This window comes from Cebus imitator, unplaced genomic scaffold (assembly GCF_001604975.1).
Source record: "Cebus imitator isolate Cc_AM_T3 unplaced genomic scaffold, Cebus_imitator-1.0 Scaffold194, whole genome shotgun sequence".
Lineage (NCBI taxonomy): Eukaryota > Metazoa > Chordata > Mammalia > Primates > Cebidae > Cebus > Cebus imitator.
The window spans coordinates 2858377-2930465 of record NW_016107509.1 but is presented as its reverse complement, the minus strand read 5'-3'; the positions used below and the strand labels follow the sequence as shown (position 1 = coordinate 2930465).

Below are 72089 nucleotides of genomic sequence, written 5' to 3'. Positions count from 1 at the left end.
AGGCCTTTCAAAAGAAGAAGAAATTCTGCCTGTAAATAACCAACTTCAACTCACACCTAAGAGTTCCACCTGTCCTCCTTAAAGTCCTGTTCTATGGATTTTGAACTTCCCTAGCTAGCCCTCACAGTCATCCATCCTGTGAGTCAATTCCTTGTAATGAATTTTCTTTCCCTCTCTCCTACTGGGTCTGTGGTAGAACCCTGGCTAAGCCAACACTCAAAGCATCTTGTGGTGGGTGCACAGCCCAGTAAAAGGAGTCTTCCAATACCCTAGATTAAACCACCCAGACAAAGGGACAAGTGGGAGCTAAAGTCCAGTCCTCTCAGTGTTAAGTTATGGGCCACCTTGGCAGGAGTCATGTTTGCTAGGAGGAAGAAGTGATTTTTTTCTTCTTGCAAAATCATTTTCTGAACACTTTTGAATCATGTGCTTAAAAGGGAATATGTGTTCTAAAGTGGAGAGGAAGAGGCCTTTTTTAAAAAATTTGTCTGCATAAAGACAGACACCTAGCATTTAAACTTTAATCAAAAGCAGTGTCATTTATCAGCAGTTTACCTTATATTGTACAGCGAGAGAAACAAATGAAAAAAAGACAGCAACTTCCCAGTATTATTATAATTTTAGAACAAAACAATAATGCTTTTGTGGTCCTAAATCTATTTCTTTTACCTTCTATACCTGTTAATGTACTTAAACACACACCACCACAAATAATGTAAAATGATATGCCTTTTCCTGCTAGAGACCTAGCATACACAATTTGAAGTTAAAAAGTTCAATGTATCATCTGGGGAAGAAAAAGAAAGAAAAATATATTTTTCTGGGGCATCATTGTCAAACCAGAAAACACAGCTAGATACCTTGTGGTATCGAATGTGGTATAATGCAGATACAGTAAATATATTCCTGTCTTCTGAACTGCAATCAACACTAACACAAAACAGGCACAGCTAAGGCAAAGAGCAAAAAGGCAAGCTGAAGGGAAGAATCGGGAGATGAAGAAAAAGATAGAAGTGGAAGAAAAGATAGGATTAGGGGAGGGAAGGTCTTCATAGTGCATGTTAAGACAAAGCTAAACTAGACAGAAATTACTTCATTGCGAAGGAACTACCTTTAAAAGGTAGAATTTTAGAGCAAGAAAGGGAAAACCCCATAGTAAATTTCAATGTCTAAAGGTTGAAAAAGCAGAATATTGAAGGAATAGAGAGCAGCAACATGGAAATAGAATAAAAAGCAGAATTCAGAAAATCCCAATTTTCAAGAATATATTTTATATGTATCTTTAACATGAAACCAAATAAATTTGGAAGCTAAATTTGCTACATACCATTTGTGAAGTTGGAATGATGTTTACTGTATGTGCCACTCTGAATGAGAACAGGGGTTGAATCTATTGACGAGAGGATACAGAGGTTAGACTCCGACCCAGGCCCGACCAGAGGTCAACAACACTCTCTATAAAGCTACCAGCAGAGGTTATGTGCCTGATACAACTTGTATCTTGGGCTTTGTCTTATACAACTTCTTCCCTTCGAAAAACTACATAGCTTAGCTGACTGGCCAGCAATGTGTTAAAGGCACCCAAGCTGTCCTGTGGGTAATTCAAAAGAGCACGGTCCCTGCTTCTACAGAGATAAGTCAAAAAAAGAGAGAAATGTATGCATAAGGGCATGTCATTTGCAAGGAAGAATAACTAGCAAAGCCTTTGTTGTATTCCATTATTCCATTTACTTTCATATCACTTAATTATTTTTTCTTTTACAATAGCTTTTTTTAGCTTTTACTTTTGTACCCTTAGAATTAAGCGCATTAAGATATATTTAACCCCTTCATTGACTTTAGTATCTCAGAATGAGTATTTAAGTCAATTATCATTTTAAGTGAAAACTCATCCAATGAAGACATAAGTTGAAACTTGGACAATCCCAAAATATGATAAGCCAACACTGAAGAAGTATTTGCCTTCGAACATGATTTGCTGCATGGGTGGGGCTGACCCTTCTATTTATTCCTACTGCTTTTTTTCAGCTATGAGACATAGACTGTTCTACCCCATCTCCACCAATATCCCATCATTGCCTAAAACATGCCATTGTAAAAAATTATTTTGAGTGTTGGAGGACCTGGTATTGACAAGGCTCAATTTGCAAATAGCCTCAAAAATGAAAATGTGTAATAAAGGAAAGGTAGACAATCAGACAGGTAGGCCACCAGGTGAGAGATTGAATATACAAAGGACAATGGCCAGACCATACATAAAAATAGAATTCTGGCACACAGCCTACAGCAATCTGCCCACTCTTCTATAAGTCAGTCTTGTAGGAAGTCGGGACTACTGTCTCTAGTAACACTCCAGGAAGTTAAACAATAACTACTATAATAATCAGCTCCAAATGTCCAGAGTTTAATAACTGACAGCTGTTCTAATTTTTCTTCCTGCTTCCAACTTAAAACCAACCAGAGAAAGCGAGATAATGCACCTAGAACCAATCCCATAGGATACTCTGCTTCTAGTTAGCCTGCCTGCGACTTCCCTGTGCTAGCAACCTCCAATCCGGGTGTACTGAAGCCTTCCTTTTGCTCCATTATAAAGCTGTCTCACTCCTCTGCCTGCCTTAGCATCTCTGCAAATGCAAGTGACAGTGGCTGACTTCCCTGCTATAGCAATCTCTGAATAATGCCCTTTGCATGTCCTCATTTGTTTTGTCTTACTTCTATACGGGTATGTTGCACAGGCTATGCGCTAAATGTCTAAGGGAAAATCATCAATATTATCTGTATGGGAAAGGTCCCCCTTAAAGTTGTGCAGAGTACAATCTTCATGATCATATATGGTAATTTTGGGCAGGCTTAGCCTTTGTTCATGAAAGCAGTGCAGTGGAGTATGCAAAGGGCTAGGGTGGGTATGGCCGGTCGGCCGTCTTATAGACCAGGCAGGTATTTGGTCATACCTCCCCAGAGGTACCAGAAATAAATGAGACCAATCGAAATCACTAGGTGCTTACTCAGGTTATCAGCTGCAACAGACCAAATGTTTGTGTTCCCACAAAACTCATATGTTAAAATCCTAATCTCCAATGTTATGGTAGTAGAAGGCTGGGCATTTGGGAGGTGACTGGGTCATGAGAGTGAAGATCTCTTTAATGAGATTGGTGCCCTTATGGAAAGACATGAGAGGACTTTGTCTCTCTGCTCCCCTTCATGTGAAAATACAGCAAGATGTCCAGCTGCAAATTAGGAAGTGGGTCCTCATCTCACACAAGATCTACTGGTACCTTGATCTTGGAATGATCAGTCTTCATGACTATCAGAGATAAGTGTTTTGTAAAGCTACCTGGTCTATGGTAATTTGTTATAGCAGCCAACACTAAGATGTCATCCCTACACACACCAGGAGGCTGTACCCCAGACCAGAAGTTTTCTTATGATCCAGCACTGGAATCCTAGCACTGACATAATTTCTGCCCCAGTCTTTGTCTACTAATCATTGCAAAGGTCAAGTTCTTCAGAAAAAACTGGGGCTACATCCTACAGATGCATGGATATTGGCCCAGTGCATCTTTGTGCTCTTCCTATCCCCAGTTTATCCTGTTCCCCTTATTGGGTCAGCTCTTTTCAACCTAGGGCCTTGACTACACTGCCTGCTTAAAATAAAATTGAGCTTATTTAATTTTCCAAGGTTTCAGGCCTTAAGTCTCAACATAATTATTTCTTATGACAGAGGCCACAAGCACAATCAACACTCCTATGCAAATTAGTATGTCATGCGAATAAGTGACACAGATGAGACACAACATGAAGAATCAGAGATTGTGCCTTGTCTAAAAGGGATAACTGATAACTTCAGCCAATTTCGTTAAGTAATAATACAGGCAGTGGTGTGCTGAAACTATACTAGTTTGTGAGAGCAGACTATGTACATCTTCCCAACTTCAGGAAAAACGGTCACCTTAGTAGCTCAAAAAGCAGCCATGGCATAGTATTTACACCATAGAAATAGGCAAATCCTACAAATCAAGACTTTTTTCAAAGTCTGGATGTTAAACATCTACCAGCATGCATATCATTGAATATAGGCAAGTGTTCCCAGATCCTCCAATATTTCATAAGAAGCAGAAATTCAGATGTCTTTGTGAACACAAAATTTTTTAATGTTGGCAAATCAATGTTAAAATACTATATTGGCAAAACAAAACATCACTGTGACCACCTGCTCACAGCTCTCCATTATGCCAGTGCATCATAGCCTTGTTTACGGCTTCACGTCTCTAATTTACATCTATAATAATTGAGCAACAGAGTCTTACAGGAGCCTGAGTACATTTGTTAGGTCCCTAATAATTAACATTTATCACAGGTGGTTTTTATAACCTTCTGGAATGTTCATAAACATTTATTGTATGTGAAGAAGTCATAGTAGATGTAAAAAAAACAAAGCCAGCTTTAAGGATGAATTTAAAAAGAATCTTCCATCTGTTAAACCAAAGTGATCTATGAATATTAATGACATTTCGTTCTTAAACACCTTGTCAAGTACTTGACAGAGATAAAATTTACTGTAATTATATGTGTGTGTATGTATGTTTGTATACACACAAAGAAATGAAAACAGTACTTAGAAAATGGGATGTCCCTTATATTAGCAGTAAGGGAAGGCAAAAAGTGAAATATCATAAATTTTACCTCAATCAGATGAATTAATTACTGTTGACCTGATGTTAACACAAGGACACTGTTGAATCCAGTTGATGTCAGGAGTTTGACATCAGAGGAGATAATCTGTCCTCTAAAGGTCCCTTGATATGCCAGTTAGAGACATTTGATTTAATCTTCCTCTCCATCTTCTGAGTATGTGCCCAAATCTCTGGAGCCATCCATTACAGTAATAACACATAATCCACTAAAATTTCAAGCAGTTTAGTTTGCACTTCCAATTTTAACTTTCTGACAACATCCATAATGATAATTCATATTACCTGGTCTTAGGAATTGTTATCAGGCTTTGTATTGTAGCATAAGCTGGTTATAAAGATAAGAAAATCTCCTCAGGTTAATCACTGCATACTGAAATACTGGGATGACATTTAGTTAAGAATCTATAATGTAATTGGGATTTCTAATACCTTAGTTGCTACTCTTCAGTGACTTGTTCTCCAAATGAGATAGGAGTTTTATAAAGTTTAATAAAAAGCAAAAAAAGAGCAAGAAACAATACACAGAAATGCCTAAAATGCAGTGACATTTTAAAGACTGGAATTTAATTGTGCTGGCTTTCCACTCCACAGTCTATTTTCATGTGTAGTTCTTCAAAATGCAGAGTAAATGTTTCTTATCCTTCTTTGTTTATCATACAGATGAAAAATTCAACAGCTAGGTTGCATCATAACCTACCTTGCATATCCTTATAAATTTTCTGTCTTTATTGCCAGCTGCACAGTCTTCTCATCAACTTTGAAATGGAAAGCAGTCCAGGATAGAAATTCTTAGCCTTTTACATTATTCTGTTAAAATGATCTGAAAATCACCTTGACACTGCTTTCCTTATTAGTGGCTCAAGCTCCAAAATACAGAATTTCTGAATTTTAACATGCCATTGTAATTTAATAGATGAATGTGCTAGTCCTCATTAATATTCTGAATGCATAACTGCTCTAATAAGCAATTTAAAATACTGCTGAGGCAGATAGGAGAAGGAATAAAAAAGATCTCAGTATATTGGGTACTTTGAGACAAGAAGGTAATCAACAAGTGCAGATTTTTACATAAGGCACATCCAGAGCTATTTGGAAGATATTCATCCTCAAGTTTCATTCATGGAAACCCAACACTGTTGGAATTCTCATGATGCTGTGTATTTAGGTTCAACAAACAGAAAACCCTATCTGATTCCAAAATTTAGAGTCAATATGATGAGAAAGAACAAGCAAATAAACAGATGACAATGCTAAGAGTAGCCAGTGAGGTCAAAAATAGTGTAAAATTCAAGAGGCCAAGAATGAACAGTATTCAAGAAAAAGAACATGTTAAAGGCAACTGAAAATTCCAGTAAGATGTGCACTACAAATTAACCATTGGACATAGCATCAAGAAGGGCAAAGGCAACTTTAACAAGAGTAGCTTCAATGGATAAATGAGAGGTGAAAGCCTAAATGGAATGAATTCAAGAGAAATCAGGAGAAAAGGAATTAGCAATAGCAAATATAGGTAAATATTTGGAAGTGTTTGCTATAAAGGGGATTGAAAATTTTAAGTAGTAGCTGGAAGAGAGACTAGGGTCAAAAAGGCTTTATTTAAGATGGGAGAAATAATAGCCTGTTCTTAAATTAAGATTATGATAAGATAGAGAGTGGGAACTGATAAGGAGAAACTGATGATGCCTGAGAGAAGAGGGAGTTATCATAAATGTGCCCTGGAGTAAGTGAGATGAACTGAGACCTAGTGTGTAAGTGGAAGGGCTGATCTTGAGTAGAAGAGTCAGGCAGAAAGACATAATAAATGGGTACAAAGGCAAGTATATGGATGCTTGTGGAGGCAAGGACCTTAAAATTTTTTTCTTTTTGCTTCTACTTTCTCAGTGAAATGGAAAGCAAAGCCATCAACTGAGATTTAGAGGAGTAAAGATGTTAGAGGCTTAAGGAAATTGCATAAAATTGTCATGTAGGTTATCTTCCAGGCTTTTATAGTTTTGGAATTTACATTTAAGTCTTTAAACCATCTTGAGTTGATTTTTGTATATGGTGTAAGGAAGGGGTTCAGTTTCAATGTTCTGCATATGGCTAACCAGTTATCCTAGCACCATTTATTGAATAGAGAGTCCTTTCCTCATTGTTTTTGTTGACTTCATCGAGGATCAGATGATTGGAGATGTGCACCATTATTTCTGGAGTCTATGTTCTGTTCCATTGGTCTATGTGTCTGTTTTTGTACCAGTACCATGCTGTTCTCTTTTATGGTACCCTTGTAGTTGAATACCATTTGGCCATGAGACATGGCAAAGATTTCATTTTAAAGATGAAACAAAACTTGACAAATGAGACTCACTCAAACTAAAGAGCTTCTGCACAGTAAAAGAAACTATCTACAGAGTAAAAAGACAACATACAGAATGGGAGAAAATATTTGCAAACTCAGCATCCAACAAAGGCCTAATATCCAGAATCTATAAGGAACTTAAACATATCAACAAGCAAAACATAAACACAAAAAAGTAGGTGAAGGACATGAGCAGATATTTTTCAAAAAAAGATATACATGTGGCCAATAGAAAATAAATTCATAGAAAATAAATTCAACATTATAGATTATTTGAAAAATGCAAATCAAAACCACGATGAAATACCATCTCACACCAGAGTGGCTATGACTAAAAAGTCAAAAAATCACAGATGCTGCCAAGGTTGTGGAGGGAAGGGAATGCTTATACACTGCGCATGTAAATTAGTTCAACCATTGCAGAAAGCAGTTTGATGATTTCTCAAAGAACTGAAGGCAGAATTACCATTCAATTCTGCAATCCCATTATTGAATATATACCCAAAGGAATATATTAGTCTACCATAAAGACACAGGCACATATATGTTCATCACAGTACTGTTCACAATAGCAAAGACAAGGAATCAACCTAAATGCCCATCAACAGTAGGCTGGACAAAGAAAATGTGGTACATATACACCATGGGATACTATCAGCCATAAAAAAAAAACATCAGATCATGTCCTTTGCAGCAACATGGTTGGAGCTGGAGGCCACGATCACAAGCAAACTGACATAGGAACAGAAAACCAAATACCGCATGTTTTCACTCGTAAGAGAGAAGCTTAAATACTGAGTACATATAGACACAAAGAAGGGAACAAGAGACCTACTGGAGGGTAGAGAGAGATAGGAAGGTGAGGATTGAAAAACTACCTATCAGATCCTATGCTTCTCACTTGGGTGATGAAATAACCTGTAAACCAAGCCCCATGTTGCACAATTTATCTATATTACAAACTTGTATATGTATTTCTGAACATAAACATTTTTCTAAAAATTGTCACCTAGAAAAGCAGGAGCATGAAAAAACTAGGAAAATATATTACAATTGCAGAGCCACAGAAGGGGCTTCTTTGAGGCTAATAGTTATGAACTAAATTATCATAATGTTTGGGAGATTTTCCCAACCATGTTCAGTTATTAGAGTACAGCTACAAAGTAGGTGGAATATTGGATTTAACCAAGGAAGATATTTTGCTAAACAAGTATGATAAATACAGAGAGATTTCAGAAGCTTGAGAACTTGAAAATGTATGTGACTGGAAATGAAGTGAAACCATTCTGTTAGAAAAGAATGGAATGTGAAAATGAAATGAACATTTCAAATTGAACACACTGCTTTTCATTTTANGCAAGAGACAGTGAATAATCATGCACCTTGGAATTTAAACAGGGTAAGGGGGATAGTGAGGTCATGGCAGGGTTGGAGACAGGGAAACAGTTATAAAACCAGTGAACTGTAATTAAAAGATAGTAGCATGTGGGAAACTTTAGGGGGTAAACTGAAAAAAGAAGGTGTTTGAAATTGAGTTAATAAAGAATTTGAATTTAATGGTAATGATGAATGTGATTTATAAGTATGGGAGTAGATAACTGAAATATGAAGGATGGGGCACAAGATTATTGGAAGAAAAGTGAGCCAGTAACTATGATTCTAGGTTGCTGGGAAGATTATCTTTATGGAAATTGATGTCTCCATGAACTGTGTTAGGAGTAGTATTGGAATGAGTCAAAAATTGAGAAGCTAAAGCTTAAAGATTGTGTGTTGGGGGGCTCCTCCAGGGGTAGTTGTCAGTTAAATGACCACAAGGTGGAATAGTCTGATTACATGTCATTCACAGGTGACAATTCCAGATTGGAAATGGAAGACGAGGGGACTCTCCACCCACACACTCTACGGTGTGTAGAATGTGAGAGGTAAAATATTACCACTTGAGAGGGCTACATGGCAAGCTGAAACTTCAGGGGGTGAGTCAGTCAAGCTTCAGTTGTACTTAGAGAGGATGTTGAAAAATAATGACTTTTCCTGGAGACTGACAAACATGCTGTCGGGGTGGGAATGTTTCAGGACTTTCTGTGAGAAAAGAGTTGATGTTCCAGGTTGAGGGGAATGATGAGGTAATGAACCATAAGGAAAGGTGATTTCAAAGGGTGGGAGACAAATGACCTGGGAGTTGGGGCTTCTAGAGGTTAGTGTTTAAGTTGGTCAAAAGGGTAAGTAGCTTGGTGAGATGATCAGTGGCGATCTTGAATGTTGCTGGAAGAAAAGGAAGGTGAAAAATATGCAGACTTCTAGATCTACTCTCAAGTCCAACCAATTAAAGAATTTTGATGAATGAGTGGATCTTATCTAGAACGCCTGGATTTGGGGGACTCTCCTCGATCCCAGGAACATCAGCAGCTCTGGGGCATGTTTTTGCTCCTTGTTGAGATATTCTCTACTCTTGGCTTTTCAAACACATTCACTTCATTTTACTTCTACCTTCCTAATTGCTTCCTTCCAGTCTCCCTTGTTGGCACCAGTTTTTACTTATCTCTGAATGTTGTAGGGTTTTGTCTTTCTCTCTGTTGTATTCTCCATCTGTACTGTCTCCCCAGAGAAAGACCTAGTCTTGTGGTATTTATATTCAGGATGCAGAAGTGATAGACTACAAACATAAACAAATGTGTAGTCAAGTTAAAATAGTGAAAGATGCTGTAAAGGAGATTGTTATCTTCCAGGAACATAAAGATGGCCATTACAGCTGGAAGACACTCAGAGAACATTTACCTGTTCTCAAGGAGGGATGAGGTTGTCACCCAAGGGACATTTAGCAATGTCTGGAGATATTCTTAATTGTCACATCTGGGGAGATGCTACTGGCATCTAGTTGGTGAAGGCCTGTGAGGCTGCCAAACATCCCACAATGCACTGGACAGACCCTCAGGTCAAATAATTATCTAACCCCATATATCAATATGTGGAAGCTCAAACTCTGGGCTAGATCTTAGAGGAAAGAGTGAAACTGGTGAAGTTTAGTCACTGAAGTTGGCAGTTGCCAGCACATAAGTGCTGTTGGCCTTGGTAGCCATTTTGATTTCATTCTAGATAAAGGGAAGCCACTGGAAAGAATCAATCAGGGATGCTAAATGATCTAATTTACATTTTGGATAATTATTTCAGCAGTTGGGTGTAGAATGAACTATTGTTGATTCCACAAGAATCAAAGAACAATAAGAAAGCTATTAAAATAATAAGACCACAATGGTTTTAAAATATGTCTTCAAATTCTTTGATGCGTGATATGTTTTGGCTGTGTCCCCACCCAAATATCATCTTGAATTGTAGTCCTATACTCCCTGCATGTTGTGGGAGGTACCAGGTGGAGATAATTGAATCATATGGGTGGTTTTTCCCATCCTGTTCTCAGGATAGTAAGTTAGTTCTTACCAGATCTGATAGTTTTATAAGGGACTTCCCCCTTCTCTGGGCACTCATTCTTCTTCCTGCCATCATGTGAAGAAGGATGTGTTTGTTTCCCCTTCCACCATGATTGTAAGTTTCCTGGAGCTTCCCCAGCCAGGCTGAACTGTGAGTCACTTAAATCTCTTTCCTTTATAAATTACCCTGTCTCAATATGTCTTTATTAGCAGTGTGAGAATGGACTACTACAATAGCCCTCCTTCCAAGAGCTGGAATTTAATTCCCCCTCCCTTGAATGTAGGGCAGATTTAGTAACTTGGGTCTGATGAATAGACAGTAGTGGAAACGAATGGGACTTCATTGTTCAATACACGTTTTATCCTGTTTACGCATATACTTTCTCTTCTGGCCTACATGAAACTTGTATTTCTAGCACATTGCCTGGTACTCTGGTAATGGGTTTTAAAAAGAATGAAATGATTTTCAGTAATGCGCACACACAAAATACTACACATACATATGTAACCTATGGTTAACAGAATATTACAATTTAAAAGTCAATACCACAAAGGAAGAAGAGGTGGATATGTTGCCCATAAGATTAGTATACATTCATTAGTAGGTAGCAAATTAGACAATGAGTTTTCTGGAATTCAGGATGAAAAAAAAATGAAACCTTAAAAATTTACATAAAATCTATAAAAGTACAAATTTATATTTAAGAGAATTTTTTCCAAAATGAACTTCAAAACTGTATTCTTAATATATAGGAAAATATATAAGGAAACACCAATCTCAAATTAGGGCTTATAACACATACAGAAGCAGTTGGATTAAACAGTGGTCCCCAAAGATACCCATTTGCTAATCCCTGGAAACTGTGTTACTGCCTTATGTAAAAAAATATAGTTAAGTATTGTCTTATATACCAAAAGATATGATTAAATTACAGATTTTGAGATGAGGAGATTAGCCTTTATTATTTGGATGGGCCCTAAATGTGCTCACATGCGTCCTTAGGAAGACCAAGGAAGAGAGAGGCCAAGGAAGATACTGCTACAGAGGAAAAGGTGTAATGACAGAGGAGAGAACCTGAAGATTCTGTGCTACTGGTTTTGAAAACAGAGGAAGTGTCCATAAACCCAGTAATGTGAGGAATATAGCACTAGAAGCTGGAAAAGGAGAAGAAAAGTTTTTTTCCCTAAAGCCATCTGAGGAGCTACAGCCCTGCTGAAACCTTGACTTCAGCCCAGTGACACTGATGTCTGACTTCTGGCCTTCAGGACCTATAATAAAAGCTGACATCAAAGTACAACAATGTGCATAAGTAATTTTAAGTGAACATTATTTTGTAAAAGGTTGAGTAATACTGCCAAATCACAAAAGAAATTCAAACATAGGCTTTATAACCTAGAAGTGGGAATTAATTTGTGTACTTTAAAGTACCTCTTCTTCATATAGATTTGGGGTAGAAGAAGCTATTTATTCAAATGAAATTAAATGAAGAGTGGAAAGCATAACTAATGGGCTTCAACACAAATTAAATCAATGATATAATTTTTTTATACCTATATCCAACTGCCGTAAGAGAACACAAAAAGATTTTATCAGGAAGAATATGGAAGTTACCTGACTTCAAGTATGGCTGGATCTAGGGGTTTTTTAATAATTTCATTGGGATTCTCTTTTCATCTTTCAATCTGCTTTCCTCTGACAAGAGCCTATTTTAAAATGCAGAGCACCAAACCCCTGATAACAGATCTACCAAAATGTGGCCATCAGGACAGTTATTCTGCCATTTGTTGAGGCTAATAAAACAGTCCTGCTTATTGATCTCGCTGTTCCATTAAGCAAAAATGCCCCTAAGGACAGTTGCAGAGCAAAGAGGAACCAGACCAAGCATGGAAACAAATGAGGGATGTGTAAATAAAACTTGTCATCCTAGTATCTGGATACAATAATTAAACATCTTGGGATTTGGGGATTCAGTTTTTACTGGCATCAATTCAGCAAAGGTATTTCTGTACACTTATCGCATAACTCAGAAACACTGCATTTTGATACCAAGAAGAAGAATGGACTTGACAATATAAGGTGCTAAAAATGAAAATCTAATAATGATAAATGAAATACCATACATAAGAGGAGGTATGATGCAATATTTGACAACAAGGATGTTGAACCTAGGTGGGTTTGCATTTGAATCCAAACCCTAGCATTTGTTGTCTGTGCTACCCTGGGTAAGCCCTTGGACCTCCTCCAGCCTGATTTTTAATATAGAAAATGAGCCTAAAAATGATAATACCTCTTCATTAATTTGCTTGGACAATTACATGAGAAAACATGTTGATTGCTTAACAACATTCCTGGAACATAACAAATGTTCAATAACTGGTCATTATTAGTAGTATAAATTGTTAGTGGTCACCATTAATAGATACAGTTTTCTTGTCTCTAAAAAATAAGAGTTGGATGATAGGAGATCAAAAACTTCAAGTACTAACATTTTGTGGCTATGCGGTTTGAATGGTCTCTAAGTCCTACATTTCCAAGTAGTTAGGAGGTGGCAAAATATTGGAACCATGCACATATGGCTGTATGAGTGGGTAATGCCTACCAAGCATACACAGATGGTAAGAATCATTGCTTCCATATCTGAGGTCCCTAGAGGTGGGAGAGGGTGCTGTGTGAGTCTCTTCTACTCAGGTTCTACTCCTAGTAATTGAATCTGGTATTCATTGATATGCTTAGTAAGTATTTGGTTCATTTCTCCTTCTGGCACTGGGGAGTCTGAATTCCATGACCCTTTGGTGACTGGGTGGCACTGTATTATTTCTGGCCAATGAGTTGTGAACATAAGTGATGTGTCCATGTGTGATTGGAATTGGAGTATTTAATTACTTATGTAAAACTTTCCAGAATATATTTTCACTCTGTGATGGCAAATTTCAAGATAATGGCTTCTCAATTAGCACATTATTAGAGGAAGATGACACCAAGAAAATCTCCCAGCATGATTTACATATAAATCTTTGTTATTTTAAGCCACTGAGATTTTTGAGGCTGCTCCTTATCACAGCATAATTTATTCTATCTTGACTGATACAGAAGTGTATGCCTAGAAGAGAGGTGACAACATGAAAAAAATAGCCTAAAATAAGTGCCATTAGCTTAAGGGTCTGGTGGTGGGTGGGAAGGAAACTATTCTGAGGAGTTAGAATAGTTGCCATATTGTGTGCTGGCAAACATTTGGTAGAACTGATGTCTGTAATAACTTGGAAGTCCAATCGTGCACTTAATAAAATTTTAGCAACAGGAAAGAGGTAGAAAAACAGAATGTCATTAGCATGTATTGGTTGCTAGTATGTGTGTTCAGCAAAATATCACAAAAAATGAAAAGAGCAAAAAAATGAATTGGCCAGGTTTCAAGAAGGAGCAAAATAGAATGAGGAGGGCTTGCAAAACTTCTAAAGTATCTTGGAAACAATTGCTTCTCAGCCTCAAATAATGACAAAATTGAGAAAGGCTTTGAATGACAAAAGTTTAAAACAGATCTGCAGCAAGAAGAGAATCAAGGGTGTGGCTACTATACTGATTATTCAAAAACCTCTGACAAAGGAATCCTTTTTTAGACTAAAGGGAACTGTGCTTGCTCAAGACATAAAATAACATGTGGGCCCTTACCCTTCTACAGGTAAGAAGCAAACTAAGAAGCCTACTCCGTCCCTAGGGAGGAAATATCCCAACACTCCATTTAGATCTTATTGAAAAAGTAATGGAAAATGAATGATATTTTATAATATAAAGCCGTGGTTCATGCAGAAAACAGACAAGGGGGCAGGATTGCAGTCTAGTCAAGGAATATATCTTTCTCCCATAGGTGGCCCTCAAAGTATCTGACAAGTAGGACAGATGAACTGCCACAGATTGGTATCTGCTTTGTATTTCTCATTGTTCTCATTTCCAAATGAAAATGTATATTACAATTATCCTATTCCTGTTCTGTCATTGTTTACTGGGTTCACAGGAAAGGGGATGGGTAATCAGAAGCTGTCACCTGAGGGAAGCATTGGGTTGCTTCTTTGGGGAGTAGGTGAGTATATTTGCATGTGAGGATATGTAACCAAATATTTGGTGGCCAAAAGGGAAACTAAGGTAAACTGTGCTGTTCATTAATATCCAGTTCTTCTTTCTTCTTTAACCATACACGTGCAGAACTGAATTTTCTGGCTCTCTTTGTTTTAAGAGGAGTCATGTGACTGTTTCCAGACAATGAGTTGTCAGAAATGGTGTGTGTTGCCTTTAGGCAGGAGAATTTAATTACTTGTGTTCTATCCTTCAGAGCTCTCTTTCCTTCTGCACAAGGATTGTGCATTTCCCATCAGCTGAGTCCTAGAGTAAGGATGTCACTCACCAAACTGACTTGCCAACTTGTGATATACTTTAGTATTGGTGAGAAAAACGTTTTGTTGTTGTTTTTAAGCAACTGAGATTTGGAGGTTGTTGAAGTGCCCTACTCATATTGCCTTGGCATTTACAATTCTTTTTTATTGTACTTTATGTTCTGGGGTACATGTGCAGATCATGGAGGATTGTTGCATACGTACATACATGGCAAGGTGGTCTGCTGCCTTCATTCCCCCATCTGGTATTTCTCCTCTCATCCCTCTCCACCCTTCCCACACCTGATGTCCCTTCCCTAGCCCCGCCCCCACCGACCGCAGTGTGTGATGCTCCCCTCCCTGTGTCCATGTGTTTTAATTGTTCAACACCCACCTATGAGTGATAACATACAGTGTTTGGTTTTTGGTTCTTGTGTCAGTTTGCTGAGAATGATGATTTCCAGATTCATCCATGTCCCTGTGAAGGACATGAACTCACTGTTTTTTATGGCTGCATAGTATTCCACAGTATATATGTGCCACATTTTCTTTGTCCAGTCTATCCATGGTGGACATTTGGGTTGGTTCCACGTCTTTGCTATTGTAAACAGTGCCACAATGAACATACATATACATGTGTCTTTATTATAGAACAATTTATAATTTTTTGGGTATATACCCAATAATGGGATTGCTGGGTCAAATGGAATTTCTATTTTTAGGTCCTTGAGGAATCGCCACACTGTCTTCCACAATTGTTGGACTAATTTACACTCCCACCTACAGTGTAAAAGTGTTCCTATTTCTCCACATCCTCTCCAGCATCTGTTGTCCCCAGATTTTTTTAATGATCACCATTCTAACTCGTGTGAGGTGGTATCTCATTGTGGTTTTGATTTGCATTTCTCTAATGACAGTGATGATGAGTATTTTTTCATATGTTTGTAGGCCTCATCGATATCTTCTTTTGTAAAGTATCTGTTCATATCATTCGCCCACTTTTGAATGGGTTTGTTTGTTTTTTCTTGTAAATCTGTTTTATTCTTTCTGGAATCTGGATATTAGCCCTTTGTCAGATGGGTAGATTGCAAAAATTTTTTCCCATTCTATTGGTTGCTGGTTCATGCTGATGATTGTTTTCTTTGCTGTGCAGAAGCTCTGGAGTTTAATTAGATCCATTTGTCTATTTTGGCTTTTGTTGCCATTGCTTTCAGTGTTTTAGCCATGAAGTCCTTGACTATGCCTATGTCCTGAATAGTTTTGCCTAGGTTTTCTTCTAAAGTTTTTATGATGTTAGGTCTTATGTTTAGATCTTTAGTCCATCTGGAGTTACTTTTAGTGTAAGGTGTTAGGAAGGGGTCCAGTTTTTGCTTTCTGCACATGGTTAGCCAGTTTTCACAACATCATTTATTAAACAGGGAATCCTTTCCCCATTGCTTGTTTTTGTCAGCTTTGTCAAAGATCAGAGGATTGTAGATGTGTGGTGTTGCTTTTGAGGCCTCTATTCTGTTTCATTGGTCTATGTCTCTGTTTTGGTACAAATACCATGCTGTTTTGATTACTGTGGCCTTGTAGTGTAGTTTGAAGTCAGGCAGTGTGATGCCTCCAGCTTTGTTCTTTTTGCTTAGGATTGTTTTGGCTATGCAGTCTTCTCTTTTGGTTCTATGTGAAGTTTCAAGTGTTTTTTTCCAGTTCTGTGAAGAAGGTCATTGGTAGCTTGATGGGTATAGCATTGAATCTATAAATTACTTTGGGCAGGATGGTCATTTTCATGTTGTTGATTCTTCCCAACTATGAGCATGGGATATTTTTCCATCTGTTTGTGTCCTCCCTTATTTCATTGAGCAGTGGTTTCTAGTTCTCCTTGAAGAGGTCCTTTACATCCTTTGTTAGTTGTATTCCTAGGTATTTTATTCTCTTTGTAGCAATTGTGAATGGGAGTTCACTTGTGATTTGGCTTTCTGTTAGTCTGTTATTGGTGTATAGATATGCTTTTGATTTCTGCACATTTATTTTGTATCCTGAGACTGCTGAAGTTGCTTATCAATTTCAGGAGATTTTGGGCTGAGATGGTAGGGTCTTCTAAATATACAATCATGTTTTCTGCAAATAGAGACAATTTGGTTTCCTCTTTTCCTAATTGAATACCCTTTATTTCTTTTGCTTGCCTGATTGCTCTGGCTAGAACTTCCAATAGTATATTGAATAGGAGTGGTGAAAGAGGGCATCCTTGTCTTGTGCTAGATTTCAAAGGGAATGCTTCCAGTTTTTGCCCATTCAGTATGATATTGGCTGTGGGTTTGTTGTAAATAGCTTTTATTATTTTGTGATACATGCCATTGCTACCTAGTTAATTAGGGGTTTTAGCATAAAGGGCTGTTGAATTTTGTTGAAGGCCTTTTCTGCATCTATTGAGATAATCATGTGGTTTTTGTCTTTGGTTCTGTTTATGTGATGGTTTACATTTATAGACTTGAGTATGTTGAACCAGCCTTGCATCCCCAGGATGAAGCCTACTTGATCATGATGAATACGCTTTCAATTTGCTTTTGCATTTTGTTTGCCAGTATTTTATTGAAGATTTTTGCATTTATGTTCATCATGGATATTGGCCAGAAGTTTTCTTTTTTAGTTGCATCTCTGCCTGGTTTTGGTATTAGGATGATGTTGGTCTCATAGAATGAGTTGGGGAGGATTCCCTCTTTTTGTATCATTTGAAATTGTTTCCAAAGGAATAGTACCAGCTCCTCTTTGTATGTCTGGCAGAATTAGGCTGTAAACCCATCTGGACCTGGGCTTTTTTTAGTTGGTAGGCTATTAATTGCTCCCTCAACTTCAGCCCTTGTTATTGGTCTATTCAGGGATTCAACTTCTTTCTGGTTTAGTCTTGGAAGAGTGCAAGTGTCCAGGAATTTATCCATTTCTTCCAGGTTTACTGGTTTATGTGCATAGAGTTGTTTGTAGTAATCTCTGATGGTAGTTTGTATTTCTGTAGAATTGGTGGTGATAACCCCTTTATCATTTTTTATTGCATCTATTTGATTCTTCTCTTTGTTTTTATTAGTCTGGATAGTGGTCTATCTGTGGTTGATCTTTTCAAAAAACCAGCTCCTGGATTTGTTGATTTCTTGAAGGGTTTTTGTGCCTCTATCTCCTTCAGTTCTGCTCTGATCTTAGTTATTCCTTGTCGTCTTCTGGCTTTTGAATTTTTTTGATATTCCTCCTCTCTTTCAATTTTGATGATAGGGTGTTGATTTTAGACATTTCCTTGCTCCTCATGTGGGCATTTATTGCTATGAATTTTCCTCTAGACACTGCTTTAAATGTGTCCCAGAGATTCTGGTATGTTGTGTCTTCGTTCTCATTGGTTTTGAAAAACATCTTTATTTCTGCCTTCTTTTCATTATTTATCCAGTCTACATTCAGGAGCCAGTTGTTCATTTTCTATGAAGTTGTGGGGCATTGAGTTAGTTTCTTAATCCTGAGTTCTAATTTGATTGCACTGTGGTCTAAGAGACTGTTTGTTATGATTTCCATTCTTTTGCATTTGCTGAGGAGTGATTTACTTTCAATTATGTGGTCAATTTTAGAGTAAATGTGATGTAGTGCTGAGAAAAATGTGTATTCTATGGATTTGGGATGGAGAGTTCTGTAAATGTCTATTAAGTTCTCTTGGTCCAGATCTGCATTCAAGCCCTCGATTTCCTTGTTGATTTTCTGTCTCGTTGATCTGTCTAATATTGACAGTGGAGTTTTAAAGTCTCCCACTATTATTGTGCAGGAGTCTAAGTCTCTTTGTAGGTCATTATGACTTGCATTATGTTTCTAGGTGCTCCTGTATTTGCTATGTATATATTTAGGATTATTAGCTCTTCTTGTTGTATTGATCCTTTGTCTCTCTTGATTTTGTTGGTTTAAAGTCAATTTTATCAGAGACTAGAATTGCCACCCCTGCTTTTTTTCTTTTTTCCCCTCCATTTGCTTGGTAAATCTTCTTCCATCCCTTTATTTTGAGTCTATGTGTGTCTTTGCACATGAGATGGGTTTCTTGAATACAGCACACCAGTGGTTCTTGGCTTTTTATCCAATTTGCCTGTCTGTGTCTTTTGATTGGGGCATTTAGTCCATTTACAGTTAATGTTAATATTGTTATATGTGAATTTGATCCTGCCATTTTATTACTAGTTGATTGTTTTGCCCTTTGGTTGGTATAAGTTCTTCATTGCACAGTTGGTCTTTACCATTTTGTTCTTTTTTTTTGTAGTGGCTGATACCGGTTTTTCCTTTCTGTATTTAGTGCTTCCTTCAGGAGCTCTTGCAGGGCAGGTCTGCTGGTGACAAAATTTCTCATCAATTTCTTGTCCATGAAGTATTTCCTTTCTCTTTCACTTGTGAAGATTAGTTTGGCTGGATATGAAATGTTAGGTTGAAAGTTCTTTTCTTTAAGGATGTTGAATATTGGACCCTACTCTCTTCTGGCTTGTTGGGTTTCTGCCAAGAGATCCACTGTGAGTCTGATGGGCTTCACTTTTAAGTTGGCCTGACCTTTCTCTCTGGCTGCCCTTAGTATTTTTTCCTTCCTTTCAACCCTGGTGAACCTGACGATTATGTGCCTTGGAGTTGCTCTTCTAGAGGAGTATTGTTGTGGTGCTCTCTGTATTTCCTGTATTTGAATGTTGGCCTGCCTTGCTAGGTTGGAGAAGTTCTCCTGGATAATATCCTGAAGAGTGTTTTCCAGCTTGGATTCATTCTGCCTGTCATCTTCTGGTACACTGATCAGGCGTAGATTAGGTCTTTTCACATAATCCTATATTTCTTGAAGGCTTTGTTCATTTCTTTTCACTCTTTGTTCTCTTTTCTTGCCTTCTCTTTTTTTTTTTTTTTGAGACGGAGTTTCACTCTTGTTACCCAGGCTGGAGTGCAATGGCGCGATCTCAGCTCACCGCAGTCTCCGCTTTCTGCGTTCAGGCAATTCCCCTGCCTCAACCTCCTGAGTATCTGGGATTACAGGTACGCACCACCATGCCCAGCTAATGTTTTGTATTTTTAGTAGAGGCGGGATTTCACCATGTTTACCAGGATGGTCTCCATCTCTTGACCTCATGATCCACCTGCCTCAGCCTCCCAAAGTGCTGGGATTACAGACTTGAGCCACCGGCCTTCTCATTTTATTTCATTGATTTGATCTTCAGTCTATGATATCCTTTCTTTTGCTTATTTGGCTATTGAAACTTGTGTATGCTTCATGAAGTTCTTGGGCTGTGTTTCCCAGCTCCATCAAATTGTTTATGTTCTTCTTTAAGCTGGTTATTCTAGTTAGCATTTCGTCTAACCATTTTTCAAGGTTTTTAGTTTCTTTGCATTGGGATAGAATATGTTCCTTTAACTCAGAGAAGTTTGTTATTACCCACCTTCTGAAGCCTGCTTCTGTCAATTCATCAAATTCGTTCTCCATCTTGTTTTGTTCCCTTGCTGATGAGGAGTGGTGATCTCATGGTGAGGGGAAAGACATTCTGGTTTTTGATGGTTTCATTCTTCTTGTGCTGGTTTCTACCCATCTCTTGGATTTATATACTTTTGATTTCTGGTAGCTGCTAGGGAAGGGGGCCTTTCCTTTGTCTTCCTGCAGAGGTGCTGCTGGGCTGCCACAGATTCAGTGGAGCTGCTGCATCTTTTGTTTACTCAGGAAAATTAGGCCGGCTTCTGCCATGTTGGCTTCCCTTCTGCCGGCTGAGCTGGATAGTTCCTGGTCACTCTCTAATTGACTTTCTTGGTGCCTAACTCTGGAGTGAGAGGTTTTTGGCCTGCTGGGCTTTGTGCAGCAGGGGGACCCATCCTACCATTTGGGCTGTTTCCCTGCCTACCATTCCCCTTCTTCCTGGGGGGCAGGTAGCTCCATCCCACCAGCTTTCTGGCTTTCATGTCAGCCAGTGCTTCTGCCTAGATCTGTCCCGCAGCCCCAGCACTGGGTGAAGTTGCTGTTTTGCCCTGTTTAGGCAGCTCGCTAAGACTTTTCAGCCCAGCAAAGGTCTCCTGTTCTGTGGGTTGTAGAGGGCTTGGGTAGCATGCTGTATCTGAACCAAAGTCCCAGAGGGGTGATCCCCCAGTCCTCTGGTCAGTTGCATGCTCCTCCTGGTTGGGGCACTGCCTTGCCTTGCCACAATTTGCCCTATTTGGTTTATATCCACTGTCTGACCAGACCCACAAAATGGACTTGGTACCTCATTTGGAATTGTGGAGGCCACTTGGCTTCTGCATCTCTCTCATTGGGAGCTGCTTTCCGGAGCTGACTCTTATTTGGCCATCTTGGGATCCCCCAGCATTTACAATTCTTAAGGATGTTAATAACTTTCTATCACAAGCCACTGTATTGCTGTGCTTAACTTTTTCTTTTTCTTTTTTTTTTTCTGATGTGATTGGTCTATGTGAGGCAGGCCAGACTAGTAGTAAGTTAATTCTTAGAGGTGAACTCAGTCATTGAAGAGTAAGCATTGAATGACAAACCCACAGGCTTCCTTACTTTCCAGGCCCCCATGAAGTGTGTTTTGCACAGTCTCCCAGAGATTTCCAGCAGGATTTAAGCACCAGTTCCCCATAATGTTGCTCATTAATTTACTAGGATTGACTTCATTCTCTATTCTATATTACTATACCACTCTCATCTCTTGGGTTATTTATAGATAAACTTGCACTGAAATTCTTGTTTCAGGGTTTCCTGCAGGAACGCAAAATACGACCTTGTGGAGACAATTAAGGTCATGGCTCACAGAAACTAATTTCATATCCAGATCAAAGGCTGTAGAAGGGTGGTAAAGCCTTTCTGCTCTCTATATCAAAAGCTATATACTTTGTTCTAGAATTTCCCTTTGAACAATACACAATTTTAAAATGAAGATCTAATTGTGTAACAAAGAATATCCTTTACCTGACACAGTTTACCAATGAATGCTCTTTCCAAATATATAAGATTTTTCTTCCCACATTTTTCTGGTTACTCTTTGCCTTCCCCAACCTCCAAAGCCATTGATTCAATTTTACTAACTGCTTTAGTGTAAGAGAAAAGTCATTATCTAAAAAAAATATGTCAATTCTGTTTGTGAGCAAAAAGGTCAAAGTTGTGTTAAAAACAGCTCTTAAAAGAAAAGTAATTTTCTTGAATACTGTGAGTTCAGCTTTAAATAGTAACAACAGCAATAACAAAATATCCTAAAGCCTGGACACAACATTTACCTATAAATAGCCCATTGGCAAGACAGTCATTTAAGAGCCATAAAACTCTAAATATGAGAATAGGTGAGAATTTATAAAGCTGACAGTGGGGAGGAAAATTGGAAGGACCATAATTGTAAAGGAAGATGCTAAATTAGGATGTACTTCATGGAACAGAAAGGAATTGTCTACTAAAGAGAGCCCAAAATATGTCCAAATGCAATCCATTAATCAAAAGTAGGAAACAAGTCAATGTACAACAGGCCTTCTGTTGCCATTCAAGTAAACACTGTGAACTTCCTGCAGGATAGAGTTTTGTAATCTTCCATAATCATTCCTGTGAGAGTGTCTCATTAACCTGACTCCATGTGGCTCAGTGATGAATGAGAAGAAATGCCATTTATCTGTTAATATTTTGTTCAGTCCTTTACAAATTATGGTGACCCAGGATAGCCATAAGCTCCTGAAAAGAATGGATTGACCTCATGGATGTACAAAACAGACAGGGACCTATGGAAGGAAAAGCTTCCACCTCATATTGCTAATTGAGTGGGGACTAAATGGAATCAACTGAAGATTTCCTCTGACACAAGCCAGCATTGTGAAACTCACAAGTATTATAGAAAGATTGTCTGGGAGTGGGTAAAATATATTGAAGTAAAAATAATAAAATAGAGAGTTAACCTTTACTGATGCCCAGTATTTGTTAGCATGAAGTCAGAATGATAAAGCTTACATATATTGGTACACAAATTAGGTGTGTTAGACCAGGTATGGCATAGTAATTATTTTCTAATAAATTAGGCAGTTCCTATAGTAACAAATTTATTCGTTTACATAATATTTATTAAGTAGCTAATGTGCTGTTTCTGTGTAGACAGGAGGAAGCTCCTGGGTCTAAATACTGTATAGCTCCAGAATGTTTTCTTTGGTTGTCTCTTTTCTTTACTTACAGTCTCATCAAATTTGAAGATTTAAACTTAATACATACACTGATGAATATCTAACAGATACCTTTAATATGAATCTTACCTCATCTCCAGATTTATTACATATCTGAAAACTTGATATTCCCATTTGGATCTCTATATTAGTCTGGGATGGATATATATGTATGTGTGTGTGTGTGTGCATGTGTATGTATACATATGTGTGTATATATACATATGTACATATACATATATACATATACATATATACATATACTTATATACATATATATATATATATATATATATATATATATATATATATATATATATATATATATATAGAGAGAGAGAGAGAGAGAGAGAGAGAGAGAGAGAAAGAAAAGAGAGACATTTACTATAGGGAATTGGCTCATGTGGTTATGGAGGCTAAGTCCAAAGATCTGCAATCGGCAAACTGGAGACCCAGGATTGTGATGATTAATACTGAGTGTCAACTTGATTGGATTCAAGTATGTAAAATGTTGATCCTGGGTTTGTCTGTGTGGGTGTTGCCGAAGGAGATTAACATTTGAGTTAGTGGACTCGGAAGGCAGACCCACTCTAAATATGGGTGGGCACAATCTAATCAGCTGCCAGCTCTATTAGAATATAAGGAGGCAGAAAAATGTGAAAAGAGACTGGCCTAGCCGCCCAGCCTACATCTTTCTCCCTCGCTGGATGGTTTCTGCCCTCGAACATCAGACTCCAAGTTTCTCAGTTTCAGAACTTGGATTGGCTCTCCTTCTGCCTCAGCATGCAGGCAGCCTATTGTGGGACCTCGTGATCATGTGAGGTAATACTTAATAAACTCCCCGTTTTGTGTGTGTGTGTGTGTGTGTGTGTGTGTGTGTGTGTGTGTGTGTATACACACTCCTGGTACCAAATTCTGTATAAGTTAGGGCTCTCTAGAGGAACAGAACTAATGCACTTTCTCTCTCTCCCCCCCCAAATATATATATTCCAGTAGTTCTACCCCTCTAGAGAACCCTAACTCATACATATTTTGGTGCCAGAAGTAGTTCTAGAGTAACAGAATATTAAGGATAAGGTTCTTTTGTTGGTTTAGGGGTTTCTGGAGTTGGCTGCTTATTATGATTGATCCCAAAATGCTAAGGACTCTATTTCTATTAGTATGGAGAACTGATAGTCCTGGGCATGAACTATTTAGAGAGTTATGCAAAATAAATGCATTTCACACTCCTGATTCATCACTCATGAGAGGCAAGGAGTTTTTCTGACTCTATACATAATGCCTTTGACCATATGTGGAGAACCAAGGAACATAATGAAGGTGGTTGGTTGCTCCTAAGTTTAGTGGACAAAGCGATGAAAGAAAATGATGAACTTGGGGATTCTCTTAGTATTACCATGCCCTTTGATTAAGGTCAGTGGGAAACTATAATAGCCCAATGCAGGCAGGACTACAAATGACCCAGACCCTTCAGGAATGAAGGTTTCGGTCACTCCACCAGTGGAGAGAGGAAAACAAACAAACAAACAAACAAAAACACAAAAACAATCTGCTGAAGACAAAAAGAATACAAAATGCATAGTAGAAGAATGTAGACATCAATGCCAGCTATGACCACATGATCAGCCACAGAAATGAGGACTGTGATTGTTATAAGTATTTTCTCCTTCTTTTGATAAAAACATGTTTGTGCCTGTATACACTTGAACTAAGAAAATATCTTCATGTATTTTCTTTATCATGTGACATAAGATTTATTGACTTCACATCAGCATTTAAGTATTGTTAACTTTATGTAACTGTATTTGAGTCAGGGATTTGGTCCATTTCCAGTTGTACAAAGGATAGTTGTATTTTAGGCATAATGATGACCTTATTAATGTCTTTATTTGAAGATTATATACAATCTCAGATGTATATGGGTTCAAGTTGACAAGAGGTGGACTTATGATGGTTAATACTGAGTGTCAACTTGATTGGATTGAAGGATACAAAGTATTGATCATGGGTGTGTCTGTGAGGGTGTTGCTAAAGGAGATTAACATTTGAGTTAGTGGGCTGGGAAAGGTAGGCTCATCCTTACTCTGGGTGGACACCGTCTAATCAGCTGCCTGTGCAGTTAGAATATAAAGCTAGCAGAAAATTATGAAAAGAGAGACTGGCCTAGCCACCCAGCCTACATCTTTCTTCCATGCTGGATACTTCCTACCTTCAAACATTGGACTCAGTTCTTCAGTTTTGGAACTCTGAATGGCTCTCCTTGCTCCTCAGCCTCCAGGTGGCCTATAGTGGGACCTTGTGATTGTGTGAGCTAACACTTAATAAACTGTGAGATATATATATATATATATATATATATATATATATATATATTCCATTAGTTCTGTCCTAATACACTGATGGTATGAGTCCAGTCTAAGTCCAAAGTCCTGGGAACCAGGAGAGCTAGTGGTATAAGTTCCAGTCTGAGTCCAAATCTGAAGACAGGAGAAGACTAGTGTTCTGGCTGAAGACAGCCAGGCAGAAACAGCAAATTCTCTCTTATTAATCTTTTTGTTCTATTCAGGCTCACTTACACTAGGGAGGGCTATATGCTTTACTCCGTCTACCAATTCAGATGTTAATATCATCCAGAAACAGCCTCACAGACATATCCAGAATAATGTTTAATACAGTATCTGGCCACTCCTGTCCCAGTAAAGTTGACACAAAATTAATCATCACAATATCTAGTAGTCATCTAGAATCATATCCAAAAGGAATATCTTGATCGACTCCCACTCTAGTTGTAGCTTCTATAAGCTTTTCTAATCTAGTAGAATCCCAAGTTCATTCTAATAATGAGTGTAACAACCTTGGAATCCTCATGGGTTTATTTTTCTTCACACTGCAAATCCAAATCATCAGAATATTTCCTTGGATCTATTGTGAAAACATAGCATCAGCCTGAACACTTTGCTCTATAGTCACTGCTAAATGCTAAATTCACTGCTAAGCCATAAGCCTACCCCATCTTGATTAGTGCAATAGCCTCTTCATTGGACTTCCTGTCTCTTTTGTTAATCCAGTACTGTCTATTTTCCCCTACAGGAATCCAAATGATTTTTTAAAAATAAACATGTGTATGCAGCTCTACTAAATAAAGCTCTCCAGTGACTTTCAACTACACTTAAAAGTAAAATTATTCTTCTGGCTTAGAAGGGCTATGTAACTGATCCTTTTTGAGCTCTTATCTTAGTAGGTGCCCCCAAATTCTCTGTGTTTGACAAATATTTATTTTCTTTTATTTCTGTCTCAGTCTCTCTGTAATTGCACTTCTTTTGTCTAGAAAGCTTTTCCCTCATTCTCTCTTGTTTTAGATCTCAGGTTAAACATTACCTCCTCAACAATTGTATCCAACTTCTCACCTCAACTCAGTCTCTATTTATTAATTTTATTTCTCCCTAGAAAGCATCACTATTTGCAATTATACTTATGATAGCTTACTTGTTTATTTTCTGTTTATTGTCTGTCTCTCTTCACTAAAATATAAATTACATAAGGGACCCTGTTCTGTTTTCTGTTGCATCTCTAATATTTAGAACAATACTTGGCACATAGAAGACTGTCAATAAAAGTTTTGAGTGAATGAAAAGATGATTTGTTGAACTATTTGGAAATTTTATTATTTTTGTAAATGCATATCTGAAGATCTGTCACTATATAAGAATCCTTGTGTGTTGTAAAAAGTATTTCCCATTCTCTTAAGTACTCTATTCTCACTTATCTTTATGCAGCTATCAGTTCATCTCAACTAGGTTTAGTCATAGAATATATATTCTTCTCCCCACAATAAAAAGGAGAGTAGACTTAAGCAAATATAGTCACTTTGGTGAAGTTTTGTAAAGGTGAGAATACTTTTTCTTCTGACTCTCTCCCCTTACCTGGAAATCTCCCAATTCTCTTTGTAAGTTAAAGAACCGTCAATGACCTTTGCAAATCTTTCTCATACTGAAATTCTAATGAGAAACACAATGGTTTATATTTGTGTGTAGTTCTATATAATTAATAAAGTGATTTCACATACCTCATTTAATTTCGTTAGCAATTGTCTTAGAGATTATTACAGAAATCACTATTCTTATTTAACAAATAATGCTAAGTGGTTTATTTCAAATTGAACCTTGATAAGTGATATTGTTATGGCTTGAACCTATTTCTTCTGATTCTCAACCTTCTTATTACAAGTAGGATCACAAGCCAAAAGGATACTGGCTTAGAAAATGTTGGTCATTAAACAGATGTGTAACTCTATAAAATAAAGCCAAGCATTAAAGAAAAAAATTGTTCCCAGGAATTTTTCCGTAAGCCAAATAATGTCCTTTATATTTTCAGTGAAGAAAGTGGTCATGTCGGTTAGCCCTATTAACAATTACCTTTTTTCTTTTCAGCTTTCCACATAGTGAAATCCAGAGCTGATGTCCTATCAAGGGCATCCATGGACTATTTGGGATTGTAGAGAGCTGAGTCTAAATAATTAGAGTAGAACCAGCCTACATAAGATGTGTTAAATTCAAATAATAAATAGGAGAGCCTAGGAATTGTATGGGCTCTATTGGTTTAAGTCTCAGGTCCACCACTCCCTAATTGCACATTCCCAGGTTTTATTGCACATAAATCTTGTATGANTCTGACTCTGTTTTCTCATATATAAAGTGAAAATAATAAGATGTATTAGTCAGTTCCCATTAGGTTATAATGTATGATAAATAATCTGCAAATCTTAGTGGTTCCCAAAACAAAGGTTTATGTCTTGCTCATGTTACATATTAGCTGTGCCTTATATGTTGTATTAGGCCACTCCTGCATTGCTAAAAAGAAATATCTGAAGTTGGGTAATTTATAGATAAGAATATTTAATTGGCTCATGGTTCTGCAGGCTATTCTAGAAAGCATGGTGGTGACATCTACTTGGCTTCTGGAGAGGTCCCAGGAAGCTTACAATTAGGGCAGAAGGCAAAGGGGAAGCAGGCACATCCAATGGTGAGAATAAGAGCAAGAGAGAGAACTCATGGGGTCAGGAGTACCACATATTTTAAAATGACCATATCTTACAAGAACTTACTATCACAAAGACAGCAACAAGCCATGAGGGATCTGCCCCAATGATCTAAATACATTCCACTGAGCCCTACATCCAGCACTGGAGATAATAATTAAACACGATATTTGGGCAGAGATAAATATTCAGACTATACTATTTGTGGTTTTGCAAGACATGGATTTTTCTTTCTTAGATCTAGGGTAAAGGAGCAGCCTGTAACTGGAAAATGTTATATTCACATCACAGGGAAATAAGCAAGGGAGAAAGTCAAATGGCCAAGCTTGATGTTGATGGCTATGCTCTTTCAGGGAAAACTGCAAATAATTGTGAACAATAAATCAATCTAATCTACCACAAAGGTGACATTTTATAATATTAGTTTGAGAATTAGCTAAATTAGTATAAAATGCTTACTCCAGGTTAGCATGCCCTCTATTACTGTGTAGCTCAAGAAGTACATGTCAGCTTGAGTTAAGCAACTCTCTTCTAGTTCCTCACTACTTGCATAGTTATGCAAATTGGCTGTAGGAAACAAACACTGGGGATGTTCTGGGCAGCAATGTGTGGTGTAGCATGCAGAAACCTGCAGTCTTTTTGAAATAAGTAATTAATTCCGTTAAACTAGGAATTTTCTGTCAACACTGCTAGTTTTTTTATCTGCACAGATAAAAATACTAAATAAACTACGACTTATTCCCTAAGAAGATACCATGGTCATAAAGGTGTATTTAACTTTTGCTTTCCTGTGTGAATGTCTTAAAATCCTTCATACCCATAAAATGTTCTTCTCAGAGAAATAGTCTAATCTTATTTGAGGCTTCTAGAGTTTGGTGATTTTTTTTTTCTCATTTCAGTTATGACCTGCCCAAGTCTCTCTACTCCCTTTGACCTTATTACTCCTACTTATATTCCACACATATATATATATATATTCCCTATAATAAAATTATATGTATTTCCCTATTACATATATATATAATTATATATATAATTTATATATATATATTTATATATAATTTATATATATATATATATATATATATATATATATATATGAAAATTCCCACATATCCACTGGTGATATCCAGGCAAACAGTGTTTGTAGTGTATATCCAGCAAACTGCAGCAGACCTACAGCAGAGGTGCCTGACTGTTAGAAGGAAAACTAACAAACAGAAAAGAATAGCATCATCATATTACTCCTACTTATATTCCCTTGTGTGTTAATTAATATTTCCTTTTTCATCTCTAATATTCACCCTCTTCAGATATTTGTTAACTCTGTCCTACTTAATCTAAACATAAGGTCTTCTCCTCAACCCTCTTTACAGTTGTAATTATATAGTGTGTTTCTCTTATTACCTAGATGCTAATTATAAATAAATATAGGAAGTCAAAGATTGAATTATAGGTTTAGTCATGTGGTATCCAAAGAGAAGAAAAAAATATATATGCTTTCACATCAATTAAATGTGGTTGTATAGATCTTTGTGCACAAAATTCCATAGTTTTCTTTTTTTCTGCCAAGTACTTAGATTGCTACTTCCAGAATCTTTGAAGTCTATTATGCTAATCAGCACTCTTCTATTCTATACCTTATAGCACCACTGATGCTGTAACTTTGAAGCACCAGGTATGTATTAGCCTGAGTCTCCTTCCCATGCCAGCAAATCTAAGCTACCATATTCCCTCTGATCCAAAAGATCTGCAGTCAGTTTGAAAAGAAACAATTCCATAAAACTATGATACAAGAGATTTTCAATAATTATGGCTCTTTAAATTCTTTCTCTCTGGGCAGGGCATCTCTCAAAGTACAGCAGCAGCCCCAGTCAGTGGATTATAGATAAAACTCTCATCTCCCTGGGAAAGAGCACCTAGGAGAAGTGGTGGCTGTGGGTGCTGCTTAGCAAACTTAAACGTTTCTGCCTGTTGGCTCTGAAGAGAGCAGCGGATCTCCCAGCACAGTGCTTGAGCTCTGATAAGGGACAGATTGCATCCTCAAGTGGTTACCTGACTCCTGTGCCTCCTGACTGGGAGACACCTCCCAGCAGGGGTCAACAGACACCCCATACAAGAGAGCTCTGGCTGGTATCTGGCAGGTGTCCCTCTGGAACAAAGCTTCCAGAGAAGAAACATGAAGCAATTTTTGCTGTTCTGCAGCCTCTGCTGGTGATAGCCAGGCAAACAGGGTCTGTAGTGGATATCCAGCACACTCCAGCAGACCCGCAGCAGATGGGTCATGACTGTTAGAAGGAAAACCAACAAACAGAAAGAAATAGCTTCAACATCAACAAAAAGAAAGTCTACACAAAAACCCATCTGAAGGTCACCAACATCAAAGACCAAAGGTAGATAAATCCACAAAGATGAGGAAAAACAAGCACAAAAAGGCTGAAAATTCCAAAAACCAGAATGTCTCTTCTCCTTCAAAGGCTCACAACTCCTTGCCAGCAAGGGAACAAAACTGGACAGAGAATGAGTTTGACAAATTGACAGAAGTAGGCTTCAGAAGGTAGGTAATAACAAACTCCTCTGAGCTAAAGGAGCATGTTCTAACACAATGCAAGGAAGCTAAGAATGCTGACAAAAGCTTGGAGGAATTGCTAATTAGAATAACCAATTAAAAGAAGAACATAAATAACTTGATGGAGCTGAAAAACACAGCACAAAAACTCCGTGAAGCATATACAAGTATCAGTAGCCAAATTGATCAAGCAGAAGAAAGGATATCAAGATTGAATATCAACTTAATGAAATAGAGTGCGAAGACAAAATTAGAGAAAAAAGAATAAAAAGGAATGAACAAACCCTCCAAGAAATATGGGACTATTTGAAAGATCAAACCTACATTTGATTGGTGTGCCTGAAACTGATGGAGAAAATGGAAACAAATTGGAAAACACTCTTCAGGATGTTATTCAGGAGAAGTTCCCCAACCTAGCAAGAAAGACCAACATTCAAATTCAGGAAATACAGAGAACACCACCAATATAATCCTTGAGAAGAGAAACCCCAAGACACATAATTGTGAGATTCACCAATGTTGAAATGAAGGAAAAAAATGTTAATAATAGCTAGAGAGGAAGGTCGGGTTACCACAAAGGGAAGTCCATAAGAATAACAGTGGATCTCACTGCAGAAATGCTACAAGCCAGAAGAGGGTGGGGGCTAATATTCTACATTCTTAAAAGTATTTTCAACCTAGAATTTCATATCCAGCCAAATTAAGCTTCATAAGTGAAGGAGAAATTTAGTCCTTTAAGGATAAGCAAATGCTGAGAGATTTTGTCACCACCAAGCCTACCTTGCAAGGGCTTCTGAAGTAAGCCCTAAATATAGAAAGGAAAAACTGGTTACCAGTCATTACAAAAACATACCAAATTATAAAGACCACTGACACTATGAAGAAACTGTATCAACTAATGGGCAAAATATCCAGCTAGCCTCATAATGACAGGATCATATTCACACATAAAAATATTAACCTTAAATGTAAACAGGCTAAATGCCCCAATTATAAGGGAAGACTGGCAAATTGGATAAAGAGTCAAGACCCATAGATGTGCTGCTCAGGAGACCCATCTTGTGCAAACACATAAGCTCAAAATAGAGGGATGGAGGAAGGTTTACCAAGCAAAGGGAAAGCAAAAAAAGCAGAGGTTGCAATCTTAGTGTCTGATGAAACAGACTTTAAACCAACAAAGATCAAAGAAGACAAGGAGGGCATTACATAATGGTGAAGGGATCAATGCAACAGGAAGAGCTAATTATTCTAAATATATATGCACCCAACATAGGAGCACCCAGATTCATAAAGCAAGTTTTTAGAGACCTACAAAGAGACTTAGACTCCCATACAATAATAGCAGGAGACTTTAACACCCCACTGTCAATTTTAGATCAATGAGATAGAAAATTGACACGGATATTCAGGAAGTAAACTCAGCTCTGGACCAAGGGGACCCAATAGACATCTACAGAACTCTCCACCCCAAATCAACAAAATACACACTCTTCACAGCACCATGTCACACTTATTCTAAAATGGACCACATAATTGGAAGTAAAGCACTCCTCAGCAAAGAACAGAATTATAGCAAATAGTTTGACCACAATGCAATCAAATTAGAACTCATGATTAAGAAACTTAATCAAAACCACATAACTACATGGAAACTGAACAACCTGCTCCTGAATGACCACTGGGTAAATAACAAAGTTAAGGCAGAAATAAAGATGTTCTTTGAAACCAATGAGAACAAAGACACAATGTACCAGAATCTCTGGGACACATTTAAAACAGTATGTAAAGGGAAATTTATAGCACTAAATACCCGCAAGAGGAAAGATCTAAAATCCACACCCTAACATCAAAATTAAAAGAACTAGAGAAGTGGCCAGGCATGGTGGCTCATGCCTGTTATTCCAGTGCTTTGGGAGGCTGAGATGTGTGGATCACCTGAGGTCAGGAGTTTGAGACCAGCCTGGCCAACATGATGAAATCCTGACTCTAATAAAAATGCAAAAATTCACCATACGTGGGGCAGGTGCCTGTAATCCCAGCTACTTGGGAGGCTAAGGCAGGAGAATCACTTGAACCCAGGAGGTGGAGGTTGCAGTGAGCCAAGATCACGCCATTGCCCTCCAGCCTGAGCAACAGAGCAAGATTCCATTTCAAAAAAAAAAAAGAAAAGAAAGAAAGGAAAAAGAAAATATATAAGCAGAATAACGCTGCGTAAAATTGTTTGAAACAATAAATGTAGTGCTCTGGAAATAAAAGACAAATTGAGAAACTATGACTATTTCAGGAACAGTGTGTGGATGCTTGAGAAACCAAGAATGCTGAGAAAGTGAGCATACATGATTTGAGGAGCAGAATAGTATGGGTGAATGACAGATTTATCACCTAAAAGTGGTGAATTGGATAGAAACCAATAGGAAAATCTTCATCTTTACTCTCCTAAGTTGGTAGTCCTGGTTGGGGAAAGTGACATACCAACCAGTAATTATTTAACAGGGAGATCCTGCAAATGAGAGAGCCACAGAAAGACTGGACAAGTATTTCATATCCCTCACTAAGAAATTCCTGTTATGTGCAACAAATACTGTAAAGAGCCTATAAGACAGAGGAAGTCACGGGGAACTTAAAAATGGGCTGAATTTGAATGTACTCTCAAATCCACACAAAATTCAAGCAGAGGGTAGAAGCCTTAAGAGTTTGGGGTGACTGGCCACAATTTCTGCCTAAATTGTTGAGTAGAAACATCAACAGCTACATACTACAGTAAAAATAGATTTTGAAGTTTAAGACTAGGCCAGTTACTTAAAAATGTATGTCTGTACAGAGGACTTTAAAGTAGTGAAACTACTCTGTATGATATTATAGTGTTGGATAAATGACATTATACGTTTTTCCAAACCCATAAACCATACAACACCAAGTGTAAACTCTAATATAAATTATAGACTCTGGATGATAATAATGTGTCAATTTAGATTTATCAGTTGGAACAAATGTGCCACTATGATTGGGTATATTCATAATGTGGGAGTCTATGCATATGTGGGAGCAGGGGGCATATGGAAAATCTCTGTAATTCTTGCCCAATTTTGCTGTAAAATTAAGACTATAAAACATGAAATTTATTTTTTAAAATGTCCTAGGAAAACAAATCAGAATTCAGAGTCAATACACTTTATTATCTAAAAGGTCTCATGTTTTGTCAAAAAAAAAAAAAAAAAGACATGCAAAGAAACTAGAAAGTATAACCCATACTCAAAGGGTGGGAGAAAGCAGTTATTAGAAACTGATGTTAAGTGAGCTGAGATATTGCCTATTTGGTACACAAGGAATTCAAAAATGCTATTATAAATATATCCAAAGTATTAAGCTTTGCTCAAAGAATTAAAGGAAAATATAATGACAGTGGCTCATCAGAGAATCTCAACAGAGAAATAGAGATGATACAGAATAGAAATTCTGAAGTTGATAAGTACAATAACTGAAATTAAAATTCACTAGATAGCTTAAATAGAAAATTTCAGCTGACAAAGAAAAAATTACTATGCAGGAAGGAAGATAAATAGGAGTTATCCACAGTGAAGACTAGTAAGAAAAATATTGGAGGAAAATGAAGAGCTTTGGAGACCTATAAGACGATGTAATAGAAATCCCTAAAGAAGTAGTGAGGATAAAAAGAATGTGACAGAACTGTAAAATATTAAATGGGTATATTAGGATGAAAGAACTAATATCAATAATTAGTGATTTAGAAAAAGAAAAGCAAACCAAACTCGAAGACTAAAAATATAAATATCAAAGCTGAAAATCAATGAATCAGGAGAGGGATATAAAAGGAAATCAAAGGAATCAAAAGTTGGTTTATTGAAAAGACCAATAAAATTTATGCAACTTTTTTGTTAACTGGCAGTGAAGAAGTTAAACCACATAATTTCATTTATATAAAGTTTAAAACTAGGTGAAATTATCCACAGTGATAAAAGTAAAGCTAATGATTGCCTTTCTGAATGATAGTGATAGTGACAGAAAAGATGCATGAAGGAAAGCTGCTTAAGAGTCTAAATGTTTTATTTTTTGTTGTGGTTGTTGTGGGTTTTGGCTACATTTGTGTGTTCATGCTTTTAAAATTAAGTTGTATGCTTATGCGTTGTGCACTTTTCTATATGTGTATTAAAATATTTTTTAAATTAACTGGATAGTTTTAAAGAAATACAATTGAAAAGAAAAGAATTGGAAGAAATGTGTGACTAAAAAATTTTATATAACATGCAACATATGAGAGGCAAAGAGATAGAAACATGAGGGTTAAAAATGCAAAGAAAATGTATCAAAGTGGAAAAAGCTGATAATTATTATATTTAATGTATAATTGTTAATCTGCCAAAAAAGCAAACACCAAGCCTATACAGCTTTGTAATATGTTTTATCTGTCTCAAGAAACAGAGCTTACTCGAATACAAATCTTCCATAAAAAATAAAGAGGAACATTGTTCACATACATCAAAATGATATATGACACTAGAAACAGTAAAAAGGAGTAGAGGGGAAAAAAATGGAGTATATACTGTGACAAATTGGGAGCCGAATTTATGAAGTAACAGAATTAAGCAGAAAAGGCAAAATAATCTTAGAACTAAAGCAGAATGTTGTTTAATGGTTTTCTCCAAATGTAAGTATCCTCACTGTTATTTTCCCAAGTTTGACTGTACTTATGTATTAAAGACAAATTTGTGACACTTCACTATAAATCCAATAGTTAGGGTGAGAAAACCGTTTTTTTAATTGTTGAATTATTGCTGGACTCACTCTAGTTGTCATTGTTCAACCATTCTTTTCATTGCAAGTAAATATTTAATAAAGAATACTTCTGCAGTTGGTTTAATTGCAATTCCTCCCAGCATATTGTATCTGTAGCCCTCTATGATTTAGATAGCTTTCCCATTGTCATAATCATTCTGTAGATTCTTGTTTATCTTCTTTGTGACACAGCCCTCTTGTGACCACAGGTTAAGGTATCTTAGCTCTGGTAGAGTTACTTGGACTAGTTTACATAAAATGTGTGGCTTCCAGTAAAGACTAATATAAATTTTATAAGCAACCTACACCCATCAATACATTGAAATAATAAAAAGAAATGATAAGTAATTGACAGTTGAAGAAAATATATTCTGATTGAAGACTAGTGAGACATGACAGGATTATATTTGCATTAAAACTTCATGGCCTCTCTACCTGTAGAGAAGAAAACCAGAAAATTAACTTGCTTTCATCTGTGGGAGAAAAAAGTCAAGTCTTCCACTATTGTGATAAATTTTTATTTGAAACCATTGTAACTTAGCTGTTTAAATAATTATTATGTGTTGCTTACAAAACAGTTTTAAACCCTAGAACTTCCTCTCAGTTATTGTCTGTTGAATTTAATTCGATTCATGTAACCTAGTTACATGATGAGCCAATATCAAGTATAATATTAAAGAAGCTCATCACAAAATACTGATGGTCTTTGCCAGTTCCTTTGAATGGAAGAACTAATGCAGATCTTCATAGGATATTCTTGTGTATACACATCAGGTAAGGCTATATCCTGATCAGTGCAACTTCACGGAAAACACAGAGGAACTGCTCTTTGTGAGCCTGGCAGCTAAGCAGTCATTCTACTTTATAAAAGGATGTGACATAACTGATCACAACTGCCTTAAAGTTTATGGGGCCAATGTGTTTGCACAAGGGCAATCATCTGAGCTCTGTTATAAATGAAACATCATCTGGGCTCTGGAGAGCCCATAAACAAATAACAAGACACAGGCATGCAAATTTAGGCATTACAGCAGACACTTTACTTCCTAGCGCAAAAACAGCAGAGCTAAATTAATTTATCTCAACCAATGGGCCAACAAATTGCGAAATCCTTTCAAGTTCACAATGCTTTTTTTTTTTTTTTTAATTCTCTTTTTAATGTTTGTGGGTACATAGTAGGTGGACATATTTAAGGGGCATATGAGATATTTTGTTACAGGCATGCAGTGTTTAATAATCACATCATGTAAAATGAGGCATCAGTACACTCAAGGCATTTGTCCCTTGTGTTACAAACCATCCAGTTATACTCTTTTAGTTATTTAAAATGTACAGTTAAAAGGTTGAACGAGGTGGCTCACACCTGTAATCCCAGCATATTGGGAGTGAAATCCCATCTCTACTAAAAATACAAAAATTAGCTGGGTGTGGTTGTACACTCCTGTAGTCCCAGCTACTTGGGAGGCTGAGACAGGAAAACTGCTTGTCCCTGAGAGGCAGAGGTTGCAGTGAGCTGAGATTACACAACTGCACTCCACTCTGGGTGACAGAAACTCTCAACAACAACAAGTAAAAAATAAAATGTATATTTATTATTGACTATTGTCACCTCATTGTGCTATCAAATCCTAGATCTTATTTATCATTTCTAATGATTGTTTTTTACCTATTAACAATTCCCACCTTCCACCACTACCTTTCCCAACTTCTGGTAACCATCCTTCTACTCTCTATCCCAGTATGTTCAGTTATTTTAATTTTTTTTTTTTTTTTTTTTTTTTGAGACGGAGTTTCGCTCTTGTTACCCAGGCTGGAGTGCAATGGCACGATCTCGGCTCACGGCAACCTCCACCTCCTGGGTTCAGGCAATTCTCCTGCCTCAGCCTCCTGAGTAGCTGGGATTACAGGCACACGCCACCATGCCCAGCTAATTTTTTGTAGTTTTTAGTAGAGACGGGGTTTCACCATGTTGACCAGGATGGTCTCAATCTCTTGACCTCGTGATCCACCCGCCTCAGCCTCCCAAAGTGCTGGGATTACAGGCGTGAGCCACCGCACCCAGCCAATTTTTTTTAAATTTTAAGTTTAGGAGTACAAATGCAGGTTTGTTACATAGGTAAACTTGTGTACAGATTATTTCACAGGGTTATAATAAACAAAACAGTGTGGTACTGGTATAAAAAAGAGACACATAGACCAATGTAACAGAACAGAGAAACCAGAAATAAGACCACAAACCTACAACTATCTAATCTTAGAAAATACTAAAAAATTTGTTTAATTTTGAGCTCCCGCAAATAAGTGAGAACATACAAAGTTTGTCACTCTGTACCTGACTTATTTCGCTTAACATAATGATCTCTAGTTCCATCCATATTGTTGCAAATGACAAAAATTTCATTCTTCTATGGCTGTGTAGTACTCCATTGTGTATAACTACCAGATTTTCTTTATCCATTTATCTGCCAATGGACACTTAGGTTGCTTCCAAATCTTGACTACTGTAAAAAGTGCTGCAACAAACAGGGGAGTACAGATATCTCTTAAATACACTGATTTCCTTTCTTTGGGTATCTATCCAATAGTGGGGTTGCTGGATAATATGTTAGATCTACTTTTAGTTTTTTGAAGAGCCTCCAAACTGTTCTCCATAGTGGTTATACTAACTTACATTCTCATCAAGAATGTGTGAGAATTCCTTTTTCTCCATATCTTCACATGTATTTGTTATTGCCTGACTTGGATAAAAGCCATTTTAACTGGGATGAGATGATATCTCATTGTAGTCTGGATTTGTATTTCTCTGATGATCAGTGATGTTAAACACCTTTTAATATCACTGCCTACTATTTGTATGTTTTCTCTTGAGAAATGTCTATACAAATCTTTGGCTCATTTTTTGATCAGATCATTAGATTTTTTTCCTGAACTCTTTATATATTCTGGTTATCAGTCCCTTGTTACATGGGTAGTTTGCAAATATTTTATCCATTCTGTGGATTATTTCATCACTTTATTTGTTTTCTTTGCTGTGTAGAAGCTTTTTAACTTGAATGTGATGCCATTTGTCCATTTTTGTTTTGGTTACCTGTGCTTGAGGAGTATGACTCGAGAAATTTTTGCCCAGACCAATGTCCTGGAGAGTTTTCCCAATGTTTGCTTATAGTGCTTTCATAGTTTGAGATCTTAGATTTAAGACTTTAATCCATTTTTATTTGATTTTTGTATAAGGAAAGAAATGGGGCTCAAGTTTGATTCTTCTGCATACGGATATCCAGTTTTCCCAGCATCATTTATTGAAGAGTTTGTCTTTTCCCCAATGTATGCTCTTGACACCTTGCTCAAAAATGAGTTCACTGTAGGTGTGCGTATTTGTTTCTGGTTTCTCTATTCTGTTATATTGGTCTATGTGTATGTTTCTGTGATAGTATCCTGCTATTTTGGTTACTATATCTCTGTACTATAATTTAAACTCAGGTAATGGAATTTCTCCAGCTTTGTTCTTTTTGCTCCAGATAGCTTTGTCTATTCTTGGCCTTTTGTGATTCTTTATAAATTTTATAATTGTTTTTTAATTTCCGTGAAGAATGTAATTGGTATTTTGATAGGGATTGCACTGAATCTGTAGATTACTTTGGTAGTATAGATATTTTGACAATACTCTTCCAATCCATGAACATAAAATATCTTTCTTTTTTGCTTCCTCTTCAATTTCTTTCATCAGTGTTTTATAGTCTGTATTTTAGAGATTTTTCACATCTTTGGTTTATTCTTAGGTATTTTATTTGTTGTTATGAAAAATGGGATTACTTTTTGGTTTCTTTTGCCGATTGCTCACTATTGGTACATAGAGAAATGCTACTGATTTTTATATGTTTATTTTGTGTCCTATAACTTTATTGAACTTGTTTATCAGTTGTAATAGTTTTTTGGTGAAATCTAGGTTTTCCCAAACATAAAATCATATCTGTAAAAAGGCTAACTCTACTTTTTCCAGTTTGGATGCCCTTTATTTTTTCTCTTGTCTGATTGCTCTAGCTAAGACTTCCAGTACTATGTTGAATAACAGCAGTGAGAGTAGTCATCCTTGTTATGTTCCAGATCTAGGAGGAAAGGCTTTCAGTTTTATTCCATTTATTATGACACTAGCTATGGGTCTGTCATATATGGCTTTAATTATGTTGAGATATTTTCCTTCTATATTTAGGGTTTTTTTTTTTTTTTAGAGTTTTTAATCATGAAAGGATGTTGAACTTTATCAAATGCTTTTTCAATATTAATTGAAATGATGATAGGTTTTTCTCCCTTATTCCCTTGATATGATGTATCACATTGATTAATTCGTGTATGTTGAGTCATCCTTGCATCCCTGGAATAAATCTCATTTGCTCACGATGAATGATTAAAAAAAATATTTTGTGGAATTCAGTTTGCTAGTATTCTGTTGACGATTTTTGCATCAATATTTATCAGAGATATCGGCCTGTAGTTTTCTTTTTTTTGATGTGTCTTTTTCTGTTTTTTGGCAGCAGGGTAATATTAGCCTTGTAGAATGAATTTTGAAGTATTTCCCTTTTCTTTTTTTTTTTTTTTTTTTTTTTTTTTTTTTTTTTCTTATTGCCCAAGTTTTTTTTTAATGGCACGATCTTGGCTCACTGCAACCTTTGCCGTTGTTGTTTAAAGAGATTCCTTTAATACAGTGAATACAAAACATGTTGAGAGAGTACTCCCACAATGAAACAGCTTTGAACAAGTGAAACTGAGGTTACCAAACAGCTATTTTTATTCAGTATTCCAGCATGGGATAGGGGGTGAAGGGGACAAACAGCATAGGCTTTTATTACACAGTCTTGCTCCATACCTCACAGTGCTCCTTACATTCTTACTTTTTTCTTAATTTTTCTGTCGTCATCCTACATTAGGCCTTCATTATCTTTTCTTTGGATTATTGGTTTGGAATATAAGAGATGGCCATGTTCGTGACATTGCTGCCTCTATTCTTGATTCTAAACTGCCCTCCACACAACTACCGTATCAACTTATTAAAGTGTATGCTTCATGTTCTCATCATGTTATATGTGTACCCAAAAACTTTCCATGGTTTCCTGATGTCTCTTTTTATTCTTTCATGCAATATCTTCACATTCTAATATAATCTCTCACTATCCTGTATTCTTCCCAAACTGGATTACTTACAGCTTAAATGTGCCTGAAACTTCCTTTTCTCTTCTTTCATAAATTTGCCAAAATGATTAAAACAAAGGGAAAAAGGAGAGGGACCTGATACATGTTCTCTAGGCCTTTTAGAAAACATGGAGTTGTTCCTTTGGCCACACATATGTGAATCTATACGAATGGTAATATTACTGTATCGACATCAAGGGAATGGGCACTGTTCAAAAAGGAATGCCCCACAAGTGTTACTATGGCAAAACTGGAAGAGTCTACAACGTTACCAGCGTTAAAGGCAAGATTCTTGCCAAGAGAATTAATGTGTGTATTGAGCACATTAAGCACTCTAAGAGCTGAGATAGCTTCCTGAAACGCGTGCAGGAAAATGGTCAGAAAAAGAAGGAAGCCAAAGAGAAAAGTACCTAGGTTCAACTGAAGCAAGAGCCTGCTCCACCCAGAAAAGCACACTTTGTGAGAACCAATGGGAAGGAGACTGAACTGCTGTGAACCTATTCCCTATGAATCCATAGCATAATAGGTATTAAAAAATAAATAAATAAAAGACCTCCGGACTATTTTTAAAAAATACCCTCACTAAATATTTAGGTTTCACAGGTTATAGTATGGACTCAGATATTAGCTAGCCTCATTTCCAAAGAAGCCGGATTTATTCACAGCTGGAGGTAACAATTTTGAATAAGAAGTTGTCTTACTTGCTTCATTAACCAACAAGTTAGCAGTATAGCAGAGCATAATAGCCCAACTCCAGGTCTTTTTTATGTGGCAACTAAACCACGTCATCATAGAGGTAATGACCTGACACAGATTTTCAAGAAAGCCAAATGAGTATTTTCTTCACCTTTCCCCTTTCACCATAATCTTTCCTAAATAATCTAAAACAATACCAAGAAGAATTTAAAACAACAGTCAGTGCTTCACTGGAAGATGTGAATGNTTTTCCATAAAAGGAAAGTCTTTCCGATGATTTTTTGCATTAATTTTTAAAATTTAAACTCAATATGATAAGCTTGATAGTAAAAATAAAATGTACATATAGTCCATTTGAAACAAGTAATAATCTGTGGTTCCAACAGACTTTCAAAGGCAACTGCAATGTGAATAGTTCAAACTGTGCTCCTGAGAATCTTCAAAAAATTTAGTCACATTCTTTGCTATTAAATTATATGTGCAAATTTGCAAAGCTAAATTTATTTTTATCAAGCTTCATGACCTTGAATTTGGCAATATATTCTAAGATATGACACCAAAACATGAGCAACAAAAGAGAAAATATAGATAAATTGGACATTATCAAAATTAACTTTTTTCATCAAAGGACATCAGGTCAATGAAATGACATTGTTGTAAAAGTCATATTCTGAAGACATGCCTTTTTCTCTCTGGTTTGTTTACAAGAGTGGAATTGCTAAGTTATGGGTAGATGTATGTTTAATGTTACAAGAATCTGGAAAATAGTTCATCAAAATGGTTGTACCTTTCTACATTCCCACCAACAATGTTTGGGAGTTTTGCTAGCTATGAATCCTTGCCAGAATTTGGTACTGTCAGACTTTGATTTTTAGCCTTCAAGTGGTTGTAGAATGATTTCACATTATAGTTTTGTTTTGCATTTATCTGATGATACATGATGTTGAACATCTTTTCATGTGCTTAGTGGCCATTATTTTCTTTGGTTAAATATTTGAGATTTTTGCTCAAAAAACATAGAAATTGTTTATTGTTTTGAAAAAACATATATAAAACTTTGTTCTTATGTATCAAGATTGTTTCAAGATTTATATGAAGTTAAAATGGGCCCCAAATAACCACTGGGACTCATTTCAGCTCTAAATAATTTGAGTTTTGCTTTTCCATTTCTGCAATAAGACTGTTGGAATTTTGGTAGAAATTGCAATGACTCTGTAGATAGTTTTAGGAGATCTTGACATCTTAATAATAGTAAGTCTTCCTACTCATTAATACAGGATATCTTTTTATTTATTCAGGGGTCCTGTAAGTTATTTGAACAATATTTTGTAGGTTTCAATGTATAAGTTTTATCTCCTTGGTCAAATTTATTACTAGATATTTTATTTTTTCACATACTATTTGAATGGAATTGTTTTCATTTTCTTTTTGGAATGTTTATTGCAGATGTACAACAACACAACTAATGTTTGTGTAATGATCTTTTATCCTACAACTTTGCCGAATTCATTTTTTAGCTCTGTTAGCTTTGTTGTGGATTCTTTGGGATTTCCTACATACAGGACCATGTCCTGTATAAACAGAGATAGTTTTATTCCTTCTTTTCAATTTAAATGCCTCTTATTTCTTTTCTTTATCTAATTGCTCTGGCTAAAACTTCCAATACAATGTTGAACAGCATTGGTCAATGTGGTATCCTTGTCATGTTTCTAATTAGGGGCAAATATTTTAGTTTAATGTTAATTGAGTTTAATCTTAGCTGAGAATATTTTTAAAAATAAGTTCCCTTTATTATGTTCAGAAAGTTGACTTATATTCCTAGTTTTCTGGTATTTTTTCTTAATGATAAAAGAGTGTTGGATATTGTCAAATGTCTATTTGGTATCAATTAAGATTATCATGTGCTTTTCTCCCCCTCTTTGTTCTATTAATGTATTGTGTTACATTGATTGATTTTCATACATTGAATGATCCTTGAAGTCCTCAGATAAATCCCATTTGGTCACAGCGTATCATCCTTTTAATATGCTATTGAGTTCAGTTTGATAGTGTTTTGTTAAGGACTTTTACATCTATACTCAAAAATAAGGATTATTTATCTGTAATTTTATTTTCTTGTGATGTCTTTATCTGGCTTTGATGTTAGAGTAATGTGGGCCTCATAAATTAGTTAGAAAGTGTGCCTGCCTCTTCATTTTGTTAGAAGAGCTTGAGAAAGATGTGTTAATTTTTTTTAAGCATTTGGTAGTATTCATCAATGAAGTAATCTGGTTCTGGACTTTGTTAGGAGGTTTTTGATGACTGATTTTATTTCTTGCTATAGATATATTGAGGTTTTCCTTTTCTTTTTTAATCCATTTAGGTAATTTGTGTATTTTTAGAAATTTTTTCATCTAGGTTATCTAATTTATTGGTGTACAATTGTTCATTATATTCACTTTGTATCCTCTTTATTTCTGTAAGAAGCTACTTTCATTTCTAATTTTGGTTATTTGGGTCTTGTTTTTAATTTGTCAGTCCAGCTAAAAGTTTGTAAATTTTGTTAATCTTTTTGAGAATCAACTCTTGTTTTTACTAAATTGTCTCTACTATTTTTCATTCTCTGCTCTAATCTTTATTATTTTCTCCCTTCTGCTAGCCTTGGGTTTGCTTTGTTTTCTTTATTTAGTCCCTTAAATTGTCAATTTAAGTTGTTGATTAGAGACGTTTCTTCTTAATATGTTGATAACTATAAATTTCGATCTTAGGATGGCTTTTATATATTCCGTAAGTTTTGGCATGTTGTGTTATGCAGTATTTTCATTTTCACTTCATTCAAAGTGTTGTTTTAACTTCCCTTGAGACTTCCTATCTGATTCTATTGTTATTTGAAAGTGTGTTGTTTAACTTTACTATATTTTGAGATTGGACAGCTATGTTTCTGTTGTGATTTCCAGTTCAAGTCCATTGTGATTTGAGAAAATATTTCATATAATTTCTATTCCTTTAAGTTGTGTTTTATAGCAGAGAATGTGGTCTGTCTTGTTTAATGATCTATGTGAGCTGGAGGTAAAAGTGTATTCCTCTGTTCTGGGGAATAGTATTCTATAAATATCGATTAGATGAAGTTGTTTAATAGCACTGATGAGATCAGCATTTTTTTTTTTTTTTTTTTTTAAACAGCATGATCTGTCAGTTAGTAAAAGAGGGTTGTTGGTAGTTCCAACAATGATAGTGTATTGGTCTTTTTCTCCTTTCAGTTCTATTAGTTTTTGTCTTATGCATTTAGACACAATGCTTATGAGTGTATATATGTTTAATATTATTTCTCCTTGGGGATTTGGCCTTTTATCATTATGTAATCTCTTACTTGTGATAATTTTTCTTGTTCTGAAGTCTCCTTTGCCTAAATTAGGGTCATTCTGGCTTTCTTTTGGTAGTGTCAGAGTGTTAGTTCATATTTCTCCATTCCTTTAGCTTTAGCCTGTCTCTATAATTAAACTGGATTTCTTGTAGAAAAAAATAGTTTGGCCATATTTTATCCATTTTGTCAATCTTTTTCATTCCTCTATTTAAATCATTTACATTAAAAGTGATTATTAATATAGTTGTGTATTAATATCTATCATTTTTGTAACTGTTTTCTGTTTGTGGTATCAGTTTATCTTTTTTTCCTCCTCTTTTTCTGACTTTTCAAGTTTTATTTGAACATTTAATATAATTTCATTTTGAGGACTCTGGTTCTTGTTGTTGTTGTTGTTTTAGTGTTTTACTACTTCATAAGCAATATATAAACCTTACAACAAAGTGAAAAATATCCTTCTCTATGTACTATAGTTGTCATATATATTGCTTTTGTTTTTGTCTATATAAACCCTAAAACACATGAATGTAGTTGTTATTTTAAACAGTCAATATTTGTATAATTAAATAAAATAGTCTTTTATGTGTTCTGACATATTTATCATTCTAAATTCTTGTTATTTGTTTCTGAATCTCTGTCCTCCCATCTGAGGTAAAATATTGCTTTACTCCATTCTTTCTGTCTTCAGGGATTCTAGTTGAACATCTGTCAGACAATTAACCGAGTCAGACTCTACTCCTTTGTTATTGGTGTTAGATATGCTTTTAGCTATTTGTGCTTCAGTTTGTATAATGTCTATTATACATTTGCAATGAGGCTTTTTTCTTATGTATTGTACTATTCACTCTAGGCAACACTTTCTTAACTTCAGATATAGCACTTTTCACTTCCAAAATATTTACTACATTCTTCTCAGAGAACCAATTTCTCTAATAAATTTATTAATAATGTATCTCTTTTGTCCATGTTTTCCTCTACAGTATTTAACATAACTAATAATTGTTTAATTATTGTCTATAATTCTAGTATGTTGTTCTTGTATCTACATCTATTGGCAGTTTTTATGCTTGATTATGTATTACATTTTTCTACTTTTTGGTATACTTCATAATTTTTTGATTGCATGGCAAACGTGTATAAAAAAAAACATTGATACTGAAGTTGGTAGTTTTTCCTCTGAAAGAGCATTGCCCTTTCATTGTAAGACAGCTAGAGTGAAAGGCTGATCTTTTTGATCTAATAAAGAATAGAGCTTGGTCAGAAATGAGTGACAGCTTAACTTAGTTTTCATTCACCTGATTTCAAATGACCTTAAGGTAAGACCTACCTTCTGTGTGTTGCAGTAGGTCTGTAAGCATTAGCGTACTGTAGACTTCTTCCTCGGCCTACCCCATTCAGCCCATGCTCCATATCTCTATGCTCAAACTAAGCACATGGCCAGGATGATGAAATAAGTCACTAATTTCTGTTACCCAGAAAGGACTTTTCCTATGCCTGCATTTAGTTTCTTTATAGTATTTTCATCCGCAGCTCTCTGATGTCTTTAATTTTTTTAAATTTTTTAAATTTATTTTTGTTTTTCAATGATGTGGTAGAAATTATGATTTGCTTTTTATTACACCTCAAGTTTTGGGATACATATGCAGAACGTGCAGGTTTGTTTCATAGATATACATATGCTGTAGTGGTTTGCTGCACCCATCAACCTATCATCTATCTTATGTATTTCTCCTAATGCTATCCCTCCCCTAGCTCCACACCCCTCCACAGGCCACAGTGTAAGACATTCCCCTCTTTGTGCCCATATGCTCTCATTGCTCAACTCCCATTTATGAGTGAGAACATGTGGTGTTTGGTTTTCTGTTTCTGTGTTAGTTTGCTGAGAATTATGGTTTCCAGCTTCCTCCATGTCCCTGCAAAGAATATGAACTCATTCTTTTTTATAGCTGCATAGTATTCCATGGTACATATGTGCCACATTTTCTTTATCCAACCTATCATTGATGGGCATTTGGGTTGGTTCCAAGTCTTTGTTATTGTGAATAGTACTGCAATAAGCATACATATGCATGTGTCTTTATAGTAAAATGATTTATAATCCTTTAGGTACCCAGTAATGGGATTGCTGGCTCAAATGGTATCTCTAGTTCTAGATCCTTGAGGAATCACCACACTGTCTTCTACAATAATCGAACTAATTGACACTCCCACCAACCCAATATAAAAGTGTTCCTATTTTTCCATATTCTCTCCAGTATCTGTTGTTTCCTGACTTCTTAACAATTGCCATTCTAACTGGTGTGAGATGGTATCTCAGTATGGTTTTGATTTGCATTTCTCTAATGACCAGTGATCGTGAACATTTTTTATATATGTTTGTTGGCTGCAAAGATGTCTTTTTTTGAAAAGTGTCTATTCATATCCTATGCCCACTTTTTAACAGGGTTGTTTGCTTTTTTCTTGTAAATTTGTTTAGGTTCCTTGTAGATTCTGGATATTAGCCCTCTGTCAGAATTGCAGAAACTTTCTCCCGTTCTGTAGGTTGCTTGTTCATGTTGATGATAGTTTTTGTTTGTTTGTTTGTTTGTTTTCTGTGTAGAAGCTCTTTAGTTAGATTATATCCCACTTGTCAAATTTGGCTTTTATTGCGGTTGCTTTTTGTGTTTTAGCCATGAAGTCTTTACCCTTGCCTATGTCCTGAATGTGTTGCCTAGGCTTTATTCTAGGGTATTTGTGGTTTTAGGTCTTACATTTAAATCTTTAATCCATCTTGAGTTAATTTTTATGTAAGGTGTAAGGAAGAAGTCCAGTTCAGTTTTCTGCATATGGCTAGCCAGTTTTCTTAACACCATTTATTAAAGAGGGAATCTTTTCCACATTGTTTTTTTTTTTTTTTTTAGGTTTGTCAAAGATTAGATGGCTGTAGATGTGTGATGTTATTTCTCAGGGCTCTGTTTTGTTCCATTGGTCTATATAACTGTTTTGGTACCAAAACAGATGTATACATACTGTTTAACAGATCTATATATGCTGTTTTGGTTACTGTAGCCTTGTAGAATAGTTGACATCAGGTAGCATACTGCCTTCCGCTTTGTTCTTTTTGCTTATGATTGTCTTGGGTATATGGGCCGTTTTTTGGTTCCATATGAAATTTGAAGTAGTTATTTCTAATTCTGTGAAGAAAGTCAGTGGTAGCTTGATGGGAATAACATTGAATCAATAAATTACTTTGGGCAGTATGGCCACTTTCACAATATTGATTCTTCCTATTCATGAGCATGAAATGTTTTTCCATTTGTTTGTGTCCTCTCTTATTTCTTTGAGCAGTGGTTTGTAGTTCTCCTTGAAAAGGTCCTTCACATCCCTTTTAAGTTTTATTCCTAGGTATTTTATTCTTCTTGTTGCAATTGTAAATGGGAGTTCACTCATGATTTGGCTCTATTTTTGGTGCATAAAAATGCTTGTGATTTTTGCACGTCGATTTTGTATCCTGTGACTCTGCTGAAGTTGCTTATCAGCTTGAGGAGTTTTTGGGCTGAGACGATGGGTTTTTCTAAATATACAATCATGTCATCTACAAACAGAGATAATTTGATTCCTCTCTTCCTATTTAAATACACTTTATTTCTTTCTCTTGCCTCATTGCCCTGGCCAGAGCTTATAATACTATGTTGAATAGGAGTGGAACTCACCAGTTATTTCATTGCTGTTTCTTACCTGATTGTTAGTATGATGATAAATGCCAATGATGATTTTCTAACTGCATTTTTCCATGCTAGTAATTTTTAATTCTGCTCTAAAATAACTGTGTGTCTTCTTCCTTATATATCCATTTATTTTCATCCATATAGGGTCAAAGATGTGTGTTTTACTTAATGGGTTATTATCAGTGACAATCTTCATTTGGTGCTCAAATTGTTCCATATTTGGCGAGTGGGCGTCCTTTAATATATTTTTGGCGGCTTTTTAGTCTTTGAACACTTCCTTACTTTATGACTGATACGGTTGACTCTGTGTCCCCACCAAAATCTCATGTTGAATTATAATCCCCATGTGTCAAGGGAGGGACCTATAATCTCCACGTGTTAAGAGAGGGAGGTGACTGGATCATGGCAGTGGCTTTCCTCATGCTGTTCTCATGATAGTGAATTCTCAGGATGGTGAGTTTTCATGAAACCTGATGGTTTTATAAGGTATTTTTCCCTGCTCTTGCTCACCGCTCTCCTGAAGCCTTGTGAGGAAGGGATCCGCTTCCCCTTCTGCCATAATTGTAAGTTTGCTGAGGCCTCTCTAGCCATGCAGAACTGCGGGTCAATTAAACCTCCTTGGTTTATAAATTAGCCAGTCTTTGGTAGTATCTTTATAACAGTGTGAAAATGGACTAATGCAGTGACAAATAAGGTGTTAAAAGACTACCTTGTATTTTCCCTGAGTCATCCCTGAAATCCAAGTTTTTTAGTCAAAAATCCTATTTAGAAACCAAGATCTGGGCTCTGGGAGAGCTTGAAGCTATTGAGTGTCATCACTCACATGTCCTCTCAATGGGCAATCTAGGGTATGCATATGTATGTATATGCATATACATGTTTGTGTGTGTGTGTGTGTGTGTGTGTGTATACACATATATATGTACCACATGTCTCACCTACATACATATCTCTATCTATATACACATACATTGAANAAAAAAAAAAAAAAAAAGAAACACACACACACACACACCTACTTGCCTCAATTTTAGAACTTTTTACTGGTTTATTCAGGGATTCAACTTCTTCCAGGTTTAGTCTTGGAAGGGTATAAATATCCAGGGATTTATCCATTTTCTTCTAGATTTTCTAGTTTATTTGCATAGAGCTATTTATAGTATTCTCTAATGGTAGTTTTATTTCTGTGAGATTAGTGGTGATATCCCTTTTATCATTTTTTATTCTATTTGATTCTTCTCTCTTTTCTTCTTTATTAGTCTGGCTAGTGGTCTATCTATTTTGTTAATCTTTTCAAACTAGCTCCTGGATTCATTGATTTTTGAAGGGTTTTTCATGTCTCTTATCTCCTTCAGTTCAACTTTGATCTTAGTTATTTCTTGTCTTCTACTAGCCTTTGACTTGGTTTTCCCTTGCTTCTCTAGTTCTTTTAATTGTGATGGTAGGGTGTTGATTTTTAGATTTTTCCCACTTTCTCCTGTGGGCATTTAGTGCTATAAATTTTCATCTAAACACTGCTTTAGCTATGTCCCAGAGATTCTGGTATGTTGGGTCTTTGTTCTCATTGGTTTCAAAGAACTTATTTATTTTTGTCTTCATTTTGTTATTTACCCAGTAGTCATTCAGAAGCAGGTTGTTCAGTTTCCAGGTAGTTATGTGGTTTTGAGTGAGTTTCTTAATGATGATTTCTAATTTGATTGCACTGTGGTTTAGAAACTGTTATGATTTCCATTCCTTTACATTTGCTGAGCCATGTTTTACTTCCAATTATATGGTCAATTTTAGAATAAGTGCTATGTGGTGCTGAGAGGAATGTATTCCTGTTGATTTAGGGTGGAGAGTTCTATGAATGTCTATTAGTTCTTCTTGTTCCAGAGCTGAGTTCAAGTTCTGAATATTCTTGTTAATTTTCTGTCTTATTGGTCTGTCTAATATTGACAGTGTGGTGTTAACGTCACCCACTATTACTGTGTGGAAGTCTAAGTCTCTTTGTAGGTCTCTAAGAACTTGCTTTATAAATCTGGGCGCTCCTGTATTTGGTACATATATATTTAGGATAATTAGCTCTTCTTATTGCATTGATCCCTTTGTAATGTCTTTGTCTTTTTTGATCTTTGTTGTTTTAAATTTGTTATATCCAAGACTAGGATTGCAACCCCTGCTTTTTTTTTTTTTTTTTGTTTTCCATTTTTTTTTTTTTTTTTTTCTTTTTTTTTTTTTTTTTTTTTTGCTTTCCATTTGCTTGGTAAATCTTCCTCCAGCCCTTTACTTTGAGCCTGTTTGTGTCTTTGCACACATAGGCAGAGAGGACTAAACACTGATTTTTTAAAATCTTGCCCAAATTTCTATTTAAGGGGTCTGGGAAGTCATGTCCTACAAACCATATATTCTCAGCAGATGGGTTTTATTTAAACCTATGTATTATGACTTACTTTCCAATCTGACTCTGATATAACATTACGTGACAAAGAAGAAAGTCAAAATATTTTCTCTCAAAGCATGTTTTTCTGTCATATTTTGAAATGGTCCTGCAAAGCTGTCCTTTGTGGGGGAAAATGGGCATCTATAAAAAATCTCTATTAACATAGCTAGATCTTTTTCTTCCAGGCCCTCCCAATCCTGAAGAGTTTAAGTAAGAGTCTCACACCTTTTAAAGGTCTGAATAGGAAACATTTGCCATCTATTATCTCTAAGAGCAGTCACTATAAGAATTCAAAAGAACCTTGTTCTCCACAATCTTTTATTTTAACCTCAACCTGAACGTCTGCTTTCTATAAAATATTAAAATATTATTTTGGAGAAATAAACCTGTCTTTGACTGTTGAGCCCCTTTTAGTGTTTCTTTTCTCTTGTTTTAACTCTGAAATCTACCTCTTTTCTTGCTTGCATGCCTTCTGAAAGAAATTGCTGTTATTATTCTTTTTTCTCTGTAGGTAAGTTCTTCCCACTGTGGCATTTAAAAAAATATTTTCTTTATGTCTTTTATTTTATGTAGCTTGAATATTCTAAGGTATAATTTTTTTTGTTTTGTTTTGGTTTGGGGGTTGCTTTGTTCTGTTTATGGTTTTTTTTCCTTGCTGTTCTCTGAGCTTCCTGGATCTGAAATTATCTGTCTAATTTTGAAAAGTTCTTGGCTGTTATTACTTCCAATATTTCTTCTGCTCTTTCTCCTTCAGGATTTTGATTATGTGTACATTGTATCTTCTGAAATTTTTTCACAATTTCAAGATGTCCTTTTCTCTTTTTTTTTTTTCTCGTTGCATTTTAGTTTGAGAAATCACTCTTTATTTACCTTCAAACTTATTTTTCCTTCTGTGGTGTTGAGTCTACTAATGAGCTGATCAAGGACATTCTTTATTTCTGATGAAGTCATTTTTATTTCTAGCACTTCTTTTTTAATCTTTTTTTTTAGAGTTTCTGTCTCTCTGCTTACATTATCCCTCTGTTCTTGGATGTTGTCTACTTTTTTCATTAGAAACCTGATATTAATTGTGATTATTTAATATTATCTGTCTTGTAAAATCTCAACAATTGTGTTATATTTCCAATTCTGATTTAGATTTCTGATTTTTGTTTTGTTTGTTTTTGCTTTTGACATGCTTCATAATGTTTTGTTGAAAGCCAGACATGTTGTACTCAATAGGAACAGAAGTTAACAGGTCTTGTGTATGAAGATGTATGCTAATCTAGTTAGAAGTTGGGCTGTGTTCAATGTTTAATTTAGATGTAGGTGCCAGAGCCTTGAAATTCCTCTACTTGTTTTTTCTTTCATTCTGATTTTAGGGCTTCAAGTACTGCTACTCAGAGGGAGTCTACATCTTGCAGCTCAATCAGTTGCAATCCCTTGTTATGCTGGAACTGTCAGGGGATGGGGAGCAAAGAGTATAATTTTAATCTCAGTCTTCTAGTGGGCTTGTGTTTCTAGGCTGTGAACATGACAAGTGTGTCTCCAATCACGTAGTTCTACCTTCCTAACAAGGTGAGGTGTGAGTCAGGAAGGCTGGAGGGGCCTGCAGTTGAATAAATGCTCTTACTTCCAGCTGAGATATGCTGAGACACACTGGTCTGGTAAAGCCTTTTCCTTTGGGGAGTAAGACTTTGTTTTAGAAAAATATTTTGAACTATTTTACAATGATAACTCTACCCCTCCTGTGAGTGTCAGAAAAGAATTATTCTTGGAGCTTCACTGTGAGACTCTGGTGACATTCCTGGAGGTAACATCCCTAAAGGTGTTCATAAGGGGACTATCCACAGAGTGCCTTCTGTCCCTTTGTTATCTTGCCTGGCTTCTCCCAGATCAAGCAATTAAGAGATTAAAAATCTAATCTCTGCAGTACCCAAACACCTCCTGAGAATCTTAGACTCTATTATGCCACGATGAATTAATTATTTAGAAGTGCTATACTAATTTCCAAATAGTTGGAGGGCTTCAAAAATATTGTATTATTAATAAATTCTACACAGTAGTAATAGAATATACTCCATATGATTCGGTCCCGTGGTATTTATTGATACCTGTTTTATGGCTCAGCATGTGATTTGCATGTAAAAGAAATGAATGTGTATTCTGAACTTGTTAGATGTAGTGTTGTATAAGTATCAATGAAGTCAAGTTGTTTAGCTCTTTCACACTTTTGTGTGTGTACTTCTTGTATCAATTCCTGAAGTTTAATAAAATTTCTAACCATTATGCAATTTTTTCTTTTTTCCTCTTAAGTTCTATCTGTATTTCCATATACATTTTGAAGCTCTTAGATTTATACATATTTATGACTGTTTTGTCTTGCAGATAAATTAAACCTTTTAATCATTTGAAATAGCCCTCTTTAATGTCTAATAATATACTTTGTCTTAAAGTCTACTTTGATTGATGTCTTAAAGTCTACTTTGATTTTCATGTGGCGATACCAGCTTCTCTATGGTTAGTATTTTCATGATACACCTTTTTTCATCTTTTTACTTTCAAACTATTTCTTCATATATAAAATGTTTTTTTTCTAAATCAGAAATAGTGTTTTATATATAGTCTGATAATCTTTTCCTTATATACCTTTTCTCATCTTTTTACTTGCAAACTGTTTCTTTATATATAAAATGTTTTTCTTTTAAACCATAAGTACTGTTTTATATTCAGTCCGATAATCTCTTCTTTTTAACTAAAATTTTTGATAGTATATTTGCACTTAAGGTAAATATTGATATGGTCCTGCTTACATTTCCCATTCCATATTTAGTTTTTATTTGACTAGTTGGTTCTTATTTGATCAAATTTCTGTTTCTGCTTCCCCTTTCCTACTATCTTATCCACCTGCCTCAGCCTCCCAAAGTGCTGGGATTACAGGCGTGAGCCACTGCACCTGACCTAATATATATGTTTTATTTTAAGTTTGAGGGCACAAGTCCAGGTTTGTTACATAGGTAAACTTGTGTCACGGGGGTTTGTTGTACAAATCATTTCATCACTGAGGTATGAAAAAGTAGTTAAAGCCTACTTTAAAAAAATTTTATATTTCAACTTTTCTGGTGCTATTAATTCCTTATGGCCAATCTGTGATTATTTCTCTTCAGCCTAGAGAACATTGTGGGATTTTAAAGCATATTGTGTGAGACAGGTTTGCTGGAAATGTATTTTCCTAATTTTTGTCTGTCTTAAAACGTTTTTTATTTTATTTTTGTTTGCATTTTGTATTTCAAATAATTGTAGACTTAAAAGTTGCAAAAATAGTGCATAGAGCTTATGTATAGATTTCATCAAGAAAACTAGAAAATTCCAAAGCTGAGAAACTAGCAACCACATAAATCTATTAACTAAATCATATGTACACTAAACTAAACTCAGGATCTTTTACAAATTTCCCACTGTTGTTATTTTTCCTGTTCAGGATCCAATCCAGCATCTCACATTGCATTCAATTTTTAAGGATCCTTAATCTCCTCCAATAAGTGACAATTTCTGGGGTTTTAAAAATTATTTTCATGACCTACTTTTTATGAGTACTGGTCAGTTATTCTGTAGAACATTTTATGATTTTGGTTTTCCTGGTTCTGTTTTATGATTAGATTGAAGTTACGCATTTTGTGCAAGAATATTCATAGAGATGATATTGTGTTTCTTTCCGAAGTGTCCAAAACCCAGTCACTAGTTTGGTGGTTCACTAGGAGAACTCATATGACTCAACCTAAAATTATTCTTGCAGATAAAATTTATTATAGCACAGGATAACATGCAGGAAAATGATGTACATAGGCATGTGCTAGAAAGGTCAAACACAGTCTCTTTTCATTCTCTGCTGGACAAAACTTCACAGACATATTTTTCTTTCTAGCTGTTAACTTCAGGTATATGTGTGAGGTTTCCTTGTCCAGGAAGAGCTTGAATCTTAGAGTGAGAAGTTCCTAAGGGGAGCCAGTCAAATAAACACATATCTGCCATATGACTAGACATAGTGCACCCCCACACCAAGGATCAAGTAAAGAGCGTGGACCTTCATATTTACTTTAATGTACTGACAACCTAATTCATCTTGACCCATGCTTTAGTAACATCAAATAACATCATTACCCAATGAGTTTGTGATCATTCTAATAGTTCTCAGAATCTGACCAGGAGTCATTACTATTGCTACAGAGGTAAGCAAGAACTGAATGAAACAGTTCTTCCAACTGCATTAAATTAGGAGAGTACAATATGTCAATTTGCAGTGTTTTATTAACATCCATCACTTAGGATGGTATCTGCTAAACATTTATTCTAGAGAAAGGACAACTATGCTCACACAAGAACCTATACATGAATATTCATAACAGCTTGGTTAATAATTGAATTTTTTAAATAAATACCTTGCAGGAAATATTTTGAGACTATACTAATATCCTATTTGTCCTCAAATTTTCACTCACTGATTTTAGCATCATTGATGAATATTACCTTGAACTTATTTTTTAGATATTAGCCTAATGATTATTGCATTTGTCTTGCATTTCATCTACATTTGTTATTTGGAGTTACTTTACCAAGAAGAGATTATTTTTTTTCATTTATTTTATTTATTTGCATTAGTGTAGTTGTGTGTATTTATTATATGAGTTAAAATCTAATACTTATAATAATTATTATTTTGCTTATTTTTTTTTTTAGTTTTTGCCATTGGGAGCTCCTCCTGTTTGACTTCCATGTTCTTTGTCATTCCATTATCCTTTTTGTTTTGTTAAACTTTTAATTTAGGGATAATTGCAGATTTACGTGTAATCATAAGGAATAATACAAAGAAAGTCCTTGTGCCCTTAACCCAGTCACTCTCAATGCTAACACCTTGCAAAACTGTAGTACAATATTGCAACCAGGATATGGATATTGGCAACAATCCATCAGTCTTCTTCGTGTTTCCTTAGTTTAACTTGTACTTGTGTGTATATGTATGAGTGAGACAGTGTATTATTTCCTAGCAGTTTTGTCAGATGTAGGCGTACATATTCACCACCACAATCAAGACATGGAACAGTTTTAATACCACAAGCATTCTTCATATTTCCCTTTTATAAATGTACATCTCCCTCTCACTACCCATCCCATCACAGTACCTAGTACTTGGCAAATACAAATTATTTTCTATTTCTAAAACTTTGTCATTTCAAATATTAATGTAAACAGACTGAGAATATACAGCCTTTTTAATATTGGCTTTTTTTTCCTCTTGGAATAATTCCCTGGCAATTAATCTGAATTAAATTGTGTATTTCAATGGTTTATTTTTTCTCTGTTTCTGGGTAGTATTCTATGGATGGTTGTGTAATCATTGATTGACCATTCACCCATTGAAGAACATCTAGGTGGTTTCTAGTTTGGGGATATTGTGAATAAAGCTGTTATGAATATTTATTTGGAGGCTTTTGTGTGAATATCAGTTTTCATTCTTCTGAATAAATTCCTAAGGGTACAATTTTGGATCTTATGATAACTGCATGTTCGGTTTTATTAAAAAATTATCCAGAGTGGCTGTACAATTTTACATTTCTATAAGCAATGTAAGTGAGCCAGTTTCTCTTCATCTATTTTAAAGTACTTTCTTATATTCTGACATCATCCAATGTTTTTGGCTCATTTTGTTTTTTCCCTGTCCCAGTCCTGCAGTCAACTTCCCCAAGGAGCCCTGGTTCTCTTTACTGAAGCATGATATTTCTCAGTTTCTGGGCTCTGAGTGTTCTGGTTGCTCCTAGGCCTTTTCAGCAGACAGGGTATGAAATGTGTATAAATATCCTAAGCTACACATACACACATGTGTAAGCATATTGTTACATATATTTCCATATATATCCATCTGTATATATATTTTAAAAATGTAAATAATATATACTGATACTTTTTATTACAATTCAATAACACGTTCTAATTTAGCTTTTCCTGCTTCCTTATGTATAAATTCTTTCTCCATTAGTGAGAAAACTTGCTCTCCTTACTTATAGTATATTCATGTATTTATTAAATCCTAGTGTATGTATAAAGTAGAGAATTGGTAACCCATACCACTGGGATAACAGACTTACAACTAATCTACAGCATTTCGTTGTAGTTCTTTTTGTCATTAGCCCATAGTATGCAGTCAAAGACTGTTTTCCAAAAAATATTCAGGTTCTTTATTTTCCTTTTCTCCTTCAATGTGGTTACGTTATTCATTTGTAACACAACACTACAAATACTGAATTTGTAAGATTTAGGGTCAATTAATTATTGTTTGCATTTCATTTTTTGTTCCCCATACAGCCTGGTTAAATTTAATTATTTATTTTCTGTGGCATACAAGATGTTACTGTAGTTTTAAGGGCCAAAATTTTGCAAAAAGTTATGATTTGAGAATTATTACCCCATCATCCTCCCTACAAATCTGTTCCCATTTCTCAATCATTTCCACCCTTACCCACCTCAACTCCATATATATCCAATATCTTTAGCATTTGGTATATCCTTCCTGTATTTCTTCTGCACAAATTGCTGGATAAATGTATATTCTAATATATCTTCTTTCTTCCCTGAAAAGTAGCATAATATGGATACTCTTACTTTTTTTTTCCACTCAAATTTTTATCCTGGAAGTCATTTCATATCTGTTAATAGAGCTCTACCTTGTTCTTTTTGACAACTGCCTAGTTGTCCACTTGTGTGGATATGGTATTTATTCAACCACTGTCCTACACACGAACATTTAGGTTGTTTCCAATATTTTACTGTTACCAACAATGCTCCAATGAATAAGCCTGTGCATATGCATGTTTGTGTTGTTTGAGGTGTATCTTCAGGTTATACTTCTAGAAGTGACACTTATGAGTCATAGGTAAGTGCACATGTACTTTTAGTAGGTATGGTCAAATTTTCCTTTGGAAAAGTTGAACTAATTTGCATTTCCACCAGTAATGTATGAGTATCTGTTTCTTCACAGCATATTGCCAGCAGAACATATCAGCATATCTTTTAATTTTGCCAGTCTAACCAAACAATTAGTGGTACCTGTATTTTCTAATTACAAGTGAGTTTGAAAGCCATTTTACATCTTTGTTGACATATTATCTTTTCATATCATCTTATTTTTCTCTTAGATTTTAGTCCTTGGTTCCTATATTTTTAAGAGTTCTATGTATATTAGGGATGTCAAGCCTTTGTTTTATGCATATAGTGTAAATATTTTCCCCCAGTTTTGGGGATATCTTTTGAAATGTTATGTTTTTTAAAAAACCATGCAGTGTTCTCTGTAGTTGAACTTACCAATCTGGTCTATTATTGGCTTAAGATTTTGGGTCAAATTTAGATAACATTCTCTTACATAAAGGCTAAGCAATAATTTAATCTCTACTTTTTTTATATAGGACTTATAGTCTTGTATAAGATATAATTTTGCCTATTTTTTTTTTTTGCAAATTGCTACTAGTTGTCTCAGAATCATTTATTTAAACATCTGTCTTTACCACCAGATTTCAACCATCTTCATACATTATTTTTTCCAGTGACAGAATTTATCCTGACAGTATAATTTCTCAGCACCTTACAGATGTCATTTCATTGCTTTCTGGCCATTGTGTCTGATAAAAAGTAATTTATAAATCAGATTATTGTTCCTATATTTATAGTGTGTTTTATTTTCTCTAGCTTTTTAAACATTTGCCTTTTTCCCCTTGTTTTAGTGATGTGAATGTGATAGGCCTATGTATAGATTTCCTTCTATTTGTCCTTTTTGGGATATCCGAGTTTGCATCTTTGATTTGATAGCTGTATTTGAAAGTTTGGGTCATTATTTTTTCAAATATTTTTCTGTATCCCCTTTCAGGAACTCCAAGTACATACATATCTGACTTTTAAAATATTTTCCTACAAAATTGAGTGCCCATTTTTAAACTATTTTTTGCTCTACTCGTGTTTCACTTTAGGTGTTTTCTTTGATCAGTTTGAAGTACACGAATTGTTTCCTTTGTATCTAGCCTGCTCTTGGGCCCATCTGATTCACTTTTCGTTTATGTTACTTTATTTTTTATTTCTAGCATTTTCATTTTATTTTTTTCATAGGCTCTGTGTCTCTACCAGAATTTATCATTGGTTAACACATTTTGTTCACCATTTTCATAAAATTCTTTAGCATTAAAAACAACTATAGTTATTTTAAGTTCTGTTTGATAATGCAACTTCTGTACCAGCTCTGGGTCTGCTTTTATTCATTTTTTTCTTTCTTGTCCATGGGTCATTTATTGTTATGAGACTGTTGACTTTCTGGAGTACTCATTATGATTTACAGTTGAGCCACCAACTTTGTTAACCATAGGAGATCACCTTTCTGCATTATAGCTCATTGCCAGGTTATTAAGTAACTAGAGAATTGTGATTGCTTTCTGGTACCTTGTGACTGGTAACGTTCTATACCTTGTGAATCTCTCTCTTCCCTACTAGTCTGCACCCAGGCTTTAGGACATAGCCACCTTGCATTTGATGAAGGTCTTTAATGACTCCAAGGCAGTTCTCTCAGCTCTCTTGCCCTTTCTCCAGGCCTTTGGTAGCTAAATTCCTCATGAGCCTCAGACGGATTTCTCTCATATTGTATGGCCTTTCCCTCTTATAAAGAGTGGGTAACTTGCATTTGAAGTAAATCTGCCTGTGCTGCAGGGGGTGTCTCTTTCAGTTCTACTATTCTATTTCCAGCCTGTAGTATACTACCCCAGAGACCTTTGTGAATCCCTGAGAGAGAGTTGGAGGGTGGGTGCAAGTTCATTCAGTGGCTGGTGCTCCTTAGAATTATAATCTTTCATGTCCGTCTACATATTTTTGAGTTTCTTAAAGTTTCAGCTAGTTTCTCATTAAAAAAACAACAACAACAACAATGGCAGATTCTACCTCATACTACCCCATCTGGGATGAGACTAGCCATGGTTCTTCTGTTTTATGAAAGACTTGTCATTTTCTAGAAGCTAGTTAATTTAGGTTTGTTTTATATCATATTTGCAGCTCTTTGATATAATTAAAAAGAAAAACTTATTTTTAGCTTATCAAAATTGTTTTCCTTGTTAGAATAAGAATGATGGTTTGTGGTATTTTCTACCAATAAAATAGATCTTAGAACCAAAGCTACACTTCCCAGGAGACATCTATAACCATCAATTGCAGTATTCTATTTCAAATTGAAACACTAGATATCATATTATAGGCCATAATGAGGGTTATCACTGACCTTACCCACAAATGCTATGAAATTCTCATTTCCTTTTAGATGTCTATTATAGGTATTTATTTACAGATCTTTTTTCTTGACATACTTATATGTAAACTTTACAATAAATCCTCACAGTGTCATCCATAGCTTCTTGGAAACTCCAACTTCTAGTGAAACAATATAGAACAAAATCAACAGAATTATTTTTATCATAGGCTAATTGCTATAAACAAGGGCTAATTTCTAAGGTATATTTCTGTTTACAAAAACATCATCAAACTTGTAATTCAGCATCAGAGCACTTCTAATATTAAAGAAATTGTTTAATATTAAATATTAAACACTGAAATAAAAAGAGCTACACATACATTTAAGACAGATTAATAAAAACAAATGAGATAATTATTTAGCCAGTTATTCCAGTTCAGAGTTGCAGGTGGCTAGAGCCTATTCTGGCAGCTCAGGTTACAAGTGGGGAACCAACCATGCACAGGACGTTATTCCACCACAGTGTCCACTTACACACACACTCACCCAGGCTGTGACAATTTAGAGATGCCAGTTAACCTAATGTACACATTTTTGAGATACGGAAGGAAACCAGAGTACCCAGAGAAAACCAACACAGACATGGGGAAAATGTGAAAATTTCATTAAATTTTTTTTCTCATCAACATAACAAAGCATTATTGAAGGATGTATACTATCTCTGGGGGCTGATATATGTTGTATGCTCACTATGCAATATATGAAGCATTATTTTTTGGAAAATAATTTGCAATCCCTAAAATTAGTTGCCATCTTTCCATATTTCTTTGTTCACAATCTCAGCCAACACTTACTACAGCATATAATAATGTCTTCATATTCTCCCCAGAGAATGTATTTTTAGCTCTGTACTTCTAAAGCCATGAAATGCTAATTAAAATATTATCTAAGTATTTGAATGTCATGGGGCTGCTCATATTTTCACAGATGGTTCCCCTCCATTGTCAGATGTCTGTATTTGTTGCTGGACTGTATAAATCCTGTGACAGCCTCCTCAGAGTATCACGCTGCTATGGGAATAAATGTTGGTCTGATTTCCTATTGTTTTAGGGATATCTATAGAACTATGTGTGGGCCTCATTAGAACACTATTCTTCTGTGCCTTATGCTAGAGTCACTTGGATGTTTGGCTATGTATGTTTCTCCCTACTAGGATGAGAGTGCTTGGATATCAGGGACTGGTCTCCTTCAATTTTGCATTCTATGTTCCCAAAATAGAGCCGCTATACAAAGCTTATACCATTTATGTACCACACAAAGGTATCTGATAAAGATGGTAAGTCAGTGTTGAAAATGACTGCTAGCTCTACTAGGCAAGCTTTGTGCCTTGGGCCAGAGCTTGAATAAAGGCATGAGTTTATTCTGCCAAAGGACATATCTCATAATTTATCGTTCTGAAGGTGGTGACTTTTTTTTTTTCTCAAAAGCACAGTAGTATTGAGTACAGTGTATTTCACATAGTAAATGTACAATATATATGCACATTTTCTTTAGCTGAATTGTATCCCATGAAAAGCTTTAAATTGTAGCTCTGCCTTTTTGTTAGTGGTTCTAAGAGATTAAAAACACTATCAGGAGTCCTTTAAATTTGACTTTCTAAAGAATTCTTTCCATAAACACTAGTACCTCTGTGGTATTTCCACACCAGCAAAGGATCTTCTGCCTTCCAGATATGCTAGAAAGTGCTGGAAACATAATACACATATCCCATAGAGAAAATTTTCATCATTAATCCTATACACATTCCTCAGTTTCTCAAGATCAGTTGCAAATCAACAAAGAAGACTTCCCCCTACTTATCCATTCTCCAAAGTTCTGTAAAGCAGAAAACCAACATAAAGGAACACAAAAGTGTATTTCCTCTATTCTGCTACTTGCATAAAATTGTGCCTCAAGAAAAGCTATGTCTGTCGCTAATCTTAATGGCTATTGCAATCATTCATGGAGTCTTAAATACACTTACACACTGGATTCACATGAGATATTGATTCCATGCTGAGTTGCAAGAAAGGAAGCATATTTGTTTGTTACCTACTATGCTTCATTTACTATACCAGGTATGAGTTCATAAAAAAGAATAAAACAGATCCCACAGGAATAATATAATTGTGTCAGAATGGCAGTAGGGGAGAGAGTGTAAAATTTCTTTGCAGGAAAAACTACATGAAAATGAGCTGCTCATTTATTTATCTGCATTCACAGACAGCTGACAAATTTGTCTCAGAACTCCATGGGAAAGAAGACATTCCCCTTGTAAAGGTCTAATTTTTGCCTGAATTCTAGATTCACTTTCCTTCTGACTCTTTGGGACCTCACTCCAGCAGTTGTTTTCTCACTCCCTCCCCTCCATAATCTCTCCCACTCTTCTTCATACGTAACTTTAAAAACATTGCTTCACTCAGTATCATATGTCTCCTTCACACCATCATCATGCATCACGTGGAGGACTGTAGCAATCTTTTAGGTCATCTCCCTGCATGTGGGCATGTTTTCCTATGCAGCCAATATTATACCACTACTAACATGCAAATCTGACCATGTTACTGCCCTGCTCAAAATCTTAAAATTCTCCCTAGAACAAAAATTTAACTTTTTTGCATGGGTTCTTTATAATTTGACTCCATCTAACTCTCTAGCCCAGTTACCACCATTTTTTTAATCTCCCCTCCTTGCCCATACTTTGTATGCTGTGCTTTAACTTTTCATTACCAATACATGTCATCAGCTTGTCTCCAAACATTTGTCAAAAAATATCATCTTCTTCATTATCTAGCCCATATTTACCTTATAATATTCAACAAAGGTATCACTGTCTACAATATCTTCCTTGATAACCAATTCCACCTTCAGCCTATACACTATCTAGCATTTTATTTTTAACTTTTGGGCTCAAGGGTATATGTGAAGGTTTGTTACATAGGTAAACTTGTGTTATAAAAGTTTGTTATACAGATTATCTCCTTACTCAGGTATGAAGCTCAGTACCCAATAGCTATCTTTTCTGCTCCTCTCCCCCCTCCCACCCTCTACTCTGAAGTAGACCCCAGTGTCTGTTGTCTCTTTGTGTTGAGAAGTTTTCATGATTTAGCTCTCACATACAAGTGAGAACACATGGTACCTGGTTTTCTGCTCTGCATTAATTTGTTAAGGATGATGGCCTCCAGCTTCATGTTCCTGCAAAACACATGATCTTGTTCTTTTATATGGCTTCATAGTATTCCATGGTGTATATGTACCACATTTTCTTTATCTAATCTATCATTAATGAGTACTTGGATTGATTTCATGTCTTTACTATTATAAGTAGTGCTGGAAAAAGTATTCACATGCCTGTGTCTTTATGGTAGAATAATTTATACATATCTTAATACCTAGATCACATGCAAATTGTCTGTTTCAGCATCTGCCTTCCTCACAGACCATAAATTCCTTGAACATAGAGACTGTCTTCTTATTTTTCTATGTCTAAGACTTTCATAGAGCCTGGCACATAATAGACTCAATAGACTTTTGATGAATATATAATTTAATTATTTTCTACATTTTATCTATATTCTATAAAAAGCTTACTCTATTGCATGGACAGTATTCAATAGGGAAAGCAAGAGTGAAAGCCTTACTTAGACATCTGAAAAATTAAAATGATCACCTATTTTACAATTAAATTGAATGGTTAGCAATCACTTTTAAGTCCATTGTTTAGACAATCAACTGTGTATGGAGCATCAATCAGTTACTGCCATTGAAAAAAACAGTTCCAAGTAACTTTAAGGATGTTACACACACACAAACACACACACAATTTAACAGTGTATTTAAAACCTATTTTGTCCCAAGCTCTTCCTTTCTTCTACAAAAATTTATTAATGGTCCACAGTGAATGGGTGCTGTGTTAGGTGATGAGGATGGAATGATGAAGGATGAACAGACTCAGTCTCTGCCATTGTAGAACTTCAGTGCTTCTAGAATGCCTTCAATCAATGCATTATTCTCCCACTTCTCTGGAAACTCAACAATGCTTTCTTCCATTGCCTGACTTCTAAAGAAAAGGTTAGGTTCCCCTGGTACTGAGTACCTCTACTTGTGTCATCTGTTATAGTGCCTTGTAAAGATCAATTCATTACTCTTCCCTTTGAGTATAAGCTAAAAAAAAAAGAAGAGGAAAAATGTTTTTCATTTTTTCCCCAATGCTCCCACAGGGCTCAGTGAAAGGAGGCATGGAATAATTTTTTTTAAGAAAATGAGCAAATTATCAGCTGGCATTAAGTTTGGCACTCACTGCAGTAAAATGCACATATTTCACCATCAATAACCAAAGCCTATGGTGTAGTGTCCTGTTACTTTAAAAATAATTTCCAAAAAGATATATTCTACCACAAAGAGAAATGCCATTTTAACTCTTCGAAGCTGCAGCTGTAACATGTAATTTTTTATTTTTCTTCGGAATAAGAAGCAGATATAAGATTTCATTGCTACCCTGCTGTTAACTTTCTTATTAGGTGGTCTTCAGGCTATTAAAGCCTGACATCTCATTACTATCCTATTTATAATGATGCCATTGATTTATACATCATTTTAATGTGCCCTCTTCATGGTAGCTTAATGTCCCTCAGGAAAGAGCTAAAAATAATGCGCGTTTGCTGAACATAAAACAGAATTCATTTTCCATAGGAGGCCTATAGTGAGAAGGTAATAGGAGTAAACCATTTATCCCAGAAATTTAAATGCTAAATACTTGGAGAAAAAAAATCCTTAAACTCCACAATAGAATCTTGACTTTTTTTGCATTTAGATAGGCTAGATAACAATGCCAGGCAGACTGTATATCAGTGTTCCTTATAGAATTATTTGCAAGGTTAAGAAAATATAAACAGCTTGATAATATAAGAACACTGATTTCAAAATGTTAAATAAATTGTATTTGAAGAATGTATTGTGTGCTTTTAGAGTAATATCTAGCAATTGAATTTGGTTACCTATGGCAAGGAACTCTGGGGATTAGGGAAACCCTAAATTGTGGAACCTGGCTTGAAACTGAGTCTGGTTAGAAATACCTGAATTTTGTATCTGTTTAGCTGAACAGACCTACTGAAGAACAAGTTAAAATTTCAGTTAATCTTAGTGGATTAAACACATGTATTTATCTTTGTTCTTCTCCCCAAATCTCATTAAAATTAGTATGGAAGAATTTTTCAAAAATTAAAAATTCCAAATGTTAAAGCAAACAGAAAAAAATGGCGGATGAGAAAGGATATCTTATCAGAGAGACCTGTCTGCCTATCCTGTATAAAAAAGCAGCCCAAATGTCCATTCCCTACCTTGATTACCCTGTTTATCTCTGTCCCATTTAACATACCATAAACCATATCATTTTATGGCTTTATTTTCTGTCTCCCTCATTATAATTTAAGCTTCAGGTGCTCAGGAACTTTATTTCTGTTGGATTTTTAATGTCGAATACAATGCCTGACGTAGAGGAGGCATATAATAAACATTTGTTGAACAAAATGTTAACACTTATTTGGAAGAAGGAAAGCAGATAGGATAATAGAAACTAATTTACCAGAATGAAGACACTTAAACCTAAACCCACAGAAAGAGATTTTAATAAAATGCAAGTCAATTCCTACTAAGGAATCCCAGAAAAACTCAGAAAATTAACACATGGGTTCTTCAGATGACAGAGATGCAGAATTGGGAAAAAAAATTGTTTTAAGGTTAAAAATCTCAATAAGGAGAAATTACACACCTACATACTCTTTTGAGCCCCAATTATACCAATAAGTGCATTAACTGTTAATGGAGTAAATACTGTAACTAAAGGGAAGAGTTTGCTAGGTAAGATTAAAATAAGCAAGATCCAACTATGTGCTGTCCACAGTATATACACTTTGAACATTAAGGTATAGGTTGAAAATATGAGGATAGAAAAATATGTACAGTGCAGAACATAAGCATAAAGGGACTGACATAGCTAGATTAATATTAGATAAAATAGATTTTAAGAGAATTTTAAAATAGATTTTGAGCGATGAAGAGACATTTTATAATTGGAAAATGCACATAAAACAATAATAAATATCTATGTACCTAATAAAAGACTTTTAATATGCAAGAAACAAAAGTCAAATCTAAGATGGAAATAAGCAATTGTTTTCTCTTTATTTCCAGTTTTCAGAAGTTTGACTTTGAATTGACGTCTTAATTTTCTTCCTTAAAGTTAACTGAGCTTCTTGTATATGTAAATTTGTGATTTACCAAACAAGTTATTTTCAGCTCTTGTTATTCAAAACGACTTTCTTCCCCATTATCTCTTCCCTCTTCTTCTGAGACTCCAATTACATATATGTTTGTTTTTTTCTATATTATCTCATGGGGATCTTGGTTTGGTAAGTGTTTTTGTTGTTGTTTGGTTGGGTTTTTATAAATTTTTTTCTGTCTGTTTTTCAGATTGAATTATTTGTATTGACCTGTTTTCAAATTTGCTAACTCTTTCACCTGCTGCTTTTATTTAGATGTTAAGCCTATCTAGTAATTTTAAAATTTTATGTATTTCTCATTTTAGTTCAAGATTTTCTATTTCACCCTCTTCTATACTTAATAGTTTCTACATATTTTTGTGCATGTTTTTCTTTACCTCATTGAGCATAGTTGTAATAGCTTCTTTGAAGTCCCTATATGCTATTTCCAACATCTAAGTCACCTTGAGTATGTCCTCTGTTTATTGTGTTTTCTTTGGGGAATGAGCCAACTTTTCTAATCCTTCAAATCTCAAGTCATTTTGGATTCTATCCTGGCCATTGTGACTAACTACTCTGCTGTAAAGACTATGGATTCTATATTCTCTCAAAAGTATTGCTATTTTTAAATTTTTGAATGCAATTAGATTGGTTGGACTCAAATAGAAAACTCTCTCAGGTGGTAGTTCAAATCTCAGCTAAGTCTCTTTATCCTTTGGGTGCTGTGAGTCTGCTCTGTGGATGAGTGATTCAGGGGTCAGTTTGTGATTTGAAAAGAGTTTACACAAAGAATACAAAGCTTCACTTCTCTCCCATTCTCCTTTCCAGAACTCTTTTTTACTTTTTCTTTTCCTTTTTTTTTTTTTTTTTTTTTTTTTTTTTTTTTTTTTTTTTTTTTTTTTTTTTTTTTTTTTCTTTTTTGAGACAGAGTCTAACTCTGTCATCCAGGCTGGAATGCAGTGGCTCAATCACAGCTCACTCCTGCTTCAACCTCCCTGACTCAAGCAATACTGCCACCTCAGTAGCTGGAACTACAGGCATGCACCACCATGCCTGGCTAATTTTCTTAAATTTTTCATAAAGACGAGGTCTCACTGTGTTGCCCAGGCTAGTCTTGAACTCCTAGACTTAAGTGATCCTCCCGCTTCAGCTGCTGAAAGGGTTGGGATTATGGGTGTCAGCCATCATGGCTGACCTCTTCCCTCACTTTCTCAGTACCCATGAGTCCTCTGAACTCTGTTGCCTGGTTCTTCATGCTAGAAAACCTGTGGGTTTTCTATCAGAGTTTTGGTGCTCAAGCACTGCTGGCTACAGTCTGCCCTCATGCTAAAAACTGTCAAAACAGAAAACTCACCTGTTACTGCCTTTTTTTTCCCCTACTCCAAACTTTGCCTGCTTTTGTTCAATCCTGAGCCTTCAGCTAGCTACTTTTGTCTTTTGTCAGAGTTTATAGCTGTAAACTAAAGTTCAGTCTGGTAAAGGTTTACTAAGCCATCCTGGAAACAAACTCTTCTTCCATCATTTCTTTAAAGTCAAATTATATTAAGTGATAAGAGTAAGACATAGTAATGGATAATAAGGGAACAATAGGTAATAATGAAAGCAAGGCAAGGCCAGGTATGGTGGCTCACATTTGTAATCCCAGCACTTTGGGAGGCCAAGGCAGGCAGATCACTTGAGATCAGGAGTTTGACACCAGCCTGACCAACATGGTGAAACCCTGTGTCTACTAGAAAAAAAAAAAAAAAAGAGCTGGGCATGGTGGTGTGCACCTGTAGTCCTAGCTACTCAGAAGGCTGAGCCAGGAGAATCGCTTAAACCTATGAGGTGGAGCTTGCAGTGAGCCAAGACTGTGCCACTGCACTTCAGCCTGGGTGACAGAGGGAGATTCTACCTCAAATAAAAAAAATAAAAGCCAGATGTTGGTATGAGTGTCTAAGAAAAGTAGTAAGGGGAACAGAAAATACTGCAGTGAGGAATCTCTAACTAGGTGATACTTTGAAATCTAGGAAGTATCTGGGAGATCTCTCAACAGGAAAGAAGACTTAATTACTTACTAGAATTATCACAAACTTCAGTCTTCAGTGGAGCAATTGGCAATGGTAAGACTGACAAGGGATGGCCCATTTATTATGACTAAGATTGGGGTGCAAGGAAACAAGGCAGAAGCCCAGCCAGACCAATGGGAGGACCAGATAAAGGCAGGTGTGCATTGATGCTGAGTCACAGTATGTTGATGAGGGCCGCTATCTTGAGTAAGGGTTGGAACCAAGATCCCTGGGTAAAGGAAAGCCTTCAGAAAGGCATCCAACATCCTTAGTTTTAGAAGCACAGAGGCTAGAGGCAGAGACTGGTTCCTTCCATGGTTATAAAACTGGTTCACAGAAATATTAAGTTTCCAATAGCTCCATTGCCTCATCTCCTTAAGAAAGATACTCCTGTCTTATGCTTTTGTGGATTCTTTATAGCAGTGTTTATCAAGCAGGATGTGCAGTCACTTGGGCATCTTTTTCAAACTGGAGTCAGTACCTCTGGAGTAGGGCCTAAAGTCCTGCATGTCTAATTAGCTCCTAGGTGATACCAATGCTGCTTGGACCACACACTGAGTGGCAAGGTTTTATATAACCTCAATAATAGAAATAAACCCCTTTACTTGATCTACCTGTTTGCCTTCAAAACCATATATCCTCCATGTTCTAGTATGCCACCCTTTGAAGACTCCCAAACAGCCCTTTGTAACAGAGCTCCCAAACAGCCCTTTGTAACAGAGCAGCAGTCTAATGAACTGGTGTGTCCTGACTAGCCATATTCATCCTCCATTCAGCAGAGTCTTCCTTCCTGCTCACCAGCCTTGGGTTTCCCTCCTAGGCTTTCTCTTTCCAGCCCCATTTCCGAAAGTGTAATTCTTTCAATATAGGGATTATATCCTTTCACCTAAGTCAAAGCCCTTTATACACACAATGTGGCAAAAAAATGTTTGAGCTGTCAATAAATACAATAGGTTCAATACTCTATATCCAAACAAAGGTGTGCCAAGGACTTGGGGCAGCTGACTCTCCATCCTACCACACACATGGTATATTTCAGTACCTTCGATACATTTTGGTACCTTCAACAAGCCAATGCCCATAGCTTCTGCCAGTGAGTGCAAAGTGTCCTGTGTATATTTCAGCTATAATAGTACTGGAGGATTCTAGAAAAGCTCTGAAAGAAAGAGTTAACTTTTGCATTAAAAGTAATAAACTACATGAGTGTTTATGAAGTTATTGATTTTAATGAATTTTGAAATCATCCTCACTGGTGTAGCAGAATAATGCTGTTTCTCTGGAAAGCTAGTCTTGGATAAAGCTGGATAACTTTTAAGCAGGGAAAAAAGACTTTAGGTGACTGGATCTCAGACAACTATCTTGTCAAATCTCTCTGTTAGCCTTTCTTTAGTGAGTCAGTTGCAGAGCCTGAGAAAATCACTGCCTGTGTAACCCCAGAGAAATTATTGGGATGTCAGAGAGAGAGGAAAATGGGCCACTGTACAGTTAAGAAGAGATGCTCAGGCAAAGGTAGAGCCACTGCTCTGGCTTTCACAGGTATTCTTATAGGTAATTATTTTGGGCTATACCACACATTACCAAAATCATAAGACTAGAGGCAGTCAAAGGCAAATATACTAACAATTATAAGAACAATAATGTTAATAATTTATCATGTGACAATGTTTTATTAGGCCATTTAGTATGTTTTCTCAATTGGTCATACAGTGATCCTGTGAAGGGCCCAAGGCAGGTAATGTGAACCAATTTTTAAAAAAGATAACTGAGAGCCAATAGAAAAATGACTTGCTCAGACTCGCACAGCTGGTAAGTGATGAAACAGAACTCACACTAACGCCTCCTAATTCAATATCCAGTATTCTCCAACTACCCAATTTTGGTCACCAACTCTGTTAGCCATAAGTAAACAGAGCGTAGCCATAGGTATCAAGGGGATTACTTAGAAAGTGGCTTTTGAGAAAGGGAGTGAGATGGGTTCAAGATTTTAGTTCCTGAACCCAAAATATGTTGCTGTGCAATATAGACAGTCTGTCTAAAAACACAGCCAATGGAATTGCCTTACCACCTCTTTATGTGAAATCCACCAGCTAGTGGAGTTGCCTTACCACCTTGAGACTTTTCTTTTCCTTTTTTTTTTTTTTGAGACCGAGTTTCGCTTGTTACCCAGGCTGGAGTGCAATGGTGCAATCTGGGCTCACCGCAACTTCTGCCTCCTGGGTTCAAGCAATTCTCCTGCCTCAACCTCCTGAGTAGCTGGGACTACAGGTTTGCACCATCACACCCAGCTAATTTTTGTATTTTTAGTAGAGACAGGGTTTCACCATATTGACCAGGATGGTCTCTGTCTCTTGACCTCGTGATCCACCTGCCTCTGCCTCCCAAAGTGCTGGGATTATAGGCGTGAGCCAAAGACTTTTCTTGATGCAGAAATGCTCACCAAATGAGATCTGAGAGCGAGTTCAGAATCCTCAAAATTAGTAGGAAGTTATAGGAGATACCAAAGGAATAGATATCTATACAAATATGCCTTGATAATAGCCTATGACCACTGTCTAACAAGGAGTCACACTCTTGGGAGCTGGTGTGGGAAGAAACAGACTACTGGGGTACTTTGTGCTACCAATTGATCAAGAAGCAGAATAAACATTAGTGGAGTTTTGTTCTGATTATCAAAGCAGAAATGATTGTAGAATTTTGCTATTTACAATATGCTATACATCTTATGGAAATAGAGAAATGCTGTGGAAGTCCCACTTACATTCTCTTTACCAAGCAATGCATCCTTCCATCAACTGCAGAGAGTGTTAGCTGCTAAGAGGTCACAGCTGGACCCTTCTACTGATACTTGTTCTCAATAAATGGAAGCCACCTAACCTGGAAATATCTGGGAGTCTGTGTCTTCCCCCTGGAGGTGTGCCACACACACAGAGATGGATTAGTATGAAACACAAAGGGACTGCCCATTGCCTTAAGGTGGAATAACTCTGTAAAGCCATTCATACTCCAGAGCTCCCTGGGATTAGGGATTAGGCTTGTTCTAGGCACAGCTGAATGGACATCTTTGCTTAGCTATTTTCTCTGAGGTTTCACCCAAGCAGTCTCCTGCAATAAATCACTTGTATAACAATGCCATGTCAGGCTCCGCTTGCAGGGAACCATACCTAAAACAGGAGTGATGCATTAATCCAAAGGGATTCTATTTTGCCCACCAAAGGTTCACTTACTAGGTAGTAGGAAATCTTTGGTTTTGCGTGTTTATGCTGAAAGACATTTCTTTTTTTAAAAGCAGGGCATAGTAATGACCTATTTTATGTCTTGTGGTATATTATACCTTAGGGAATAATGATGATTGCTAATATGTATTGAATATGTACAATTTGCTGGACTCTATAATAAGAGTTTTAGGAGTATAGCATTTAAATTTCATAATAATTTCTCTGAAATAGGTTCTATTATTATCACTCCCATTTTATAAAGAAACTGTGACCCAGAAAAGTTAGTTACTCTGCCCCAAGTTCACAGAGGTGGCAAGAGTCAGAATCAGAATTTGAACCCTGTTCTATGTGGCTACAGAGCCCAAGCTCTTAACCATGATATTGCATTGTCTCTCCATACCAAGCTCTTTTTTTTTTTTTGCAAAATGATCGCTGAAATGACCTGGTAATTTGGGAAACTTCCTCAAAAACTGCCTTTTTAACATACTCACTTGCATAAATAATAAATTTCCACATCAATTTAGTTAATCGTAATGTCTCAAGATCCT

At 35.9% G+C, this 72089-nt stretch overlaps 1 long non-coding RNA gene across 1 annotated transcript; it reads left to right on the top strand.

Annotated features, from left to right (window-relative positions):
* The first annotated feature begins 16728 nt into the window (after nucleotides 1-16728).
* On the top strand, nucleotides 16729-41062 carry LOC108316927. The gene is made up of 3 exons (XR_001830510.2): nucleotides 16729-16743; nucleotides 18000-18008; nucleotides 40985-41062. It is a non-coding gene; the product is annotated as an uncharacterized LOC108316927 (long non-coding RNA).
* Nucleotides 41063-72089: the final 31027 nt, after the last annotated feature.